Source organism: Gallinula chloropus (genome assembly GCF_964237585.1).
Source record: "Gallinula chloropus genome assembly, chromosome: 17".
Taxonomy (NCBI): Eukaryota; Metazoa; Chordata; class Aves; order Gruiformes; family Rallidae; genus Gallinula; species Gallinula chloropus.
The window spans coordinates 6,443,284-6,512,879 of NC_140102.1; the positions used below are offsets into that span (position 1 = coordinate 6,443,284).

General features: G+C 54.5%; 1 protein-coding gene across 1 annotated transcript; it reads left to right on the top strand.

The window, feature by feature from the left end:
- Positions 1-17,249: 17,249 nt before the first annotated feature.
- RPH3A (rabphilin 3A) lies at positions 17,250-39,907 on the top strand (the record flags this gene model as incomplete). Its single annotated transcript, XM_084271935.1, has 20 exons — positions 17,250-17,326; positions 17,855-17,869; positions 18,625-18,768; positions 26,658-26,787; positions 27,078-27,164; positions 27,593-27,758; positions 28,159-28,200; positions 30,740-30,892; positions 32,208-32,300; positions 32,419-32,478; positions 32,549-32,770; positions 33,536-33,615; positions 33,872-33,946; positions 35,528-35,637; positions 36,080-36,206; positions 36,672-36,728; positions 36,887-37,038; positions 38,547-38,628; positions 39,220-39,316; positions 39,777-39,907. 20 exons carry the CDS (start codon positions 17,250-17,252, stop codon positions 39,905-39,907), a joined length of 2,100 nt encoding a protein of 699 aa, XP_084128061.1.
- Between the last annotated feature and the right edge of the window lie 29,689 nt (positions 39,908-69,596).

Below are 69,596 nucleotides of genomic sequence, written 5' to 3' on the forward strand. Positions count from 1 at the left end.
TGACTATCCTGCCCTGCCCTGCACCTGGGGGCAGCCAGGCACGGGCACAGAGTCTGGCACCAGGGGATGCTTTTTCCCCCAAAGGCCTGGGGGACACGTGTGTCCCCAACTGGGTCACCTCCCAGACGCAGCCGGAGCCGGAGGGGAACGTGGAGAGAGATTTAGGCCACCCATCAGGATGCTCCATCCGCCACGTGTTGGAGCTGTGGATGAGGTGTCCCTGAGATGACATTGGGACGCAGGAGCTGCCATGTGGCCACAGGTCTGCTTTTGCCTAGAGAGAGATTAAGGAGGACGTGTAATGCCTGGCGCTTCCTAGGTGGGCAAGAGGCTGCTCAGCTCTTGCTCTGGTGATTGGTGTGTCCAGCCACAGCCAGGCCCCCCCTCTTCCTTCTATGAAGGCTTTCAGACCAGTTGAGAAGAGAGGGGGGCTGCAGAGCAGTGGGACGGGGTAGCAGCGGCCATGCAGACCATGGGAGTTGGGGAAATAGCTAGTGAAGCCCGTTCAATGGACATTATCATGTGTGGGGGTGCATCTGAGATGTCTTATGAATTGGGTCAACTCGAATCTGATCCTGGAAGAGAAACCAGTTTGAGCAGACATGTCTGAGCTCAGTAGCTCAGAGGGTGCTCAGAGCTGGCAGATGCAGCTCTTGGATGCTGCCCAACATGGCTGTGGCCATGGATGGACCGTATTTTGGGGATGCTGTGCAGGAGGATGGGGCGAGTGCTGGAGCATGCTGCAGCAGTGTCATGGGAGGCCAGTCCCCATGTCACTTGGGGCTGCCCTACAGCTGCATCCAGCTCCTGAGCTCTCAGCAGTGCCGGCATTCCCCACCAGCGGATTCTTTGTCCATCCTGCACCATGCAAACCTGGGCAGCATCTGCCTATGCTCCACAGTAACTTTCTGTAAGGAGAAAATACTAAGGATGGAGGTGGCTGGTTTGTTGTGCCACGAGCCATCCCTACTGCCGACCTTCAGTGCCATCAGCAGGGCTGAATTTCCTCCTTCCCAGTGCACCTCCGGTGGCCCATACAGGGATGCAGGGATGCAGGGATGGGGCTGGCTTCTTACCTGGAAGCGCTGGCTCCTGAATCTCTGTGGGAGTGCAGAGATTTAGAGCCATGGGGCTCTGTGCTGGCATGATGCTGGCGCTAACAGGGTGCCTTCTGCTGCCTCTGGCCAAATCTCTGTGGCTGGGTGCAGGCTGTAGCTATCACCAAGTCACTTACTCTTCCATAGTTATCCTTGGTCCGAACTGAATGTGTTTATTGTGTCTTATAATTCCCCTTATTGAACCTATCCCTGCCCTTGGCTGCATCTGCTGAAAAAATCAGATTCACCGAAACACCCAGCTCTCTTCCCCTGGGAAAGCTTTGCAAACTATGGCTGGGTCTTGCAGGGAAACTCGGGGCAGGGTTGGCAGCAGGGGAGTGGGAAAATGCCATCCGCAGCCGATGGCCAGCCCAGCACCAGTGGTATCTCACCAAAACATTGGGTGAGCAGGATTGAATGAGATCCACTGGACGCAGTGCCCAGCTCCAACCAGCTGCATCCTGCTACAGACCTGCAATTGGTCCCCGTGGCTGCAACGTTACAGCAGGAGCAGCTGCTCGGCTGAGGAAATGCTGCCCAGTGTTGGGGGCAAAGCCTGGAAACCCCCATGGGAGGTGGCCCTTGGGCAGCAGCACAACACCGTGTCACTGCTGCTGGTGTCCAGGAGGGATGCTGGCTCTGTGTGTGTGTCTGTCCATCTGTCTGGCAAACACCCAGCTGCATGTTTCACTATGTCCCTTCCCTGCTGCGCCCCTCTCTGGGATCATGCTGTGACATAGTGGTTTATCTTTGGCAGGAGGGCTCCAAGCTATAGATCTCAACTAACCGGCTGTGGGTTGCCTGGCGATGGGTAACCTGTATTTATCAGTCTGGGCTGGGTGACTTTCCCCGACCTTCCATACACATCTCCTGGAAGAAGAACTGTCCAAGCACCCTCCTGGGAGGATGCTCGGGTTGAACCTGGGATTTTTCACTCCTCAGCCAGTTGAACCGAGCCGAGAGTTAACTACCAGCGAGCATCTCCCAGCCTGCTGCTGCCTCTGTTCGCGTGCTCAAGAATATCAAAGCCCTCAGAGGTTGTTTTGAAGCACACTAAGGCTCCGCGGCACTAAAGATCAAAGCAACTAGTCCTGGCATATCTCAAAAACCTCTCCTCTCCCTCCCCTGTGGATGCAATGCAGGTGTTGGGGAGAATATTCCCTCAGCGATACTCTATGTTTAACCCTTCCTGGATGCTGCGAGATTTGCAGAGTGTCCGGCTTGCTCCGAGAAGCATCTCCTCTGGCTGCTGTCAGCACAGCTCGCTGCATGGGATGAGGGATGTCTGCTGGGTTTCTGCCCCAAGCAGGGCACACCAGTAATGAGGGCAGCATAAATACACCCCGTGTGTGTCCTGGGAGCTCCAACCAGCTGGTTTTCTGCTCTGGAGTTAAAGCCTCGCACTACCGGCCAAGCCACCTGCCTGCCTGCTGCCCTGGCTCTGTATTGCACGAGAAACTCAGCTGCTGCTGCTTTAATTTTCCCAAAGCAAATCATTACCCTCAAGGCAGCAGCCAGAGCAGCGATTGATCAATACCTGCAGCCTTGTCTGGTAAGTAAAACAAGCTGGAAAACAGCCCTTTGTGTGAGGTGGTCACTGGTGGCTTTGGGCTGGGTGTGAGGGCATCCTGAGCAGGTGCTCCCCTAGGGCACAAATGGCAGCCCCTGGATCCTCCACACCTCTCTCTTCCCCAGAGCTCCCCGTCTGGCCTGGGATAGCTCCGTGTTGGGAAGATTTGGCAGCCAAATCCCTTTGCAGCGCTGCCTCACTCACGCTGTCCTTCGGATAGGACTTGGCGACAGTATTGATTTCTAAGCTTGTTAAACAAGTGGCACTTGCTGGAAATGGTCCCCTCCCGCTCTGTCCCCGTCCCCATTGTCCCTGTCCCTGCACAGCGTGTGCTGGTTTAACCTCTAAGCTGCCATGTGAAGAATACAGAGATTTCAGGGTGGGCAAACCCTGAGTACAGGGTTGTGCTCAGGCCCCCGGGTTTGCGGCCGAACTCTCGCACCCCTTCCCCTTCGGCTGGCAGCTGCAAAAGCCCAGGCAGCTCAGCCTACAGCCGTGGGAAATGGGAAGTGGAGAGACTCTATTTTAATACACCGCTGTGGGTTGGTGACCTAGAAAAGCAGCGCAGAGAGCAAGAGTGTGAAGTCCAACCTCCCCCGCTACAAGTGTGGCTGCCGCGCTGCCGAGCACAGGGTGACCTATATAAAGTGATGGGAGAAGCATCGGGGGGTTACAGATCCCTTGTTGTGGCTTGGGACCCTACTGTGGGCACCCTGCACCCCTGAGCCCTGCTGCCCTGGGATGGGAGGTAGATCAACGATGCAGAGGGTGGGATGCAGGTAAGTCCCACCGACTGGCACAGGATGGAGTGGGGCAAACCCGGCGCTGGAGGGTGTTACCCACAGGCAACAACAGTTTGTTAGCGGATATAAACTGTCAGTGGTGTGGTACAGCAGTCATGGCTCGCAGGGGAGAGAAACCTCCTTCCTCCCTCCCCTCTTTTTAACGCACCCCTTTGGAAATGATTCCCATCATTCAGTCTTACAGGCATGTGCTTTCTGCAGGCTCTAAACTGAAATGAAGCCCGAAACCAGGGAGTTTCTGGACCGCTGCATTCAGCTGAGCGGAAGGCGCACCGATTAATTAAATCAGTAAATAAATTCTACTAATCCCATTAGCAAAAGAGGAGCTGGAGATTAAATCTTTTATGGCGCTTACTGAAAAATTAATGCAGGCACTCTTTTAGGGAAGAAATTCTTCCCCTCACCTCAGCGAGGATAACGGTGCCGTTATGTAGGGCAGGGCGTTATCAGAAACGACAAATGAATGTAAAACCAGCATGTATCTTATTAAAAGAGTGTAATGAGCTGCCTACATGATTGAGCTGGTCCTGCTGAGCTCGGGGCTGTGCATTGCTGCTGAGTCCCTGGCCAGGCTGAGGGGGTCCAGGTCCTGCCCGTGCCACCGTGGGGGCTGTGGGATGGGGAGATGAGAGTGCTGGTGAGGGATTTTGGGTTCCCTGTGGGTTTTCTGGGCACTTGATGGCTCTGGGGTAGGTTGGTAACTATTCTGGGGAGAAGGGGATTGTCTCCTGAGGGTGCTGGGATGGGTGGGAATGGGGTGGGATGCTGAAGTGACCTCGCTGCAAACTCTTTGCTGCCAGGACAGGGCTGGTGAGGGCTGACACACCACGGAGAGGCACAGGGAACAGCTAAAAACACCACAGCTTCCTCACAAGGTGCTTTTCCTCTTGTGTCCTCAGTTACTGCTACTGCAGAAGGGAAATTCCCCTCCCTGTCACTGGCACTTAGAGCAGCTGGCTGACACTCCAGCATCCAAAGCGACTGACAAGGGGGAAAACTTCTTTTCCTTTCCTTTTTAAAAATGTTTTATTCTGGCACTTTAATAAGGGCAATTAATTGTTGATGTCTCCTCTGGCATGTGCTCTCCTCGTGGTTTGCTGAGCCGGTGGGAGCTTGGGCTGGTGGGGCACAAGGTGTTAAAGTAATGCCATGGATCCAGCTGCATCCCACACAGATCCTGATGGGGGGGAGAGCCCGAGGGGATGGGTTTTCTCTTCACTCCAGCCCAAATCTCAGCTTGGCAGTTTGTCCTCCTGAAGAAGTAGGTGCAAACTCTCCAGTGCCCAAAGCGCTGGGCACGACATCCCCGGTTTCAGCTGCCAGAGAGCTGGGGCCAGTGCCCATCGCCCCCTTCTCCATCCTTATCTCTCCCCCACCTCTTTCCCCAGAGCACATTTTAAAGGTGAGGAGCTGCTCTGGGCAGCTGGTTTTGTATTCTGGGTGTCAGGAGGTGGGTCCATCCCCAGCTCTCTTGCACGTCGAGTAATGAAGTCAGCACTGAAGCGCTTGGGTTGGGAGCAGAGGAAGGCACGAGCTGAGGCAGCCAGCGGTGAGTTGTGCATGTGTTTCTCGCTGTCGCATCCCAGGGAGCTCCTGGGGGCATCTGTTGGGATCTGTGGCCAGGCAGGCTTTGGTGGGGGGTGTGTGTGGGGTGTGCTTGGCTTTTAGTGATTTACAGAAGCGGAAAATGCTCTCTTGGGTGACCGAGCTGCCATCAATCATCTTAATTCAACTCGCGCAACCGTGCTGGGAGCTGCGGCTGCGAGGGGAGGGCTCTGCGTGCTTGGCAGGCTGGAGTCAGCGATGGCAGCTGTCCCTCAGCCCTCAGCTTTCACCAGCTCCAGCTCAGGGAGGTTATTGATTTCCGCTGGAACACTTCTAACCCTAATTAAAAACACCAAAGGAAAAAACATGTTTAATAAAGCTCATGTTCCCTTTCCGATGGGAATGCCTGACTCTGCAGCCACCGGAGTGATAACCCCTGGTCTGGCACTGGCTCGCCATTCTCCACCTCCTTGCCCAGCGTTTCAATTAGACACAACTAATTGGGTTATAAAACAAGGGAAGAGATTTGCTCCTGGAGCATCTGCGCAGCAGCGCAAGGGTGGCGATTGCTGAGTCAGCAGGACGGCACGTGCCGTGCTTTGGATGCTTTAATTTGCTGGTGCGGCCGTGTTTTCAGCACCTTGTCATCAGGCTGTGCTTGTGGGGCCACGCTACCCCCGGGAAAAGCGCTGCATCCCTGGTTCTGCTCCCGGCTCCATCCCCAGCTCCATCCCCAGCACTGGCTACAGCCAAGGACTGGAGACTGATGGGGGTGAAGCAGCACGTAGCCCTGATGCCTCTGGGTCTAGTGCTGATTTGATGCCTGGGGGTGTCTGTAGCCAGGAACTTGATTTTATTCCTCAATTATTCCTGTAGAAATAATTTTATTACCACCATTTGCTGATGCTAATAAAGCCAAGACCATAGGTGCTACAAGGTAGAGGCTCGCTCGATGCTGCAGCGCCCTGAGTACATCCAGCCTTAACTTCCCCCCCCTCTTGAGCAGAGAAACACTGTGCTGTCCTCAAAACCTCTGGGATTTTTGCCTCTGAACTTGAGCTGTGGGCAGGAGCTGCTGGTGAGGGGTGCTGTGTCCGAGTGCTGCAGCCGGGCTCCATCCCAGCCTCCGGGTAGCTGGGGGGTGGTTTGAACGGAGCTGGGTGCTGAGCCAGATCGCAAGGGAAAATCTAACAGATTCTTGAGAATTAAGAAGGCTCATGGGCATAAAAATAAACCTGAGAGGAAATAAATAAATAAATAAATATCGCTCCCTTGCTTTGATCTGCTGCAGGAGATGCCAGACTGCCAACCGGTATTTATAATTCAACAACAACAACAACAACAAATCCAACTGTCTCTTTTATTTTTAGAAGGTGGGTTAAGAAAGGGGAGCAAGAGTGCCCGCTATTCCGAAGGGAGAACTGCAGGTGTTGCTTTTTCCCTTCCTGGCCAAGTGGGTTTTAGATCTGGTTCTTCCGATCCCTGCGCATGCTGCTTCCTTCAGTGCATCTCCGAGGAAGGTGTCAAGACGCATCAGCTTGAAAGCGCTGCGCTCGTCTCCACAGCTACTTTGCATAAGTGAGGCATTCTTTTGCTAAATAAAAATACAGACTTGGGCCTGGAAGAGAAGAAAGTGTCCATCAAGCAGTTCAGATGAATGCTGATAGAGATTTCAGCCTTGAGAGGCGGAATACTTCCCCTGCGGAAGGCAGGACCGTGCGTTCCCCTTCAAGGATTTCTGTCTCTTCAAGGATTTCTTTGTAAATCCCTCCCAAAAAGTAGGATTTGCTCGAAAGGCTTACTGGTTAAAAAGTCTTCCATACAAAACCAGTGCGATTCAGATGTAGGAATGAGGAGTTTTCCTTCCTTTCCCCCTGACTTGGGCATTGCAGCCTCAGCCGTTGGCTGCCTCCTCCTGCCCGCAGAGGCAGCCCGGAGCTGTGTCTCCCAACATCTTTTTAATTAACTTCTAAAGCAAACTTTTCTTTATTAACTTTCTCTCCTTGGCCGCTCATGCTGAGGTGCCAGGTATGATTTCCATCCCCACCTGCCGGAAGATGATCTGTCCACCTCGCTGCTTCATCGAGAGATGATGAAGGAGCAACTGGCAGGGGATTTTCTGGAAAGTCAAGAGAGCCCCAGGGCGTTACAGTTCCCTGCTGAAAAATCGAGACTGGGTAAAATGGGACTGCTGGAGCTGCTGGACTTGGCAGGGAAGCGTGTTGGTGAGCCGGGCTCCATCCTAGCCAAGCTCTAGCTGTCCCTCACCCCTCTGTGTGGTCCCTGCTGCAGGGCAGAGGTGGGAGACACCGGCCAGGAAGTGCAAGGTGGTGCCTGGGGGTGGGTTCAGGCTGCTGCCCCGTTCAGTGGACGAAGCCATGGGTGCTTCAGCTGGGGAACGGGGTTCCCTCTGTGCCCTAAATGCCCTACTTTCCCAGTACCCTGCAGTAGCTGTCCCTGCAGGCAGGGTGGGATGCTCTCCTGATGGTCTGAGCAGTGATAAAGCCACCCAAGAGCTCGGCCAGCGGCAGCGTGTTCCCCGGGTTACCCCGCGCAAGGATTGTGGTGCTATGGAATCCCTGAGCTCCGAAATCCCAGCTATTCACGTTCAGGTGTGGGGGAAGCGCCTGCCCCACTGCGGGACCCCCGTGTGTGGGGAGATGCCGGGTGCAGGCAGCTGGGGGGCAGCAGCCAGGGCTGGGGGAGATGCCCGAAGCCCGGTCTCTCCCCGGTAGTGGGTTGTGGGGGGTGTAGCGGGTGTGTAGGAAGGGTGTGGGGGGGGACTGTGTGTGGGGGGGTGTCCCCTCTCCTCCTTGGATTGTGAGGGACGGAAAGCCGGCGAGCTGGGAAATGAGGCTGGGAGAGGCCTGAGGAGAGGGAGAACGGGGGCGGGCTGGGATGAGGCTGGGGAAGGGGTGAGCAGGGAGTTGTGCCGCTGCCTCTAAACGCCCCCCCCGCCCCCATCCCCATCAGCTCACTGCGGGAGCCGGTAGCGGGACCCGCCCCGCTTTGCAAAGGGGCTGAGCCCCGGGGCGGGGGCGGCTCCCCGGGGCGGGCAGCCGAGCGGGGCCGGCCCCGGCCGTGTCCCCTCCCCGTGCCGCCCGCACGCTGCTCCGCAGTGCTGCCGGCCGAGCCGCGCTGCGCCGCGCCGCGCCGAGCCGAGGCGAGCCGAGCCCTGCGTGGGGGGAGAGGGCGGCGGTGCCCCGGCCCCTGGCCTGGCGGGACCCTGGCCCAGGTAAGGTGGTGGGATGTTGGGGGAACCCCACGGAGCTGGAGCCGGGCATGGGAGCGGGGAGGGCGGCAGAAGCCCCGGAGCGGGGTGGGACGGGGGTCTCCGCACCGGCAAGGCAGAGAGGGGTCGGGATGCAGAGCCGAGGATGCTCGGCCCAAAGCGGGTCCCCTCGCGTCCTGCTCCCCCGCCTGCCGGGAACGAACGGGCGGCCGGGAAAAGTTGGAGCGTCCCCGAGCTGTGCGGGCGGTGGGCGACTGTCGTGGGGGCACTCGGGGAATGGGCGTACGGGGCTGGTGTGAGCCTTCCAGCGCCCAGCTGCGGGTCGTTGCTTTTGGGCTTTGCCACGTGCAGGCAACTTCGGAGCCTGTTGGGTATGGGGGTTAGGGGAATGGTGGTAGTGGTCTTAAGCCCCTGAAATGGTCTATTGATGCTTTTCCTGGAGCATGAGCGGTGATGGCAGAGGGAGCTGAGCCCCTTCGCTTGGCTCCTGGCACTGGGGTGCAGAGACCATCCCGCCCCCCAGCAGAGAGCGTGCTATGAAGGCGTTTCAGGGGTTCTGTGCTACATTAGGGCTCCAAAAGGGCATTGCTGCCCAGCTCAGGGGCTTCGGCAGGTGCCTTCTCTGCTCCCTTCCCTGGACAAAGATGCTGCAAACGGCATTAAAAGCGACTTAGAGCCGTACCCTGAAACCTCCTGGAGCCAAATGCTGGGGAACAGGCTGAGGCTGTGAACGCTGCTCTTCCCAGGGTCGGGGTGCTTCAGAGGGGACTTTGTTATCTTTCTTGCTGATGTCTTTCTATTAATTCTAGTCTCGGGTATAAACTGGAGCAGCAATTTGTCTCTGAGCAATTACTGCTTCTTCATTTCCCTGCTAAAAAAGCCCCGAGCGAAGCAGCTGCCCTGAACATGGCTCTGCTTTGGGCTCAGTCCATGCTACGCTGCTCCCGGGATCTTAAAAGTGTGTCTGTATCAGCCCAATCTCCCCCCAAGCCCCCCTTCTCAGGAGGCTGCATTAAAAAAAAAAGATAATACAGAGCTTCAAAACATGACCAGTTGGCTCCAGGGATGCAAGGATGATAACAGATGAACCATTTGCTTTAATTACTGGTATCAAAAGCCCAGGCTGCAGCTTAGCCTGAAAATAAATATTGTTAATGTTGTGATACCAGGCTTTATTTGATGATGCATCATTCATCTGGTAGGGATTTAGCGAGCTGCTCGCTTTTGCTGTAGGGGCTGACTCAGGAGATCCATGTTCAGCTCGTCCATAGGGATCAGCCCAGGGTATGTGGAGCCGTGGCTCTGAGCCCCCACATGCTGGATTGGGGATTCCTGTGGCATCCTGCGGGCACTTTGCTGGGCTTCCCCTGGGAGAGTGGTGTGCTCTGGGTGGGTGATGCTTGTCCGCAGTAGCCCCGCAGCCAGGCGAGCGCCAGCCGTCTCCGGCAGAGCTGTGCCGTCTCTGTGCCGTGCAGTGGGAGCTGTTTGCTGTTGCCTGTGTGCTGTGTGGCCTTGCAGGGTGGGCTTCCAGTAAACCCCCCTGGATCCAACCTGCCAAGCCCCTTAGGAGCATCCCACCTGGGTGCAAACAGCATCCCCTGCTTGGCTCCGGCTTCAGCCTGCCCTTGTGCTTCCCCCTCCGTTGCAGCCTTGCTTTTCCACTGCCACCCAGGAGAGCAGAGAAGCGTGCTGGATGTGGAAAAAGCACATTTTATGTGTGGAAGTGCCCTTTGCAGCGGGGACACAACCCCGGAGCCCGTTGCGGCGCTCTGCTGCGGCTCCGTAGCAGTGTGGGTATGCATATGCCAGCGTTAAGCACCGCTCCGGTGTCTGTCCATCCATCTGTCCACCCCCAGTGTCAGAAAGGGCAAAGGGAGAAAAATGGGGGGGGAGACTGGCAGCTTCGGAGGCTCTTTTTGTGCTGAAGTTTTGAGGGACTTTCTTTGGGACCAAGATGATCCTCGGCTGGTCTCCGGGACAGAGCCAGCAGCAGAGATCCTCTGCCTGCTCCCCCCGCCATCATCCCCAGCCAGGGCCACCCACCTGCCCACAGACAGGTATTCCTCTTGTGCAGCACACCACTGCAGTCACTGCCAATTAGCAGTAACGGGTAATGAGTCACACCAGGTTCTCCTAGACAGTCAAGGTCTGGGAAGATAGCTCTGCTCTCCAAGGCAGTGCCCCCAAGGCCTGCCTTGATTAATTCCCCCATCCTCTTTAAGGGTGGCTGGGGCTAATAACCTTTGCATGTGGGAAGATGCCCCAGCTCTGTGCTGATTGGACCCTGCGTGGGTCTGAGCAGCAGCTCTCTCCTCCAACCCTGGGAGGTTAATACGGACTCTTCTCTTTGGTCCAAGTAACTCAGTGATGGGGGGCAGGTCTGGTTCCCTGAAACCAGTGCTTAATAGGGGAGGGTGTGGGGAGGGGAAGGAGCTGGATTTAGTGACTGGGGAAGTTGGGAGCCTAGCATCTCCAAGGGTGGTGCAGATGCTGCCCCTTTCTCCCTGTGACCCCTGGGGAGAAGGGTGGGGCTATGGTGCCGGAGGGGGTGACACAGACCCCCCTCTGCACAGGCATGTTGTGGGGTACCTGGCTCTGTGTGGCTCCTCTGCCACAGCCCAGCCCTGGCTGGGCATGCCTGCTGCCCCTGTGGCCCTGAGCGTCCTCTGCCCAGGGTCATCATCCAGGGATGGAGCACATGTGTGACCCCTCTTTCAGCACAGTGCAATGCCATGGGGTCCTCAATGGCTGCTGGGGCATCTTGCAGGGACTGTCACTGCCTTCAGCAACGAGTAGGACCTGCTGCCTCCAAGCATACTTCACATAGCCAGGCTCACGGGTACATCCCAGCCTTCCCACCACATCCCTTCAGCTGCTGTCGTGTGGCGGGGGCCCCTGTGCTGCACTCCTGCCAGTGCTCCCGATGGGGACGGTTCATCCCCAGCGGTACCCGAATCGAGGGCTGTGTACAGGCTCAGTGTGCCGGATCGGTGCAGCGATCTGTTGCTAAGCAGCCTTCAGAGCAGCTCTGCTGCGGTGAACGGAGCGATGGCAGCACCGCTGCTGTCTTCAGTAGCACTGGATAGGCTGGGGGTGAGCTCAGGCATCCCCTGGCCGGCGACCTCCAGCTCCAGCAGCCACAAGTAAGCTGTGCAAGCCCAGAAGTGATGGGCTCTGGGTTGGTTTTATTCAGTTGTTGGGTTTTCTTCTTTTTTTTCCTTCCTGATGTTGTCTTTCCTGCAATTAATCAAGGGGAATAAGTCCTCGTGACAGCATCATAACAGCGTTTGCTTTGCGAAGGAGCTGCTGGAGGAAATGTCAAGGTGCTGCTTAAATAAAATTGACTGTGTGCTGCTGCTCAGCTGCCTTCGGATGGATCTTTGTCTGGAGGATGACAGGGAGCTGGGAATTAAGGAGGAGGGGAGGGGAAGAACAAAATAGGCATCTCTGAGCACCTTAAATGACTTTAAAGGCAGCAGAGGCATTGGCCAAAGCTGTGGGCACTTGGAGGATGCTCCCAGCCCACTCCAGGCTGTGCTGAGCGTTTAGCTGGAGAGCGGTTGAGGCAGGAGCAGCCCCAAGAGCTCCTGTGGGCTGCATGGGTGAGAGCCCAGTGCCAAAGATCGGTGTGCCTGGTCCTGGTGGTCTGTCCCAGTGTGTGCCATGGGCTGGAGCAGGCTGCTGCCGTCTGGGCTTGCCAGGGCAGCTGTGGGATTGCAGCGTTAGAGGATGGCCAAGACTTCCATTGCTTTGTGTTTCACGCCTCCAGCCCGTGGCTCGCCATCACCCATGAACTGCAGCCATCGCTTCCTGCCCTAATTAACTGATTTGATGACGAGCTGGCCTGGAAAGGTGTGGGGCCTCTGTTCCCTGTATGGCTTGGGCATGGGGACACAGGATAAAGCGACCTGGGTTTAAAGCTGAATTTCCAGGATGTCTGGCTTTGCTGCAGTGGGGTTGGGGGGCTCTGTACCCCCAGGGTCTGACCCTACCAGAGTGGCAGGGTGGGTGGGGTGCTTGGGGATCCCTGTGGGAGCATGGATAGTGCGTGCTGCCAGGGCTGTGGGTCACTTGCTGCTTGTCCTGCAGTCCCAGACCTGTTCGGGTGTCTGCGGGTGGCTCCAGGACAAGCAGCTTTGGTTTGCCACCTCCAAGTTTCTCTGCCAGATGAGGTCTGCCTCATTTTTTTTTCCTTTCCTTCTATTGTTTTGGGGTTTTTTTAAAGGAAAGGCCTGAACGTGGGCTGTTTCCTGCAGTGCCGCCCAGAAAGCAGCTTGCCCAGCTTCACCCGAACTTTCTGAACTGGTTTGCAGCCTGGATGCTGACTGCCTCCGGACGTCGCGATTTGAGGGACTGGGGGACCCTTTGGGGCTGGGCTGCCCTCCTGCTCCCCGATTATTTCCCAGCACTACGTGGCTGCTTCAGTTCTGGGGCTATTTACACCATTATTTCCTTTTAACACCCCTTCCCTGCAGGTAAATCTAGTAGGACCAAATCCTGCCTGACCTTGGAGGGCAGTGGTGACAGGGTGGTGAGCACCCAACTGGCTGCTTGGGCAGCTTCCTGTGGCCCCTACAGCCACACGTGTATGCTGCAGGGGATGCTGTGGGGGGTGTGTGGCTCCCAAGACTCTTGTTTTCCCAGGAAAGAAGGAACCTGGCTGTTGCAAGATGCTCAGGGCAGAGCTGGATGTGGGGTGTGCAGCGTCTGCACCGGGTCTCTGGTCGGGACCTGGGATGCCCTGTGGTTTGCAAAGCTCTCCTGGGTGCCCAGCACTGGTGCTGGGCCACAGAAGGGACAGTGATCCCCAGGGTTATGAGATGGTGGTGAATTGAGGGTTCCACCTGAAAATGGGGGTGCAGGGATGTGTGTCCTTGCTGAGAGGTGGTGACTTACGGTTCCCATCCTGGGGCTGCTGCTGAAACCCAGCTTCTGCCTTTGCTCTTCTCACTGCTGGCTTGGGGAGTGGGGTCCTCCTGGGTCTTCGTCACCCCAAAATACACACCCCTTCTCCCTGGACATGGGGCTGTGGAGTCCCTTGGGTGATTGCACGCTCATACCCTATTTTCTACCCCCCCCCTCATCCAACTGGGGAGCGTAAAGGGTCCGGTGCCCAGGCTGGCCTCGGCGCTGGCGTGAAAACCCCATCAGCGTGATGGAGGGGGACGTTCAAACCCGTTCAGGTTCAAAACCTCCCACTGGGTGATGCCATTCTGAAACAACCTCTTGCTTGGCATCCGAGCAGCGGTTTGCGTTGGTTGGGGTCTGGCTGCGAATAACGCGCTGCTGCCCAATGCTCTGCCTCGCCAGCCTGTTCCACGGAGTGAATGGCCGGGGCTCTGAAACCTGCTCGTTTCGAACCAGATTAATCGCATTAGGCTTTGTCAATGCAAAAATTACCTCATCATTGGCACTGGCAGGTGGTGTAGAGCAGCAGACTTATTCAATATTTAAGAAAGCTGCATTGCAGAGCTGAGAAGGCTGGAGAAATAGGTTGCCTGTGTCAGTGTCTTTGCCGGCGGAGACAATCTCTGCAGGCATCGCCAAGTGGGAAATGGTGAGCTCACCATCAGAAAAAACCCAACAAGACCCCGATTGTTGCACTGGGAGGCTTTAAAATACCAAATTTTCTGGTTTCTACCCCAGCGTGTTATCTGCAGGATAAACAGGTGTCTTTGGGCAGCCCCGTGATGGCATCTCTTTGGAGGTGCCCGGTTGGTGGTGGCATCCTTGGTGTCTCTGGTGGCTTTGGGTCCTGCCTGGGGTACACGCTGCCCCTCGTCCCTTGGGATGCCCCCGGGGCAGGATGAGGTCCTGCCATGGGGCTCCAGCTGCCTTTCCCCACCCACCCAGGGCCAGGGGGACCTGCTGGGACATGGCTTGGCGCTGGTGCTACATCCGGCAGATTTCGGGTGCTGGCGACAGGCCTACAAAGAGGCACATTTTGGCTGGGAGTGCACGGTGTCTGCACGGAGGACGGCAGCGCCGGAGGCTCGGGGAGAGGCAGAGCGATTCACGGAAGACATTCAATGATCCCTTTTTATTAAGGCACAATCAAATTCACGGGCCCCGTCACGCAGAAGTAATGAAGCGGCGTGACGAGAGTCATGTGGCTCTTCCTTAAGGCCAGAAATTAAGACCTTGCTGCTATTCCTGGCTCTGCCTGGGACACGTCGTGTTTGCGCCGGTGGGAGCTGCTGCCTCACTCCTCCCGGCCTTGGGAACATTGAGAAGCCGATGTTCTGCGGGAATGAGAGGCCTCCTCGTATCTCCACACTGTGCGGGGACGAGAGGCCTCCTCGTATCATCTCCCCGAGGCCTCCTCGTATCTCCACGCTGTGCGGGGATGAGAGGCCTCCTCGTATCATCTCCCCGAGGCCTCCTCGTATCTCCACGCTGTGCGGGGACAAGAGGCCTCCTCGTATCATCTCCCCGAGGCCTCCTCGTATCTCCCTGCTGACGACAGGTCCCAGGACCCATTGGGGACAGCCAAACCCTGGAAGACCTTGGCATCTTCCTAGGCTGGGGTATTTCCATTTCATTAGCTAAATGCTGCTGCATGCCATTGATCACGGCTTGGATCGTCGTGTCCTTTTGCTTGAGAGCAAACATTTGGAGGGGGAAGGAAGGGGAGGAAGCCACGGTAAGCTGCTATTTTCTTCTTTGCTGCGTGCTAAAAGCGCCGAACCAAGCATTAGGACAAGCGAGAGTAGTTGCTGGAAGTAATGCAAAGTGGATCTTCCAAATCTATTATTTATAGGTGGAGGGAAAGGGTCCTGTGTTCCTTCCCTCTCTGCAACAAGGCGAAACACCCGTGGCCCCTCTGCTAGCAGCAGAAAGTTCTAGTTGGGGGAAGGAATTTTCCTCCCCAACGGCCAAAGTGCTGGGGGTCGTCCTGCTCTCTTGGTGAGGAAAACCCAGGGTTTTTCCCCAGTTCTCTATGGGGAGGTTGGGCAGGGTGCTACTGCTTCTTACCCACGTTCCTTACCCACCTCCCCGAAAATGGGGGCCAATGGTGCATGGCGCTGCCCGTCCTCCCAGGATACCCCCATTACATCTGCAATCCAGCCCCCTGCCTCCCTCATCTTCTGACTGCAGTTGAACCCCAAAACCCCATCAGGACTTTGCTGCTGCAGTGCGGGTTGGGGGGGTGGCAGCGGGGATGTAAATGAACAATTTGCTTATTTAACTGCCCTTGTCAATCAGAACCTTCTGGTTTGGCACGGGAACAGTCACTGTATGAAACCAGTGGAGTGCTAATTATCCCACGTGCTTCGCTTTTCTCTTTCTTTTCCCCTTTTTTTTTTAAATATATACGTACATATATATTTTTGGAAGTTACCAGGGAAGCAAAGGTGATCCTCAAGTCTCTGCTGACTCTTCAAGGAGGGATGGGTGAACCCCTGCAACGTTGCTAAAGCAGAAAGTGGAGGATGAGGGATTTTATTCCCCACACCCTTTCTGGTAAAGCTGCTTGTCTTTTCATAGCTTGGAGCCTGTGATTTCAGTGGGGTGGTCTTGCAAGCCTTGGTTTTCCAGCCTTTCTTGGGCACAATCTTCCCAGCACCTCTGCTGGAGTTTTTCTGAAGGCTGGAATCGCTTTGTACCTGGCAAAGGTGCATTTTCTGGGTTTAAACTAAGCTCCAGTCCTACTAGGATGCACTGGTGTATCTGGGATGCTGCCTTCAATGCTGGGAAGGATGCAGGGGGTTGCACGGTCCCTTCCTCTGGGACAGCATCTTTCCCAGGGTGGTGTGTTTAAGAGAACGAGTGGCCCCACGGGCTGGGAGCAGCCCCAGGGCTCAGCAGAGGGGTTTGGGCTTATACAGGGTTACATTTTGCTTTGGATTTAGGTTTGGGGTGGGTGGGGGAGGTTGTAGTTCTGCTGCAGCCAGGCGAAAGCAATTCGAATGCAGGTGCTGCGAGCAATGCAGGCGCATGGCTGCCGCTGCAGGAGCATCCCAGCAGGTACCCGGCGCTGGCTCCACAGAGGAGATGGGTGGCAGGGAAAGCCCACCTGTGGGAAACAGCTGCGCTCACAAAACCATCCCCCACCAGTGGGTGGGGTGGGGGTCCTGACGAAGGTGTGATATGTACCCTCCACGGTGCCTCCTGCTCTCATTCAGCCAGTGTAAAAGCACTGAGTTTCCCTCCAAGGGGATGGAGCGGTTTGTCCCTGTGCCACAGGTGATGCTGGTTGGCACCACCTTGGGCTTTGCCATCCATCCCCATCCCCTGAACAGGGGAGGTGGGTGGAGGTGTAGAACACCCCCCAGAAAATGGGAATGAATTACCAATCAGGCTCTGGGGTTTGCATCCATTTGTTTTTTCATGAAAACTCTTGGTTTTGCTGAAAGGAGAAGGATTTGAAGCTGTTGGAGGGGAGCAGACAGGACACCAGGTCCTGTTGCCACATCTTCCTCCAGCTCCTCTCTGGGTTTCTTTTTGCAAAAGCTTTATTAAACCAAAACAAAAAAAGGAGGGGGTTTGTTCCAGAGGGAATACGGCTTAGAGGAGGATGGGGAGACCCGCCGAATTTTTTTGGGGAGGGAAAGTTTCCTCGCTTGTAGACTTATCTCTCTCTGAAACAGAAACATCCTCTTTCCTCCCAGCTCTGAAGCCTCATAATTAATGTGAGGTCAGGTATCTCATTAATTACTTCTGCACTGAGCACAGCTGCCTTGCCCTCCCGGGAGGGTGGTGGTTGTAGGCTCCCGCGTCTCGCGCATGGTACGGAGACAGTGGCTAAGGTGACATTCCAGTCCCTCTCCCTGCTCCCACTCCTCTGAAAGCCAAACCTAAAGCTGTGCCTGCCTGATTTTGGGTGGTTCTTTTTTTCCCCTCTTACAGCCTGGCTGAAAGCTCTGGGCTACCGTTGTTGGCATCGCTGCCGTTGGGAGGGTGAGCGACGTGACTGACTTGCTCAACATTCCGAGTCAGCACTCGTTGCTGGAGCACCAACGTGCCCAAACTCTCTCCGTGTGTCCCTGTGGCAGCCGGTGATGACCGACGCGGTGGTGGGTGGCAGCTCTGACCGGTGGATGTACCCCAGCGACAGGACCATGTCTCTCCGGGCCAGGTGAGAGGAAGGGTGCTGGGGGCACGGGGATACTGCTGGGGCGGGGAGGGAAGGAGGAGAATCAACTGGGGTGGGAGGTGTTGTGGGTGCAGCTGCCCCAGTTCCAACGCCGGGATTGCAGGGGTTGGATCGGGACACTTTGCCACATTGTCTCCCGAACCCCCTGAGAAGGGTTGGTAGGGGTGCACACACACACCTCTGTGCTGAGGAGGAGCCCCGTCTGACGCCCTCCAGCACAGCTGCCATGCAGGGGGATGCTCGGGAGATGCTGCATTCCACCAGCGTAGCGGCTTTCCATCCCACCCATCTGGGTGGTGGCATCGCCCACGGATGGATGCTGGTTTCGGGTGGCCGCAGGATGCAGGGGCTGGGTGAAGCATCTGCACCGCTTTGGAGGAGCGGGGAGGGATGTGCTGTTGGGGGCTGTCACCCTGGAGAAGGACATAGTGCTGGCTGCGCCCAGGCTGAGCTGGCCTCATCCCTTCTCCCACCTAATCCATGTCCCCTCTCTTTCCCCGTGCCTCCCAGCAGCGAGAAGGAGCAGTAAGTAACTCACTTTTTTTTTGTTTCCCCGCTGTGTTGGTCTTTGCCCACTACTCCACTGGTCTTGGGAGAACAGGAAAAACCTTGCCCTGGGTGCAAGAAAAAAAACAGTTAATCTTGGGAAGCATTCCACAGGGCTCTAATGAAGTTTAAAGAGGGTGTGCTCAGACCCAGGGGTGAAAGACCTAGGTCTTTAGAAGAGCAGGAGGATGAGCAGAGGAGAAGCATTTGCTTTTTGTCCTTCATTAGCGCTGCCCCTCTGCCGTCTGCTAATTTGCTGTGCAAAAGGGTCTTTGGAGATGATGTTAGGAGAGAGGAAAAACTCCTACATTGGATGAAAAAAAATACCTCCTGCTGCAGCCCTTGCCCCGGTTCTGCAGCTCATGAGCAGACCTGGCATTACGTGTCAGAGAGCAGGGGGTAAAACTAGCCACCAATGCTGAGGTAATGGGAATAGTTTTGCAGAGGAAATTGGTTTTCTCCCTATGAAACCCCACCAAAATGCAAATAAGAGCTGGGATGGGGGGCACTGGGGGCAGAACAGGGGGCCATTTGCAGCCTCCCTGCTAGAGGAGAGCTCAGAGGATGGGGAGGTATCATACCCCTTCTTCCCTGGGCTTGGGAATTGGTGCCTGGCTGTTGCCCACACATTTGTGTGATTGCCCACACACATGTGCATGCACACGCATGATCTGCGGACAAAGCCCTGTCCCACTGCTCCCCTGTCCGTCTCTTCCCCCCACCCATCCCCGCAGGCTCCCCTCCGGCTGGACAGCACGGGGTGGCCAGCCCGACCGGCAGCGCAAGGGCGAGGAGCTGACAGATGAGGAGAAGGAGATCATCAACCGAGTCATCGCCCGGGCTGAGAAGATGGAGGAGATGGAGCAGGAGCGCATCGGGTAAGGTGACGGTGGCACCGCGCTGGTGGGACAGGAGGCACCCTGAGCCTTGCCGGTGCCCGTGGGGAAACGCGCTCGCTTGGCTGCTTTCCTGGCCGGCAGCTACTGCAGTGCAGTGTTTCTCCTGAGCATCCAACTCTCGGAGCAGCCTTGGTCCTTGGCCAGGAGGAACCTGTGCGCAGGGGAGGGAGCTGCCCAGCGTCTTGCTCTGCTCTGGACCAAGAATTTACAGTTGCCTTGATTGTTATTATTTCTTTTTTCTTTTTTTTTTGGAGGGGGGGGGAGTTCCAGAAGGGATCCTTAATAACATCTCAGTTTGGGAAGCGAAGCTGCTTGCCCACCCAGTCCTGAGCCTGAGCACCCGTGAGTGTGAACAGAGGCACAGGTCACCAAAAAAAGGCGTTTTGCCTTGTTTTGGGAATGTGTCTGGATCTGTCACCCGCCTCCAGCTGTGTGGCTTGGCAGTTAATCCTTCTTGTCACCCGGCAGCAAGCTGTGTGGGTCTGAGTGATGCCCAGCCTCAGGGCTGGCTGTGTGCTGAGGATGCTCCAGCCGCATCTGTGCTGGGGTACCTGCCACCGCTCGTGGGTGCTGTGGGTGTTCCCAGTGTCAATGCAGAGGGCGGGAAGTGCCCGTGTTCGCTTTCACCCCATCTCTGTCCTCCCTGGGGCAAAGGTGCTGGGTGAAATAATGCTGATAACTGGGTATTGACCTGCTGTGCTGGGGATGGATTTCCAGAGGGGATCTCCATAATCCCATTTGTCAGGCGTCATGCTTTTTCCCATCCTTAAAGAGGAGCATTTTATTCTTGCTGAGCCTAAGCATTGACTCCTTTCTTTGTTTCAGTTTGGTGTTTTATTCCTTGCAGGGACAATACTCATACCCAAGGTAGTTCTCACACTCTCTTGAGGTTCTTGGAGAACCTCAAAGCCCCTCTTGTAGCTCAGGCTCTGCAAATGCTTGACGAAACATGGAGGGGACCCACCCACACCTGCAAAACCTTGTTCCCTGACTGCTTAATAACCCTTAAACATCGAGTGTGGCGTTTGCTGGGCAGGCACAGGCTGCTCCAGCTGCGGCACGTCATCTTCCTGGCTGCCTGTAGCCCGTTGCCTCACAAGCAATGAGTTTATTTACTTGCTTTTAGAAGAACTTTCTTAGGAGGGATCAGGTCTGCAAAGAGCTTCACCCTTCCCTTGAAGCTTGCTTGCACTGCCTGGGGTCTGTGTACACCCCCCGGCACTGGGGGTAGCTCTGCTGCTGGCATCACCCCATGCAATGTTTTCCTCTGCCAGCTTTGGGGCAGAATCCAGGTGGAAGAAGTTATGAACAGCAGTGATGAACAGCAGTGATTCCCTCGGGAAAAGTGCTTACAAACAGCATTCCCCCAGCTTTGCATGGTAAGAATTCCTCACTGAGATGATGCTCTTTGGATTCCTCTTAGATTGACTTGAGCAGTGGGAGTTTTAAGGGGGGGCTTTGTGAGTGTGTTTGGCAGGAGGAAGGTTTTTTGCATGGTACATCACCACGGCCACGTGGAAACCTGCAGAAACTCTCCCTTTTACCTTTGCTAGCCACGCCGGAGGAGGCTTTTTTTTCTCCTCCTCATTCATGAAAACGCCGGGCGGAGGATTTCGTGCCGGGAGTAGAGCGAGGGGAGGCTGGCGGATGTGCAGCCGCAGCTGATTTGCCTCCTGTGTGTAGGCGTAGGCAGGAGCTTTGCCAACTCCTTTGTGTTTGTTGGCTTGCACAACAAGAGCTGTAGGATGTGCAGCGACAGAAATATGGGACAGCGTCTATATCAGTCTCGTACAGCATCACCCCGTTCAGGAGCCGCTCGGACCTTATCCAGAAGAGCTCCTTATATTACAAAATAATCCGGGTTTGCCAGGCTGGCCCCTGGCAGAGATGCAGCGGTTGTGACAGCGGTCCCTTAGCTGGACAGGATGCTCCAGGGAGGTGCCCCTAGAAAAACTTCGTTTTCTGGGATTTTTCCATTGCTCTAAGGGGGGGATATAAAATAAAAGAAAGGAAGATGCCTTAAAATCCTGGTTTTTGGTTAACTTTAGCTTACTTGAAGGGAATGTACCCTCCATGCCGTAAATACTTGGGGGTTTTTTTAACAAGTGGGTGGGTTTGAGGGGGTGGATTTGAGCTTCTCAGACAATACCTGAGCGTTCATGAAACCTACAGCTGGTGCTGGAGGCAAAGGGACTCCTGTTGCCTTGATGCCCCTCCTGGTTTAATGTCCATCCATCTTCTCTTGCCCTCTCGTGTCCCTTGTCCCATGAGTCCCTTGCTTCAGCTGCCTGGGGCAGGGTGGGAACAAATCGATGATGTTTGTTGAGAAGATGCTCGTGGAATTGGACTTTGTGTCAAATCCAGCTCAAATTAATCTAGCAAAAGAGTATTTTTAGCAAGGGATGGATGGAGGCCCAGGGGATACGTGATCTGGATGCTGATGAGGGCTGTAGGACAGGGGTACTTTGGTGTGTTGCAGGGTGGAGTTTTTTTCTTCTTTCTTTTCTTTTTTCTTTTGGCTGGGTCATTGTCTCATAGCACAGGGAAGGATAATCGGGGCTGAAATCATCTTAAACAGTGCAAGCGTGTTGGGCACGAGTTGATGAAGGACTTTACAGCCGCCTGGGGATTAGGATAATCCAGTTCAGGGGCTGAAAGCTGGCAGGGAAAAGGCTTGAAGGGTGAAGCGGACCCATGGCAGGGACGAATCCGTCCATTCTTGTCCCTCCTCCCTCTCTGCTTGGCCTGTGCCTGTGCCTGGGGGGTCCCTGGGGCATCTTGCTGCTGTCTCCTGGTGCAGTGCTCCGGCAGCAGCAGTGGTGATGATGCTGATGCTCCAGCTGCGGTTCAGGAGGAGCACCCGCAGGCACTAATTGGCTGTTATGCACCTATAATTGGGTGCCATCAATAACCTTCCAAGCCTGCTCTTGCTGCCTAATGAGGTCCGTCCTGCTCCTGGCATTGAAGAAAACATCTTAAACCATCCAAAGTTAGAAATTGCCGTTTCTGAAGAGCGCCTCACGGCACAGAGCTGCTTCTCCCAGGGGCAGCATGACACATCACTCCAGATCCGGCCATACCCTTGCCTGGGTACAGCCATTCCCTTCCCTCCCGACCCCTCTACAAGGGCAGTGGGTTGACTGTCTCCTTGCAGGTCACAGACTCTCACCTCTCCTCCAAGAGGACCAGCCGTCGAGCGGGATCGCATTTTAATTTGGCTGCTTATTGCTGGGATAACACGGGCGTAATGCTGGAGCAGATGGCTGAAGTCGCAGGGGATTAAGTCATTAACCTCGGTGGCCGGCAGCAGAGATGCTCCCTGAGGACCACGGTCTCGTATTTTCTTCCTCCTGTTCAGACAACACAAAAATAAAACCCAGGGGCTGGGAAGGGCAGGGTATTTGTTGATGGAAGACAGGAACGTCTCTTGATTTGCCAGCTTCTAGAAGAGATGAGGTTAATTCATGGCCGAAAGGCAGCTTGCGTGCAGCTTGAATATTTTGGGGGGATTTGGGTTCATTGGGGGGTGTTAAACCTAAAAAAACCCTCCCTTTCCTCTTATTTCTGAGACTGGGATGAACCTACAAGCTAACCACCCTCCTGTAACGCGTTGCAGGAGGCAGCAAGAACCTGGAGGGATGCGTTAGCATGAGGAGGGACACTCTGAAATGTATGGAGCCCCCGCAGCCTCCCCAGGCATCTTTCCTCCCTAGCAGCTTTGAAAAGTTCACCTGTAAAAGCTGGGATGATGCTTTACCTTTAGTTACCTGTGCACTAGTCAGGGAAGAAAATTGCTTCTAATTTTTCATCCTGATTTTAATTATGTTTTCTTTAATTTATAGCTCAGCTTCTTTTCTTGTCTCTTTTATACCATTAAAATTAGCCTTAATTTAATATTCAGCCCTTTAAGGCACATGATTTCCCCATGGAGGCGAGTCAGTGCTTAATTCTGGAGGCACTCTGTGACCTCCTTTGTTTCGTATATAGATTTCTTTTTTGCCATTATGTGGTGGCTGGTTCGGGTGTGGGGTCAGGGAGCACCCAGGGTCCTGTCTTTCATCCTGGGTCCTATCCTTCCTTCCTCCCAGGTCTGGTCCTTCCTCCCGGGTCTAGCTCTTCCTCGCAGATCCCAACGTCCTCCCATCCCAGTGCAGCATTTCATTGTCCGCTGCGTTGAGCATCCTCCCAGACATGATATAAAACCCACCAAGCTCATCTTTAGCCATGCGTTTCAGTGAATAGTTACAAGCAGCAAACCCCTGCGCGCCGGCCTGGCTGTTAAGTCCTGTTTCCTGACATCATCAGCACTTCATGCTGGTGACCCTCTGTCCCAGTCTGGGTCGCTGCATCCCTATGAGACCCTCCACCTTCCTGGGACCACAGGCGTTGTTTGCAGGGTGTTTGCAGGTCTGGCTGCAATCACGAGCCCTTTCCCCAAAGCACCCGGGCTCCTGCCCTCACTGCCCTGGGGCTGCTTGCCTTGCTTTCCCAAATCATATTGATGGGGCCAGGCAGACATTATATTATATACTATATCATGTTGCATTATATATTATACCATATTATATCATGTTATATATTATACTGTGTCATACCATGTCATACCGTATCATGCCATATCGTATTATCAGAGGACTATTTTATTGCTGTTATCATCCCAGGTGCATGCTGAGCATTTCAGATATAGTGTACTGCCTGGTTCTTATGTCTTGCTCCCATCAGTGACTAATATATATTTCTCTGGCAGATGATGGATGCTCTCCAGCTCCGCGGGGCTGTCTCTGGGAGCAGGGATGCTTCTGGGTGCTGGGCTTAGCCAGCTCCTCGCCACTGGCTTCAATTATTCCTCTCTTGGGGTGGGTTTTTTTTCCCCCCTCCTATTTTAACAAATTGCAGCATATTTCCTGCTCTTTGAAGTCAGTCTTAGAGAGGGCTGGAGGGATGGGCACTTTGAAGTGTGCATAATGATAAGGAAGATGCTGCTGCAAGTCCTAGAGGTGCGCAAGGATGGAGCTGGGTGGCTGCTTGGTGTGGAATAGAAAGGAGAAATGGATGATGTCTATGGGGAGAGGGAGAGGAAAGCTTTTGGGAAAGCAGAAAGCCTGAGCGAGAGCAGGGCATCCCTCTGGTTGGTAGTGGGAGAACAGGTCGGGTGGTGCTGGATGGAGCTGAAGAGAAACCCGGGCTCCACCCCAAAAAGACCCCACCCCAAATTTTTTCAACTTGAACAGATGTTTTCATTAGGCAAATGGGCTTTGTTTGGCTCCAGTGCCACAGGTCTGTGCACTCACTGCTGCAGCTCTTCCCCCCCCACCTCTTAAAACCAAGCTCTGAAGGAGCAGCTTCTGGTATCTGAGAGCCTGGGAGAGATTTTGCAGCTAAATAACGAATCTCTTGAAATGCAAAAGCTTTTTCTTTTTTTTTTTTTTTTTTGCCCTGCTTTGATTGTGCCATTTGTTCTAGTTTCTATAATAAGTTTGTTTGGGCTTGCAGATTTCCAACGGGAAGCTGCTTCCCTTGGAGCAGAGCTCTGGCAGGGTTGGGAGGAGGAGGGAGGGGGAGAAATCGCAGAAGATATGGGCTCATACATGTGCTTTGCTGCTAGAAAAAGAAAGGGTTTTGCCCCCAAAACGTTTCCCCTGATGAGGTGGGAGCAATGAGCTGCGGCAGAAGCTGGATGTCCTTGGTTATTGCTGTTGGAGGGGCTCTTTGTGGGGACACTGCATCGCATGGGGCGAGACACAGGCTGGCAACAGCCGTGGCGTGGTTCATTTCTTATTTAAATAAGAAGTGTTTTTGGAGCAGCTAATTCCCATGTTTTAATTGGAGTAGTGCTCATTGCTGGCCAGGTGTTTAGGGGATGATGCAGCTCTCCTGAAATCTCTGGGACCTCAGTGTCTGTGATGGGGTGTATCGGCCGCGGAGCTTTGGGGAGGCACTGAGGATGGACAATGGCTCTAGCAGCTTGTTCTGTAGGAAGGAATCACCTCCGGATCATCCGCAAAGCAGCAGGCAGCTGCTCAAGGGCAGGGATAGGCAGACACACGCCTCGGGAATGAAGCCAGAGCTGGGAGCTCGTCTAGCACGTAGCAGAGTGGAAAGGTGGGAAAGGATGCTGTGGCACAAGGTGGTTGGGTTTTGGTTTTTCCCTGAACAAATCCTGGCTCAGGTTGAGAACCAGGATCGTTGTATCTGGAGAGCGCGGTTGTGTTGCTGCCGAAACTTCAGGCGATGAACGTGGAAGGAACTTTGTGAGCTCATCTGCTGACGCCGTAGCTGCAGGGCGCAGTGATTTCTCCCGGCTGCCCAGCCCCAGCCCAGCTTTCCTGTCTGGGAACAGACCGCAGGTGCATCAGGAGACACCTCCCCATCAGCACCCACCTTGATCCTCAGCACGCTCAAGCCGGGAGGTTAGCTGCTGCTTAAGGCAAGTGGGGAATTCTCTGGTGGGTGTTAACGCAGCTGAACTGAGCTGTTCAGATAACGTACACCGAGTCACAGAGCCGCCTGGTCCCCTTTGGGCTTGACTCAGTGGCTGATGACACGCTTCGAGATGCTCCCGTTAGTTGCAGCGAGTCATTCCACACCGCAACGGGGCTGCATGTTCCACAGTGCTTTGTTTTCTTCTTCCCTGTGCTGCTATTCCTCTGTCACACATGGCCATGCTGCTGCGCTCCCACATCCCCCAGCCATCCTGCTGGAGACCAACCGCGGAGGTACCTGATACAGGGGGAGCTTGTATATTGTTTGTGGGTGTTTCAGATGTGTTGGCACCTGAAGGCGTCATCAGACCTGCAGGAAAATGGCTTTTAAACACCAGGTGTATATTCTCTTCTTATGGCAGTGCCAGTGGCACTGCTGGATTTGGGTCAGGCTGCCATGGGAGCGGGTGGCAGCCCTGTGGGCGAGGGGGTGGCTGCTGCTCTCTCCGGTGGGCTTGGGTCTCCTCCTCCCTTTCTTCATTCTTCCTCCTTCCTTGCTGAATGGCATAAATAATGCATCCTTTTTCCCTTCTGGTGCTATTTTTAGGGCCAGGATTCTGGGTTAACTGAGCGTACAACTCGCCGCCAGCTTGCGGGTGCTCAGCAGGCAGCTCACTCCTGCTTTGCAAACTGCTTTTGCCAAGGCCTTATTTGTTATTATCCCCCCCAAAAAAAGGTGTTTAACTGGGTTGGTATTGGGTTTTATTTACCTTTGCAGTAAGCAGATGTGTTTTTATAGCCCACTCTCCAGTGGGCTTTTTGCATTCCATTTGGAAGGGCTAAGAATTTCCATAAAATAAATGATACACCATTCACTTATCTATTTATTTTTCCCCTTACAAATTGAGAAAACACAATTAATTCCTTCAGTCCTCCTGACAGATCTCTTCCAAGATCTCCTGCAGCTCTTCCATGGGCAGTCAATGGGACTGTGTGGGTTGTAGGAAAAATCCCAGAATCGTAGCAGTTGGAAGGGACCTCAAGACATCATCGGGTACAACCCCCCTTGCCAAAGCAAGTCTGCTTTACTGATTGATGCCAAACTGCTTTGTACAAAGGTGCTGTCATAGATGGGGTCCCTGCACATGTGGGTATGCAGGCTCTGGGACCAGTGTCCAGTCTCAGGCAGCATCAGTGGAAGTTACTAGTCGTTCAGTGTAAAGCTAGAGAGGAATATAATATAATAATGCAACATGATGTTCCCTGGGATACATACACATTCTCTGGGATGTGTCTTTCCCCTGCTTGCATTCCTGTGGCTGGAGGAGGAGAGGCTCTGCTGGAAACCTCACTGGGGAAAAGGAGCAGCTGGACCGAAGGCAGAGGATCCCCATACCCCAGCCATGCCATGCCCTTTCCTGAGAGCCCCTGTCCCCTTTCTGACAGGCGACTCATGACCCGGCTGGAGGACATGCGCCGCAGCGTGCTGGGAGATGGGGTGAACCGCTGCATCCTCTGCGGGGAGCAGCTGGGACCGCGGGGATCCGCCTGCGTCGTCTGCGAGGACTGCAAGAAGGTGAGGGGTTCTCCTGAGCCCCAATGCTGGGTGTGACCTCCCTGGACCCACACATCCCTCCCTCCCTGATCAAAATTGGGCACCTTGGGCTTTCAGTGCATCTGAGTCGCCCAGCACCCACCCGCATGTGGCACAGGGACATCCCGCAGTCATCAATGATCCTGCTGGGAGGGCTCTTGTTAAGCAGCTCTCATTAAGCTCATGCTCCAGAGGGGTGCGTACTGGTCTGGTGGCACCTTTTGGCAGTCATGGTGTCCCCACCACCACCTGGCTCTTTGGTTTCTCTGCAGAACGTCTGTACCAAGTGTGGGGTGGAGACCACCAACAGCCGGCCCCATGCCATCTGGCTCTGCAAGATCTGCAGCGAGCAGCGCGAGGTGAGTGTGCCAGCTCCTGAGTTCCTCCATCCCTGCCCTTGATGCACTGTCCCACCCCAGAGCTCTGAGACAGGACCAGCTCCAGACTGGGGCATGCTCCAGGGACTTCCAGCTTGTCCCCCAGCACCATGAAACCCTGAGTTTGGGCACCTGTAGGATGATCTTTTCTATGTTGGGGGTCTTGGGGGTTGAGGAGGCTGCTGTGGCCAGAGGTTGGCTCCCTGCCACCTGCGGTGTGCAAAGATGAGAAGCAGGACAGGCTCTGGGGTCGCTGCAGGGGCTGGGGGTGGTGGTGATGGTATGGCAGTGCATCCCTCAGTGTTGCGTGCCGGAGGCAGACCATGGTGATGCAGGAGTATGAAGGCTGCTGGGTGTGGACCCGGTGCTCCCCCCAGACGTGGGTGCCACCCTGCTGCCTGCACCCCCAGGTGTGGAAGCGCTCTGGAGCCTGGTTCTTCAAGGGTTTGCCCAAGCAAGTGCTGCCTCAGCCAATGCCTGTCAGCAAGAACAAGGCACCCCAGGCCTCGAGCGAGGCCAGCCCGTCGGAGCCTCCCACCCAGGACCCAAAACTTCCCTCCCGCACACCCGCTCGAGGTAGGTGACGGTGGGTGCTGACTCCCCCCCATCTTTGTGCAAGGGGCTGGGGTCTGGCCAGCAAGGCGTTGGGTCTCCTCCCTATTGATGGCAAGGGCAAGCTCCAGAAAAGGGCATCCAGAGCTTCGTGTGGCTGCTGCCTGTTTTCCTAAGGGCACAGAAACTGCCCTGCTGAGGGCGGCCCAAGCTGGGGCAGCTGGGTTTGCAGGGACATCCTCAAGCAAAGCAGCCCTGGGTGGGGGTCTGGGATCCCTGGGTTGGGGTCCCAGCACTGCCTGGCTATGAACACGGAGATGCAGAAGCTAGAAAGGATACAAATAGCGCAGGAAACCTGGGAAAAGGAGGTGGTGGGGTGGGTGGGCTGCAGCTTCACCCCTTCTTGCTCTGTTTGTGCCCCAAGGCCAGGCAGACGCCGGGCCCCTGGCTGAGCAGGATTCTGATGGTAAGCACTGGTGTTCCCACCCTCCCCTGTGCTGCTGCCTGTGCCAAGCACCCCCCCCCCCCCGCCCTCACTCCCTTCCTCCCTTCTGATGCCTTTCCCTGGGGTGTTTTCCCAGGGCAGCTGCAGAGGCAGGACCTCTCCTTGCTGCTGCCAGCCCTCACATGGGGGTTGAGTTATTTTGGGGCTTGCCCACCCACTGCACCATGCCTGGGCTGAAATGCTGCCACCGCCGGAGTGCTGAGCAGAGCTGCCTCTGTGGGTGTCATTTCCTGCTGCTGGTGATTGGCAGGTCTTTTTTTGGTTATTTAATGGCAGTCCTTAGAAAAACTCCTGAAGGAAGCTTTAGGAGGTTCATGGGGAGATGTTGTGCATGTCAGTGATGGACAGAGCCACCGAGCTCTGCTCCCTGCTCTGGATGCATTGGGATTTTTGCACCTCCCAAAGCTCCTGATGCCGTTGCCCTGCACCCAGGCACCTGCTGTGCTCGGGTACCAGAGCAAGGGGAGGATGCCGCAGTCTTTCTTTAGGGTTATATATTGCTCCACCCCCCAGTACTCAGGGGCTCTGGCTGTGTTGGCGTGTTTAATGGCAATGCCGAGGGGGCTGTGCTGAGCAGCCGCAGTGGGTGCCTCCTGCTTACCAGGGTGAATCATAGAATCATGGAATGGTTGGGGTTGGAAGGGACCCAAAGGATCACAGAGTTCCAACCCCCCTGCCACAGGCAGGGCCACCAACCTCCAGGCCTGGATCTATACAAGGTTGCCCAGGGCCCCATCCAACCTGGCTTGTTCCTCATCAGGGTTCATCTTTCTAACCGTGCTTGTGCCCTGTGCTGCTCTGCACTCTCATCCTGGGATGCTGCTGGCACTGGCAGGAGCTGGGGCTGCTCCCAGCCTGGCTCTGCCACCAGTGCTTTGTTTTGGATACAGCCCCTGTTCTCATAATTTGGCGTCGGAGTGACGAGGTTACCTGCCCACCCCCCTCCCAGCTCCTCCAGCTACCTATGCTGGGTAGCACTCGGGCTGAGGGCAGCCTTTTTCTCTGCCTTCCTCAGCTGCGTGGAGGCAGCAGTGGGGGGTTGTGGGCATGACTTCCCCCCCCACCCCCCCACCCAGAGTAATCTCCTCCCTTCCCTGGGATCCTGTGCCCAGCTGGGAAATGGCCCCCAGTGCACAGGAGGATTTATCTGCTGGTTCCTGGGGCCACAACCCATTTCCAGGTTGCGTCTGCCTGGGGCTTTGCTCTGTGTTGGGTGGGCTGCAGGTAGGGTGGGTGGCACAGCCGTGTGCCAAGCCATGCTCTGTGGGGCTGCATCCTGCTGTGGTGTCAGGACAAGCCCCAGGCTGGAGTACACATGGAGGGGAGCACCTGTGTGTGTGCCCAGGCTCAGCCGCAGCCCATGCTCAGCTCTGGCTGAGCCTTGGCAAGGCTGCACCCAGCCCAGTCACACCAAGAAATGAACTTCATCTTCCCATGCAGCAGCAGTTGGGGAAACCACTTAATTAAGGCTACTTAATCACGACAGTGGCTGGTGCCATTAAGCTTCCCGACCTCACAACAGGCTGCTTTCCTTAAGCTTCTGGCTTGCCTGGGAGCCGAGGAAGGTTTGTCAGGCTCTGTAGGTCCCTCCAGGGACCAGCGTGCTTGCGATGTACCCAGGATTTTCCTAAAGCTCCTGGGAAAATCCTTGTATCGCATCACCATTCCGGCACCGCGGGGGCTCCTGGTGCGGATGCGGCTCCTGGTTGCGGATGCGGCTCCTGGTTGCGGATGCGGCTCCTGGTTGCGGATGCTCGTTTTCCCTCCTCCCCAGCATCACCTCCCCTCCCTCCCCCCACCTGCAATCTGTTGCGTTTTGCTTTCTCCTTGTGCCTGGCGACCCTGAGAGCCCAGCCAAGGATAAACATCCCATCTGTGTCGCAGCAAAGATTTATACCTGGTGTCTCTGGCATAAGCCAGGTGAGCACCAAGACCTTTTCCATCACGTCCGTGGGCTGCAATTTATCACCCGCAAAGCAGCCTCGGCACCCTGGTGTGTGTGGCTGGGATTTATCCACTGGGACGGACGCTGCTGAGTGGATGAAAGCAAGAGGCAAAGGCAGCTGTCACCACTGTCTCACTAATAAATGGAAGATGATCAGCAAAAGGAAAATATGATCCCCCCCCTGTCCCTGTGGGGACTGTGGAACCATAATAGCATCAGGGGGTTGATGGGTGCTGAGGACAGGCTGATGGGTGCTGAGGATGGGCTGATGAATGCCTCTGGCTATGTTTTCCCCAGGGCTCTCATGTCTCCTGGTGTCCCCATGGTTTCCTGTGTCCTTTGGGTTTCCCCCACCATGGTGTGTGGGTCTGATGGTGCAGAGCCCTCCTGCTATCCCACAGGTGCTGGGCGGCTCATGATGCCATCATGGGGTGATGCCACAGCAGCCGTATCCATCCTCTTCCTCCTCCTGCTGACACCCAGGCTGGGCATCACCAGGCCACCTTTGGGGTCAGGGTACCAGCCTCACCACAGCTTTCATTTCTCTCCCTGCAGGCAGCGACGTGACGGCAGCTGCCCAGAGCAGCTACCCGGCACCCAGCCGCAAGCCAGCCGAGGGCCGGCCGGGCCCGTGTGGCAGCGAGCACACCAGTGGGGATGCTGACAGCCGCGACTACACCACTGAGAGTGGGGTCAGCAGGAGCCCTGGTGAGAGCCGTGCTTGTGCGGTCTTGGGTGTGCGTGCGGGGAGAGGGCCAGGGGCATGCAGCCAGCTATGAAGGGTAGTGCGGGCCTGACACGCAGCACCAAATGACACGGAGGGATTCCGTGTCGCAGAGCACCCGTGCCAGCTTCCCGCGCCATTCACCTGCTGTTTGGCAGGAGCTGTGGGCAGCAGCTCCGTGGGGTTTGCTGATAGGGAGGTCTGAGGTGTCGGTGGGATTGGGGATGGGGGGTAAAGGGGAAACAGGGAAGAGAGGCAGGACCCAATGTGCTTTTCCTCATGAAGGGGGGCACATAGTGGCCCACAGAAGGACAGGAATTGGTATAGGTCACCCACATGATGTGAGAGCTGTAAGCAAAGATGGGAGTGGGCTCAGCACTTACTGGCCTCATTGTAAGCGGGGATGTGACGCAGCCAGGTTGGGACCATAGAGAGAAGCATTTTTGATGCTGCTACACCCTCCCCATCCACCGTCTTTGCCGCCGGGGTGGACATGTGCCCAACAAGGTGCTGCCGAAGGAGTGGGCACAGGCTAGCCCTGCCGGCAGGAGCCTGTGCTTGGCTGGCAGAGGCCTGGCTGAGGATGTCAGTTCTTGTTTCATGAAGATTTGATGTGCTCTGAGCTATTGTAAGTGCCTGTGATGCAAACGGGTGGCTGGCAATGTTCAGTAGGGCTTGAATCCTCCCCAGGTGCCTCCAGAAGGGAAAAGACATTTGCAGAGATGGCTTTTCATCGAGGGAGGGGATGAGCTTGCAGATTGAATTGGTGAAGCTGAATGGCCAGGGGAATGCCCAAGCCCTGTTTGATGGGAGGAAAGCCGGGAGATGGCTGAAGAGGGGCACTCGACACTGGGGTTTAATCCGTGTTTGGGCAGATAACCCCTGAGGGTGCACCTGTGCCCTGATACTGCCCCAGGGTGTGATGCGCCCTGCGAGGACACCGGTGGTCCTGGGGCATTGCTGCTGGTCGGGCTTGCAGGAGGACGGGGGTGTGATGGGCTTCGCAGTGTTGCTCACAGGTTCGTTCCCTTCCAGCTCGGACCAGTGCCAGCTGCAAGAGCATCCATCCTCCTTGTTCCACCTCTTCTGCGTCTCCCTCCTTCTCAGGCAGATTGGCGCAGCACGGGGTCCCCCTAGTGAAACGCTCCCTGCTCCAGCCCGGGCTGCGCCCGCCCTCCAAAAGCGTGCAGGATTGAGCCCTTATCTTGGCTGCCTCCGGCCGCCCTTCCCTGGCTGTAACCCCATGACGCAGACTAAGTCCCTGAAAGGCTGTTGCTGATTCCCCCTTTCTCCTTGCAGGCGTGAAGCGGACAAACTCCTTGCAAGCCCCACGGCCGCCCCCGCCAGCCGCTGCTGGTCCCGCTCCTGGTCCTGGTCCAGCAGCATCCCCAGGTAGGATGCAATGGGGTTGCAGCTGGGGTCCCCGATGCCCTGCTGTGGGCACAGACCGCCTGCTTCGGGGGAAGAGGGGTGAAGGTGAACACCCCAGTAATGCTGTATGTGTCCCCAGCGCCGCTGGCAGCAGGAAGACCAGGTCCTGGGGTGGCTGGACGGTTCCCAGAGAGACAAGGTAAAAGTCGTCCCCCTGCAAGGGACTGGGGGGCAGAGCGTGCCTGGGGCTAACGGGGTCCCTCCTGCAGCGAGCCCTCCACTGGGACCCGCGGAGCCAGCCCGCGCTGCTGCCAGGGAGGAGCGAGGAGGGGGCTACGCCGTGCCCTCCGCCAGAGAGGAGAGGCCAGCCCGGCAGCCCCCCGCCTTCTCGCAGCCTCCCGCCGTCCCGCCGGCGCCTGCTGCCCCACTGCGGCAGCCACCGCAGGAGGAGGAAGAGGAGGATGCCAACAGCTACGACTCTGATGAAGGCAGTATGTACCCGGGCATCCCTCTGGAGGGGTGGGGGCAGTTTCATTGAGCAGCCTGGGGTTTTGAGGAGGTTTTAGCTGCAGGACTATGACTTGCACCGTGAGGTTGTGTGTCTCTGCCTGGGAGAGTCCTTCATGCTCTGATATCCAGCTATTTGTTCCCCTAAATGGGAATTTGCTGCACAAGGGTGAGACCCATGGTGGGATGGTGCTGTGCTTTGCCTGTCCAGCCTGGTCCTACCCAGGATGGGAAAAAGCTGCTCCAGGCCAGGAGCGGGTGCATAAATCATGCTGAGGTGGGGGCAGATGGACCCAGCTGAAGTTCTGTGCTAACTCTGCACCCAAGTGCCAGCTGGTTTCCAAACAGGCCGACACGGGGCCAACGGCTGAACCCCAAGCCTTGGGAGGAGATGGTGGCCATCTGAGCTGAAACACCTTCTCGGAAGGGTCTTGGGGTGCCATTGCATCCCTGAGCTGTGCCCACAGAAGGTATCACCCCCTCCTTTGCCTGGCAAATATTGAAGTCAGCTTGAAAGCCCCAGTCTCCCCTCCCTGAGCAGTTCCACCTTTGTGAAGCTCCAATGACTGGAGCTCGTGAATCCATCCAGCTTTATCCGCAGTGGTTTGGCTGAGACCAGCACAGTCTCACAGGCATTAAATAGCTTTCACATTTGAACCACAAATCTTTCTAATTATTACTAATCAGGGCTTCCTCCCAGCCCATAACTGTGTCCTATTTCCAACTCCTCCTCCTCTTCTCACTATCAGCTACGCTGGGAGCATTGGAGTTCAGCCTGCTCTATGACCAGGACAACAGCTCCCTGCACTGCACCCTCATCAAGGCCAAAGTAAGTGGTCCCCTCTCTTCTCCTCCTTTCACCCATTCAGATCTGTCCAGCTCCCAGCTGCCCTGGTGCAGCAGGATTGGAAGCAGCACAGCCTCTTGCTGCCCCCGCCCCAGCCCTGCTTGGGGTGCAGGATGATGCTCTTGCCTTGCTGGACACGTTTTTGTCTTTACCCAGTTGTTTGTGGGCAGCTTTCTCTCTCCTCTGGCTCTGCTCAAGGAGGGTCTGTGCGCCGGGGTTTTTCTCGATTCTCTTTTAGGGCTTAAAGCCAATGGACTCCAATGGCCTGGCAGACCCCTACGTCAAGCTGCACCTCTTGCCTGGAGCCAGTAAGGTGAGGCTTTGCCTGCTTTGGGTGTGTTTTGGGCTGGGGATGGAGCAGAGGTTTCTCAAAGCCCCCCCCTATCCTGAGGTCCCTCCTTTGTGACAGGCTTTCTCCCCTTGATTTCTCCGTGCAGTCGCTCATTGCTGCTCTTTCACTCAGGGTGGTACCTCTGAAAAGTGGTGTGATGCTTGTGGATGCTCTCCCGTGCCCAGGGAACAGCTCATCCTGCAGACAAGGGGTGTGCTTAGGAATGGAGGGGAGCTCCAGGCAAGGTGACGCTGTTAAAAGCGTCACAAAACATCTGACACACAATCTAATTATTACTGGGGTTGGAATGATGTGTTGGCTTTGAAGCTGCAGCATGTTCCTGTTAAACCTGTGACGGGCAAATTCTGACTCCCCTCCATCAAGAACATCCCTGGAACCCTCACATCCAGCCCTGCTAAGCTAATCTTGGTGGAGAAACCTTTGAGGCAGGGATGGCAACTGGTACCCAAGGGGTGCTGGATCCTTGCTCAGAGGCAGCAAAGCTCTTTCCTGCAGCTGAATTTTGCTCAGAAGGAGCTAAGTGTCAAACCAGGGGGGCGAAACTGAGAGTAAAACCATTGGATTGATGCATAAAGCTTTGTTTTATGTGTGGGGATTACCTGGTCTCGTGCAGAGAAGATCAAGGTGTCCAGGTCCCAGGCATCACTTCAATTTCTATTACTTTCTTGTTTGCCCATCTTTCTTTTAAGGGTGGTTTGTTTTTTTTTTTAATATTATTATTTTGCACGTGTGTTTTGGGAAGGACATGTGAAGAAGTGACAGGACTCCTTGTTTTCCAAGCTGTCACTTCCTTTAGCCCACGAGAGCTGTTAACCCAAGCCCCACACAGCCTCCTCTGTGCAACCTTTTCCTTATGCAAGTCTCCTTGACTGAGCAGACCCCAGACAATGAAAAAAGCCGGGTGGCGAAGGCTGCCTTGGTCACTGCAGGTGACAGAGTTCCTGGTGCTTGCATAAAGGTCCAGCTTGTCGGGTTAGTGATGCTCCCCTGGGGTTGATGGCTTATTGGTGTGACATCCTCAGCAGGCAGCAGTGACCTCCTACAGAGTCCTCCACATCCAGTCAAACCTCTTCTTGTTAGTTGGAGGTGATGGAGCATTTAATTTACACTCCTGCCTAGGGAAGAGAAGACTGAGGGAGATCTTCTCAGTGCTGATAAATCCTTGATGAGTGGGCTCACGAGGAGGGGTCAGTCTGTGCAGTGGTGCCCAGAGACAGGACAAGGGGCTGTGGGCACAGACTGGACCACAGGAAGTCCCACCTAACTCTGAGGAGGAACTTCTTTGCTGGCAGGGTGGCAGAACCCTGGGGCAGGCTGCCCAGAGAGGTTGGAGAGTCTCCATCTCTGGAGACATTCAAACCCTGTTATCCTGGACGCTGCCCTGTGCAGCCTGCTCAGGAGTAACCTGCTCTGGCAGGGGTAGGACTGGGTGATCTCCAGACACCCCTCCAACCCACATTGTTCTGTGAGTCTGTGAGCCTAAATTTAGGTTGGGATGGGTTCAGGGGTGTAACGATATCGTGTTCTGGTTGGATGCTGTAGTCAAATAAGCTGAGGACGAAGACACTGCGCAACACCCGTAACCCCGTGTGGAATGAGACCCTGGTGTACCATGGCATCACAGATGAGGACATGCAGAGAAAAACCCTCAGGCAAGCAGAGGGTCTGGGGTATCCTGTGGTGTGGTGGGATGGGGACCCATGGGTGTCCTTGCACGCAGCGTCACAAGCTGGTCTTTGTCAGGAGGGGAGAACTGGCAGCGATGTGGGTGTGGAGAGAGCACCTGAAAATGCAGATGTTTTGGTTAAAAATCAATGTCCTTCATGCAAAGATGCTGATTTTGATGGTGCTTTTAAAAAGAGACATTTAATATTAAATCATTAGCTTTACTATTATTACATTGATTTTTCTGACAAAGCAGAAGTCTGGTTTTCTGGCTGCGCTTGGTCAGAGGAAAGCCGGACAGGTGGAGGCTTTGGTGGTGCTTTTGCTCTGTCCATCTCCTGATCAGTGCTCCTGCAAGAGTTGTTTTGTGCTCCAGAGTCATGTCCTGCTCCAGCTTGGTTGATGTTTCACCTTTCCCATTCCCTTCAGGATCTCCGTGTGTGATGAAGATAAATTTGGCCACAATGAGTTTATTGGAGAAACTAGAGTTTCCTTGAAAAAACTCAAAGCCAACCAGAAAAAGAACTTCAACATCTGCCTGGAGAGAGTAATACCAGTGAGTCTCTGTGAAAGTTCTTTCTGCTGCCCTTAATGTTGAGGTTGCTAACGAACGGCATGGGTGGGAGCTAGGGGGGTGGGCTTGGAGCTGGAACCAGCCAAGAGCTGTAGGTGCCTGACTTTGCTGGCATCTCTGGGAGTTGGATCCCCACCCATGTCTGGGCTGATGTGACACATCAAAGCTAGGAGATAAGAGTGTGGTGGGAATCCAGGGGAAGTGACCCCAGGGACCTCTGCCTTGCCAGCCTGTACTGATGTATGCCATCATGGAGGAGATGCTCCAACCCTGAGCTCTGCTCCCCGATGCTGAGTCTGCTGAGGTGGAGGTTGGTGCAGCAGATGAGTGTACTTAAGTCCCCTCTCAAGGAGGAGGGCTGGGCTGGGGTGGTTTTGCTGTAGAGTTATCCATCTCCCAGTTGTGGTCACTCATGACAGTCTCTCCTTTTTCCCTTCCCCATGCAAGATGAAGCGTGCTGGAACAACCGGCTCATCCCGTGGGATGGCACTGTACGAAGAGGAGGTGAGAGTCCTTGGAGGATGACACGCTCTGCGCGGGTTTCACCCATCGTTTCTCATGGGGATACAGGGTTCCCTTGTACCCATCTTGTCTCATCTGCAGCTGGTGGTGGTCTTCAACTCAGCCCCCGTGTCCCCATCTCTGGTCCCTTCCTCTTGCAGGTAGATCGTGGCGGGGATGTGGAGGAGCGCGGCAAGATCCTCGTGTCCCTCATGTACAGCACCCAGCAGGGCGGCTTGATTGTCGGCATCGTGCGCTGCGTGCATTTAGCGGCCATGGACGCCAACGGATACTCGGACCCTTTCGTTAAGCTGTGAGTGGGAGCTGGGGCTGGAGTGGTGTAGTCACATGTGGTTGTGGGGGCCACTGCAGTCCTTGAGCGGGACCTGATGGGCTTGGCAGCTCTTTCCAAAACCACTGGTGAGAGGAGAGTGTTTCCCAAGCACCTTGAGAGCTCACACAGTGCTGAGCTGCACGCTGGCAATGCCTGTACAAGGTGGGAATGCTCCTGCCGTGGCTGAAGCTTGGCAGGACCAACCCAGACCATAGGTCCATCCACTCTCTGTAGGTTCCCGAGCACATGGACCCCTCAACCAGAAAGATAAGATGTCTGTTTCCCCCTGGCTCTTGCCCCAACACGGCGCAGGGGTCTCCTTGAGCAGCTGCACATCATTTGGTGGCAGGCAGTGGGGGAGCAGCTCACATCAAGCAGCTCGTGGGGAATAAGATCAATTTAACTCAAACCTCATAAAGCTCGACATGGAGAGGAGCCTGCAGCCATTCCCCACTGTGGGTTTTGTTGCTGTTTTCTCTTGGTTCTCCCAAAAAAACCTCAAACTCTGTTCTCCCTAAAACCCATTCAGTGACTCTCATGTTGAACATTTTGCACAGCTTGTTGTGGCTGAGCAGAACTAGAGTAGTTTTTTTTCTCAGTCTCTCTCATTTTTATTTTTTCCTCTCATTTTTATTATTTTTTTTTTAAATTCCATTCCCCACAAGCAGAAAATGGCAACTCTCTGTTTTTAAATCAACTTCCAGCAGAGATCTCATTAACACCATTAGTTCTGCATCTGCAGCCAGGCTGTGAAGCCTCAGCCCCTACTTTTTCCCCACATTCTCTAGGTGAACCCACCTTGGCTGAGTACACTAGTCCATGTGGTAGTAAACACTAATGGGCTATTTTTATATCTTTTGCCTTTTTTTTTTTTTAATTTTATTTTAAATATTTCTCCCCATCTCTGGATGCTTTTGCATGTTCCTGGCTGGGTTTTCAAGCAGCCAGGCTTGCTGACCGGCCACACGATTGCCCTCATGACCACCCTGGCTGCTCATTTTCTATATTCCCTGACCATTTCAGCTCCTCTCTTCTCTCATCCCTCCCCAGTGACATGTGGAGTTCACCCATAAAACATCTACAACTATTTATTTTAGCATGACTTGGGGGAAGAAGAAGCCTTGGGATCCATGCGTGGTTGGGATGGACATTGAGTACATGGGCAGGCTCACTGCTTTCTGGTGTCTGAGCAAGAGATGCTCCCCCAGAAGGGTTTCTGCTGAACTCTGCGCAAAGCAGGTCTTCATGGTTGCCTGTCGTCTTGTCTGGCAATCCAGGAAAACAAAAAAAGATTAAAAAAAAATCATATTAAGGATTTAACTCATTTTACCTTTATTTTAGATAATTTTCTGAGGTGGGAAGAGAGACCAGCGAATCCATTTCTTTGCCTTAAATATCTTTTTCTAGCCCCAAAGCTCACGTTATTTTAGCTTAACCTCACACTGTTCTTGCACTTGAGTTTTTCAGCTGTTTTCTGTTGCCCCCAGTTGGCTGAAACCTGACATGGGAAAAAAGGCCAAGCACAAGACCCAGATTAAGAAGAAAACACTGAATCCTGAGTTTAATGAGGTACATATGGGTGTATTTTTTTATATTATGGTATCATTTATATTATTAAGTTATTAAATCAACTCAGCCAACACCTATGTTTTGTGGAGGAGGTGGAAAACAAACTCTCCAAGATCCAGTTCCTTGCTCAGGTTTCTTTTCCCCCTCCTGCACCCAGAAATATTTTAGGAAAGGCTTTGCCATGGGAGATTTCTCCAGGAGAGTGCTGGTACACCCCAAATAATCCCTGCCACCCACACTGCTGACTCCCCGGCACCCCAACCAGGGTGTGTGGGGTGGGATGAGCATCGCTGCGGGGGGAAGGTCTTATGGCTGGTGCCACTGTGGTGGGACCCCTGCAAAGCTCTCACTTAGGTACAAGGGGTGAAGCTGGCTTATGGGCTTGCACAGTATGCTGTGGTCCTGGAAGGAGAGCTGCCACAGGGAAGGAACGTTGGCTCCTCATTAGTGGCTTTTAAATGTCCCCTTGATTGGGTTTGGAATTCAGACTGCACAGAGAGATAGTTTGCAATCCCTTAACTGCTTCTGGGTGGGTTTTCCAGGGATGCTTGAGGTGATGGGAGTGTTCTCCTTCCTTCTTTCCCTCCACAGGAGTTCTTCTATGATATAAAACACAGTGATCTGGCCAAGAAATCGCTGGACATTTCTGTCTGGGATTATGACATTGGAAAATCAAATGATTATATTGGTGAGCTGCAAGTCTCCATGCTCTGGGTGTGGAGTTGGTGCCTGATGCAGGGCGGGAGGGATGCACAGGATGCGTGGGAGGGAGGCACAGGAGGGATGCAGGAGGGAGGCACAGGAGGGATGTGTAGGATGCACAGGAGGGATGCACAGGAGGGATGTATAAGATGCTCAGGAGGGATGCATAGGTCCCCTGCTCTGCGAGGAACCCCAGGCTGAGCTTTAACATGGGACTGTGGAGGTTGGTTGGGTGCTTGTGTCAGGCCAACAAATACAGTACACTCACTTTGCTGGGTCACATGGGGGCCTCTGTGCAGGCAGAGCTGCTCTCATCATTTCCACTACATCTTAAATCCAGAAGGTAGAGAGAAATGCCACAAATGTGGGGTCTGTTCCCAGGGAAATGGTCCACTGGAGCATCAGCATCATATCCAAACGTGGCATCTGTTCTCCCTCTCTTCCAGGCGGCTGTCAGCTCGGCATCACGGCCAAGGGGGAGCGCTTGAAACACTGGTATGAGTGCTTGAAGAACAAGGACAAGAAGATTGAACGCTGGCACACACTCCAAAATGAAAACCATGTTGCCAGTGATTAAAGGGAGCTGCTGCCCCAACCTCCCTACCCAGCCCACCCTCTGCCCAGCTCCTTTAGATCTCTGATGTCCGTCTTCCAGCGCAGCCATGCCTTGCTACTCGCCTCTGGTCCCAGGGCAGTGATGCTCTTCTGCCTCCTCCAAGCATCCTCTGTGCCCTGTCCTCACCTCCACCTGAAAACTAACCCAGATCTTTTGTATTCACTTCCTTTGGGGTTTTTTCTTTGGGGGGGGCACAGTCCTTGAATTATCCCGGTGTGTAATTCTGTCAAGCAATAGCTCCCCTCTGACTGTTCCTCTTCCTCACTAGTCTCACGCACGCCGTGACAGCATTCCTGGTGTGTGTGTGTGTGTGGGTGTGTGTGTGTGAGAGATGCTCTGTGTTCCTCCAGCCTCCGCTCCTGTGGCTTGTCCCGTCACCGCCGGCTCGCGGCTCCTTTATCTCCCCAACGGGATGAGTAGCTGCCAGCCCGGCCGTGCTCTCACCCTGAGTAGGGGATGTCGAGCGCTGCTGTCAGAGCATCGGCCCGTTCTGCTTGTGTGATATCGATACCTCAGTTGCAATAACGAAAAAGCTGTTTGGCTTTGGTGTGGGTCGTGACCGTAGAGCCCGGTATCTGTGTTGTCGTGATTAGGCTAAAGCCTGCGTCACTGATGTAACCCTGCCAGTCCCGCTTGAGCTTTAGTTCCGATCTGGTACACTTGAGCAACGTTGTGGTACATCCTTTGCTGAGAAGACCTGCCAATAATATAACAATAATGAGAAATAGGGACACGCCCCGCACTCACGGGGGAACAAAACGCAGCTTTGAGTTGGTTCCTTCCACCCCAGGAACTCACACGCTCCATGCATCAAGCTTCCAGCTACCTCCTCTCCACAGCCGAGATGCGAGGGTGGACCCCAGGCCCTCTGCAGACCATCCCTTCTGCTGCCCACTGCTTCCCGCACCACACACAAGAAGGGAAGCCAAGGGAGGAGACACTTCCCACCAACTAGCTGATGTGTGAAAGGATTATCACATCAAAATCCCACAAATACTGAAACTAGCTGGAACAGTTAGAGGTCTTCCAAAGTTTGGGTTTGTTTGGGGTGATTTTTTGGGGTGGCTTGGTTGTTATTGCGTGCTGTTTGTTGGGTTTTTTTCCCCCTCCCCAAATCTGCACAAGACCCATTGTCTCCAACTGGTGCTTTAATGATTGTCTGGAGGTGTTTGATTTGCTCCCGATAGCAGGAGAGCCGAGGTGCTCGGATGGATACTGATGGGTTCCGGTACCACTCGCCATCTCTGGGCAGCCTCACGGAGCAAGGTCGGCAGCAGCACAAGGAGCGCTCCTGGACTGTGCTGTCAGCCAGCTGCACGCTGTGCAATGGACCCTGCGCCCCAGCCCCTTCAGCTTGACCCTGTCCCGTGGCTTCCCAAACAATCTGCTGCTGAGGTCTGCTGCCATGGGGCATCTTCTTGGTTCAGCTGTACCCCAGAACTGTTTTTTCAATTGGATGAATTATTTTCCTAGGTGTCCTCTTCTCTACTCCTCTTCTCTACTCCTCTTCTCTACTCCTCTTCTCTACTCCTCTTCTCTACTCCTCTTCTCTACTCCTCTTCTCTACTCCTCTTCTCTACTCCTCTTCTCTACTCCTCTTCTCTACTCCTCTTCTCTACTCCTCTTCTCTACTCCTCTTCTCTACTCCTCTTCTCTTTCCCCCCCTGCTCACACCCTTTCCCCACCTCCCACCAAGCTCTGCTGTGTCCCCGGCCCTGGCTGCAGGCTGCCAGCACGTTGTGGCCAGCTTTTCCTCCAGGAGCCACCCTTGGACTGCAGCTGGGGAACACAAACCTAAACCAGCACCTGCATCCTCTGCTCTGCTCAGGCCGAGCTCCTCCATCCCCCCAGATGGCAATGGGAGCTGCACAGGGCACAGTGTGCGGAGGAGTGGGATGGGAGAGGACACTGAAAATGTTGTTCCTCCTTTTGTGCAGCATCGCAGAGCCCCTGTCCCATGCTGCCCTTGTCCGGGGTGCTGTCCCAAGACCCCAGACTGAAACAACCTGCTTCTTTTGGATTGTTTCCCTCTGCGTCTCATGCTCCCCACACAGCTGTGCCTGAAAGCTCGCTGCTTTGGGTGGTTTGGCTGTAGGATGCTGCTCTCATCCCTTCCAGAGTGATGGACCCAGCCCAAGCCCCTATCTTTGCGGAGGGAAACGTGTGGCTGAGGAGGAAATCAATGATTTCATTTTCTTCTTTAAAGGTATCTGAGCCCATCCTTAATTTATTCCAGACCTGCAGCAGCCCAGCCTCCTTCAATAAGTTTTCCTTTTCCCTTGCCCTGTATTGGCATTCTCTGCCCAGCCTGCTTTCCCTTCGGTCAAAGGATGCTCAAGTCACCTCTTTGCACCCACAATAATAAAGCACGACTTGCCAGAGTCCCCATCTCGGTATCGTGCGAGTCGCGGTCCTTGTCTCTGCCACCCTTCTTCTCAGTTTTTCAGATGGTCATTTTCCTGCCCTGAATGACTTTTCTGTTGTAAATAAAGCATGTGCATATGGATCGGGAATGGTGCAAAAAAAAAAAAAAAGGAAAAAAAAGAAAAAAAAAGAAAAAAGAAAAAACTAAGGAGAAAAAAGCCTCTTTGACTGCTGTTTGCATTCAAACTCGCATGCAGTGATTTTACAGCCAAATATCCGTTTACAACTATTAAGAGCAAAAGAAAATGTTACACAGGAACTAGAAACACTCCAGTCTTCCGCTGCATGCAGCACAACATCCTCTCTTGATGTGGTATCTAATAAAGTGAGACTATCGGAAAAGGATTTAAAAAAATAAGGAAAAATCGGTGATGTTTTTGGCTTCTTTCATTCCCTCTGGGAATATGATCCCCAGTAGGGGATGGTAGGGGTGGGTGGGTGACTTCTTTGTAGGACTCGCTGGTGGAAGTTGGCATTGGGTGCAAGGCATGGAGGAGGGATGGTTGGGATGGTGGGGTGAGGTGCACCTCCTTTCTCTGTAGGGAAAGGTCCCCAGCTCTGCAGAGCTCAGCTTCCTGCAACACTGAGGGTAACAGGGGACAGTGCAGGTGTTGGGGCGCAGTTTGGGTGTGACCTAAGGAACCTGCTTTGGCAGGGGGGTTGGACTCAATGATCTCTGGAGGTCCCTTCCAATCCTTACAATTCTGTGATTCTGTGGGCTAAAATCCTTCGTGCACGGGCGTGACATCAGCAGGGGTCACGCTTGCTTTGTGCCTTGCCAAGCGCAATGGTGATGGGTGCATGGAACCAGGGAAGGCTGCAGCGTGTGCTGGAGGTGGGGTGTGTGGTTGCTCTTCTGTTGTGACATTTCTAAGTGTCCCCTCAAAAAAGGAAACCCCACTCTATCAGAAATGAAGCTCCTGGTGCCTTTCTTCAGGTCACAGCCCTTTACCCCAGGTCAGGGAGATGCTCAGGATGCAGCTCCTCTCTCGCTGCTGCAGGAGAACACCCCCCTTTCTCTCTGGCACCATCCAAACAATTTTTTCCCTCTTTTATTTTTTTAATTTTGGCATGTTTAGGCTCTCTTTCCAGCAGACTCCGACGTGCTGGACCCAAGGAAGGACACAGTGAGGTGACAGTTGCTCCTGAGGTGGTGGTACAACAAGGGCCATGCCCCAATCCTGGGGACCCCCCCACCCTCTGTGACGGAAGGGATGGAGCCGAGCTGTGGAGGTTGGCTGTGTGACGAGTCCGGAGCAGATGCCCAGAGACAGCAGCAGATGTCACTGATGCTCCAGGTATGGCACTGGAAGGAGGGGTGGGAGGCACTCAAAGGAAGCCCACAGTCAGGGCTGGTGTCCCTACAGCACCCTCCATCCTGGTGGTGGGAACCCCTCAATATCACCCATCTTCTTCGTGGACACCCTCCCCTGCCTTCAGCAGCACACGTTGTGATGGTGGCACCCCCAAACGAAGTCTCTGTGCAAGCTGTTGCTGAGTCTTGATGGATGACAGTCTTGGGGCAGGGTGGTGGTGGTAGAGTCGCCCCATCCCCATGGCTGCTCCCACACACTGCAGGTTTAACTGGTGCTTTAACCTGGTCCCAGTGCTTGGTCACCTTTAGCGTGAAGGAGATTTTCCTCTTGAAAAAGTAGTTCCCAGTGGTGTCTAGCAGCCTTAAAATTGATCTTTAACTTCCCTTTATTAGTATGCTTCAGCAGAGAAAGAAGCATTTTGAGACAACCCATGGGGATAAGAGAGGGGCCTTTGTGTGTCGTGTGTGTGTGTGTGTGTCCCCCCCCAAGTGATATTTCTGCTCCCATTTCTTCCAGCCTCTCTCTAAAAAGGGAAGTTCCTTGGATTGCAGATTGTGCTTGATCAGGATGGTTATTTGCATGTTCTGCTTTGGTAGGTAGCTTTGCAGCTTTAATTACATCTCAGAACATCTGAATCGTGCTGCTTGTTCCAACCAGTTTCCTTGCCTGCTAATTAGATTTAGACCTTTGGTGCAATCAATAGATTCTCATCTCAGTACTGGCCAGGCCGGTCGTGACCAGTAATTTACAGCTCCAGTTATTCCGAAATCAATACAGATTTGGTCTTCATTGAGAGGGCTGTAAAACACGGGTGACATCAGGCATGCTAAGCAGTTGATATGGAAGCAGGTCCCTTGCTGGTCTTGGAGAGCAGCCAGTATGATTAGAGAGGAAAAGCTACGGGACCGGAGAGCAGAGCAGACCTCTCCTGCTGAACGAGCACCAGACTGAAGACATCAGTGGAGTGTTGGGCTCTTGCTCCTCTCCTGGAGCAGGAGATGTGACATGTAGCATATGGCCAAGCGGGAGCTTGTAGCGCTCAAGGAAAAAGGCTCAGTTGGTTTGCTGGAGCCTTGGTGCTTTTCAGAGAGAAGCCATTTACCTTTCCTGGAAGGGAAGCCATGCAGCTGGTGGTGACCTACCTGGGGACTGCTTTTGCCTCTGCTTTCCAAGGTGCACGTCACTCCAGAAGGTCACGGTAGCACCCAATGAGCTAACCCATGCCAAGCACCCTGTAGTGCTCTCTTCTAACTTCTCTCCTTGTGGTGTAATTCTTGAAGAGAACATGTTATGGAGCTCTCATAACGTGTTCTGCATGATCCCAGGGCTCTAGGAGGGCACTGAGACTCTCCTGCTGCATTAAGCAGGAGAGAAACCTTCCACAGCTCTCCATCTTCTGGGGAAAAAAAGTGAATAAATAGAAGCAAACTGTATTATTTAACATTTCACTTAAAAAATAGAGAAGCTCAACTAAATAAATCCTTCTTCTATCCGCTTTCAAGCCCAGCTTTTCAAAAAGCCTGAAGCTAGAAATCTCTTTATCTCATAGGGCAGAGATAACGATGTAATTATGAGCTCAGATCAATGGCTTTCATCCCGTCAGTGCTCAGCCTAAAAATAAACTGTTATTCTTTCACTCACTCAGATGCACAGAGCTGTGGCTAGCAGCTCCTCTGGGCTGCTGGCCCAATGAAGAGCAATATAGAAGTGGCCATGGGGCTGGAGGATAGTCCATGGTGCGGTCTGGAGCATCCACAGAGCCTTTCCCTGAGGGAACCAGAGGGGTTTGGTTGTCTCATTTCTGCAGGGTAATGGGTCCCAAGCAGGAAAGGCCACAGCAAAGATGTCAGGGTGATGCTCACCTCCTCCCAACCACCTTATGGACCCACCTCCACATCCCTGCCACGCTGGCGGCTGCGGTGCTATTGCCTGTTGAAGTACAGAGCCAGGTTTTAGTGGGTGCACTGGTTTTGCTGGCTTTCTTGAGAGAGAAAAATCTAAAGGACAAATTCCAGCCTTTCTTATTGCACGTTGAGTGACAGGAACGTAACTTACTGCTGCCAGGGAGCAGGGCGGTTGGCAGGTCCCATCAATCCCCGTGTCCAATTGGCTCTGCCGGCACTTAAACAAAAGCCAAGGATGTACAGGCGATGCGAGCAGCATTGGACCAGGCAGTGGAGTGTTTTGGTTAATCACAGCTTGAATATTAACTGGGCGTAACACTGATTTTTTTCTCATGCCATTATCTGCCCTTTCAAAGAGTCAATTCCCCTCCTGTTTCTCTGCTCCCTTCAGGGACTGGAAGGCTGCAATGAGGTCCCCCCGCAGCCTTCTCTTCTCCAGGCTGAACAAGCCCAGCTCCCTCAGCCTCTCTTCCTAGAGGAAGTGCTCCAGCTCTCTAATCATCTTCGTGGCCTCCTCTGAATCCTCTCCAACAGTTCCACATCTTTCTTGTATTGCAGGCCCCAGGTCTGGACACAGGACTCCAGATGGGGCCTCACTAGGGCAGAGCAGAGAGGGACAATCATCTCCGTGTCCCTGCTGGCCACCCCTCCCTGATGGAGCCCAGGATCCCATCAGCCTTCTGAGCTGCAAGAGCACACTGCTGGCTCATGTTAAGTTTCTCATCCACCATGACACCCATGTCCTTCTCAGCAGGGCTGAACAGATCATGGGGCCGGTGACGGGAGCCCAGAAGCAGCAGGACCCTGCACATCTCTTTCTGCATCCTCCCCCCGTGGCACAGGCACCTTTTGGGTGCATTTGGGGGATGCTAGGTGATGAATCAAAAGCCCCTCAACCTCAGGTTGTGGGCAGAGCTGGCTGCCTGCTGTGATGCCTTGGGCAGATCAAGCAGCAGGAGCCCAGTGCCTGCCTTCACAGCTGAATTAAGTAGCTGAAGTCAGGCAGGAAAGTGCAGTTATCTGCTTTGAGAGAGCCGAGCAGGTTTTCTGAGTCCATTGGGGCTGCAGAGATAACTGACTTCTCAGGTTTTCTGTGAATAAACTAAAGTCCCAGTGAGCCAGCTCCCTCCCAAAAGTGTCAAAGCAAAAAAAAGGCTCATCTTGATCAGGTCAAATGTGGAAAATAAAAGAGCTGGCACATGAAAAGCCAAAAGAGAAAAAAAGAGAGAGATTTACTGTTGGGTCAAAGGGAATTGTGGCCTCAGAGAAGCGTTGGGGGTATCTGTGAACAGGGCAGGCTGAGCCTGGGAGACAAGGAGCCTCAGAAATTCATGGGGGTGTCTCTATCGCTCCGCTCTGGTCCCAGGATGAGGATCAGCATTATTAATGAAGAGCCAGGCAGGCAGAGCTGAATAGCTGATGGCTATCTACCAGACAAGAGCCCTGTCATGGAAACCTGCAGAGGTACAGCCGCGATCTCAAGAGCGTCAGCAAATCAGGGTTTATTCAGCCTGTGACAAAGAGCGCTTTCCTTCCCAGACCCCAATTATTCAGATACCCAGGACTCCTGCCCAGTGTCTAAAGGCAGGTGGGATATCTGGGGGAAGGGGCCGAATTCAGCATGTCCCAGCAATGTGCCTTATCTGCAGAGCCCTGACGGTCCCCAGGGACGGGGTGTCGATGATGAACGCCCAGCTCTGCATCGCTGTCCCTCCCCAGTGTGTTGCTTGGTTAATGTGTGCATGGTTCATGGTCTGGCTTTGCTCTGATTGCTTTCCATGAAAAAAAAACCAAACCAGAAAAAGCTGCTTTTTTGAGGCAGCTATAGTGTCCTGGTTCTGGCCAGGCCAGGGTTAACCTCCCCAAGCAGCCAGCACAGGTGAGCTGAGTTAGCCTGGGCTGTTTTCCACACCACCTGACACCACTCCCCATAAAAGCAGCTTGTTGGGGAAGGGCCTGGGCTGGTTGCTTCCAGGACAGTCTGAGTGTGGCTGGGGTGTTGGATCGGTTGGTCAGTCCTTGCTGTCAGGCAGCATTCCGTAATCATCAGGACAACAAGGTACTCTGTGGTATCACTGGGTGTGAGTGTAACTGCCCGTTATTGTTCTATATTCACGGTGGTGGTTTTTGTCAGTAAGCTGTCTTTATCCCAACCCATGGAGGCTCTGTTTCCTCACCAAGAGTGAGTGGTGTGTGGTACTCAGCCACGCTCTGGGGCTGGACCTCCACAGCTAGGCTGGAAAACTCGGCAGGAAGCCCTGCCTAAGTGACAGCTAGTCTGACAGGCCAAAGTAGATCAAAACACGCCATATATGTTGAATACATGTATATATAGTCCTAAGCCACCAGCCTCTTTCCCAGCTGTTTCCATCTGTGCAGTGATTTTAATGTAGGGATATCTTGAACTGCAGCATCCCGGGTGTGAGGCTCAGGATTTCCCTGAGGCTTTCCTTTCCTTGTGAGCTGCTCAGAAATACCCTGCCAGCCAGCTGCAGAGGCTGTGCTGCCCAAGTGCATTGCATCTTGGTGGGGATATGATGCTGAGTGATGTATTAAAGCTTGGGCAGTGGAGGAAGCAGTGGTTTGTCTCAGGAAGGGTCTTCTCACAGTGGGGAGAAGCTGGGACCCCTGGACTATGTCTTACCTTATCAGGAAACCTCCTCACAGCCTGAGTCTTGGCCTTGCTGTCTTCCCAAAGACTGGGATTTTCTCTCCAGAGTTCCCGTGTGGAAGGGTTTGAAGTGCTTCCAGGGTCTGGGGGCTTTATTCCTGCCCCATTTTGCAGGACAAGATGTAGATCCACCATTGTACTGGCCTGGAGGTCAGGTTTGGCAAAGCCAAGCTTGCTCCTACCTGTGGGATCTGCTGGGTCTGTCAGTGCTGTGGGGGTTTGGCGTTCCCTGGGCTGCTCCTCACCTTCCCCCCATGCCAACCAGGAGAGATGCAGTATTGGTAGGACACTGCCAAGTGATGGAAAGTGATGGCGGCACAGGACATGTCCCCGTGTGCAGGCTGGTGCCATCCATCACATGTGTGTGCCCTGTGTGCAGAGGGAGAAAGACCTCCCCATGCTCTTCCTCTCCTTCCTTAGGCCTCCTCTTCCTCTCTCCCTCCCTCTGAGCAGCTTGGACATGGGGAGCAGAAGCACTGAGCCCCAGATTGCTCTTCGGTGAAGGGCTTGAGCTGAACCATCTGGAACAATGTCCGGTGAATAAAGAAACAGCATTTCCCACACCAGCAGCATTTTAATAGCAGTGAAGACAGGGCCAAGCGTGAATAATTGAGGGAGAGAGACCCATGCTCAGTTTTCCTATGCAACGGGCAAAAATACGTCAGGTTTTAGGGCTGCATTTGCTCAAAGCAGGGAGATGGTGCTATGGGGGCTTGCACCAGCCCCAAGCACCCAGCACAGGACACAAATGATGGCATCTCCTCCCTGCCCAGGCAAATCCCTTTCCTCCTGGCCACAGAAGCACCCAAAAAACTCTGAAAAACCCAGCAGTGTCCCCATCAGTAAATCATCTTGACCTGTGGACTGCTCTGGGCTGCAGCTCTGCTGGGCACTGCACTCATTAGGCAGCAAGAAGTGTGTTAAGCCTCCCTAATTTTAACATAATTAAAAACCCAGCAGAAGGGAAAGCAAAACCTGGCAGGTCCTGGATGCAGGGGTGCTGGTGCTGAGCCGGGGTGGGTGCAGGTACCAGCACACCTTGGTGCACACACAGCTAACCTTGTGCCGGAGCGGCTCTCCCAGAGATACGAACGTTATCGATCGCTTTTGTTTTACAAGCAGCGTCACCGCGATAATAGTTGGCAGCAACATTAACACTGAAATACGAGCAGCACTTGGGTGGGTTTATATTTAATCGCTTGAAAAATGACACAGGGGAAAAGCTTTTGTGCCCTGGCAATGTGTGTACCTGCCAGCGGTGTGGGGAGGGGCTGATCAACAGGCTGGGGACCCGCTGGAGCGGACGGACAACAGGCACTGCCAGCACTGCAGAGCCTGTGTGCTGGTGGGGATGCTCTCAGCCATCCCATGGCTTCCCAGCTGCCAGCACCTCATGGCCACCCATCCATAGGAATAGCCGATGGTGACAGTACATTAATTTGTCCCAGTCTATGTCCCATGTCTGTTTCAACTAATTGACTTGAAACATGTGTCAGAGTCCTGCACAGGGATCTCGGGAGGAAGGCAGCATGTTGAGGAGGAGGAGCGTGGTGATGTTTTATCCAGACACAGAATTATGCCAAAGTAAGAGTTAAAAATCGCTGCCCTGGAGCCAGCCAGATGCAGTCAAGAGCGTGGGAGAGCTATGGGTGGGAGGATGCTGGTCTGTCCCTGGGGTGTGTGGGGGATGACATTTGCCCCAGGGCTCTGGTACCCCCAGCCAGAAAGGTACCTGGGGATGGAGGGAGTGAGGGGCATGTAGGCGTTGGGATACAGATCAAGCCAAAAGCTTAATAAAAATGTCTTGAGTGTGTTTCCAGCACACGAGGTGGGGGGCTCCTCAGTGGAGTGTGCCCAGAGGGGGCAGGATGTGTGCCAGGCTCAGCCATACGCCCACACTGGGCCAGTGCCTCTCAGCACTGGCAGGATGAAGCTTTGAGTGCTGTTGGCAGGAGGTTGGTTTAATCATCAAATTGCAGGGGAGAGGAGACACAGACGGTCACCTTGGCCATTCCTCCTCCTGTCGCACATCCTTCCCCTCCTGGAACCCCAAACAGTCCATCTTGCAGCATCTCTGCATCCCCCACTGCCCGCCTCCAGCTTTACCCCAGCAGCATGGGCAGGTTCCCACCATCACCCCCACTCACACCCCCCAAACCTGACAGCTCTCCCGAGCTCTGCTTTAGCTCATGGAAAGGTCAGTCCGTGCCTGGTTGGGAACGCAGTGACCTAAATCTGCACCTCCTTAAATGCCGAGGAGTTTGTGGGAGGGAGGAAGACACACATCTGCATTCCCAGGGCATTTTTTTAAGCCTTAGTCTGAAAGGGACATTTTTAAACATCACCAGTTCTGGGAGGGTTTTGTTTCTCAGTGTGGAAAGGGGCAGTTTTTAATACAGCAATTTATTTATAGCTATTTCCCCCTCTAGTTTTTTATTTATCATTTTTAATCAGATACTGATCAGGGTGAGGTGTGACTGGTGCCCTGGATCTATTGCTGCTGAGATCATGAGTGCAGCATCCAGCCAGGGTTTCTCCAACATCATGCTGGTGCCATGGACCAACTCAGAGGCTGGAGGCTGGGATGTGTGCCAGCCCTGAGTGGCACAGCAGGGGAGGGAAGGGGCCAGTTCAGCCGGGGGACGGCTTCCCAATGCTGCTGAGGACTCTGTCCTGCTCCCGAGTCCTCATTTGCTCCATCAGCAAATGGGCCATGCTTGAGCTGAATAATTCAGGCTCTGCAGTGGCTGCTGGTCCCACTGGGTGTGCAGCACTGATAGAGAATGCCAACAAGGCCAGTGCTGCAGAGCAGGAACAGCAGTCAATATGGAAAGTCAAAGACTGAATCGTGTGTGTCCCTGTCCCCCAGCTGATGCCACCCCGAATCCCGTGGCACGTTGAAGAACCCTATTCAGAAGAACCAAACTGCAGTTTGAAGCCAGGTTACATGGTCTGGGATGTGATACCAGCACAGCAAATTTCCTCTCAGCTGCCCACTGTTACAGGAGTTGCATCCTCAGGGACGTGACTGATGACAAGACAAACAGATCTTCTCCCCAGGTCCTGGTCACTGTGCTCCAAGAGGTCCTGTTCTTGCAGCATCCCTGCCCTTTGCCTTCTGCTCTCCCGTAGCTCCTTCCAGGCTGGGCCTTTGATGGTAAGATGCTCCTGGCATCACATCCCTGCAGAGAGGCAGTGGCCGTGGGAGAGCCAGCTGGTTGGCTTCCAGCCTGGAAAGCAGGAGCACAGAGGCTGCAGCTGAAGCAAAGCTTGGTGTCCCCTGTTTCATGGTGTCCTGCCCACCACCCCAAGCTGCAGTGCCCCTGCAAAGCTGTGGGGGTGGTGGGTTCACAACACCCTGCTCTGAGCTTCAGCCATCCCACGGTGTCTGGCAGAGCCGGATGCTTCCCAGTCTGGGGAATAATTCCCCTGCCAGAATAAGATGCCCAGTGCCAGGCTGGGGTGGAGTGAGACAGGAACCACCCCCCTGCTCTTCAGTGGATCTGTTTCTGTGGGGCTGATATGTGCTGATGGGGCTGGGACCGGGGTTCCAAGCATCACCAGGTGTGTTGCATGTTGTGGGGTATCAAATGGGGGGCTCTAACGGTGCTGAGAGCCCTGTGGCTCAGGCAGCCATCCCCCTGTCCCCCCCAATGGCACAGTGATCTGCAGCTGGTTGGGCTGTCAGCAGTCCTGCTCCATTTTCTGGATGAACCAGGCTGTGGATGAAATAATTTGCTGAGACTCATTAACCTAATGATGGAGGCTTTCGATAAACAGCTTGGCCTGGCTGTGGGGAAAATGGGCTTAGTGGTGGCTCTGGAGAGACACCGAAAAAAGGGAATGGAAGGAGCGGCAGTGGGCTTGGGGCAGGGGCGTAGCATGGGGGGCAGTGCTGGGGTCTGCTACCAGCCCCCCACCCCAAGCCCAGCAGCTTTCAGCCCCATCCCACCCTTCTCCTGCATCCTGGAGGCCGGGAATGGGGCATGAGATCCTTAATCCTGTGCTGCTGAGGGAGCTGTGGGTAAAACCCCAGGGCCACATCCTGCTGCTCTGAGGCTAAAGGAAAAAACAGAATTCAGTAGATATTGGAGTTTGGGGAGATCTTTGTGCCAGGGAAAACATGGGAGGGGGGTTGGCAGAGCTGAGTGGTTTTCCCAGCCTGGTTTCCCCTTGCCCTGAGAGCAAGCCTTGAATGGACATGGGATGGGGCAGCCCCAGGAGGGTCTGACTTGCCCCCCAAATCTGTGCTGGGGTGTGGGACCATGGGGACCCCCCCCAACAACACCCTGATTTTGTACCATCTGGAATATTTTGGGGAATGTGATTCCTTGTGGGGCTTGGGGGTGCGGAGGGGGCACCCAGGGTGGAAGACCTCATCAGGCAGCTACCCACAGCCAGAGCTCCATGTTGAGTCTGGGCTGGTTCAGGGGATGGATGCTCCCATCTCATCTCGTGCACAGAGATGTGGGGAAAGGGAGCCAAAAGTGCAGCCGGACCCCTGGGGATCCTCAGCCATGGGAACCCAGCAGCCTCAGCACCGTCTTGTGAGGCTGCCAGATGCTCAGTGGTGCTGCAGGGAATCCCAGTCACGGCGTGGGGAGACTCAGCACCGGGCAGGAGGAAGCTTGGGGAGAAATATTCCCATTTATTGCCCAGAAATCCTGCCAGGCAAGCAGGTTCTGACAAGAAGCAATGAACAGGCAGAGGAAAGAGAAACACCACCAGCTTTCATCTTTATGTCTTTCTGCGGTTTTTATGCCTGAATTGGAATTAACTTTTGAGCTGGGAAAGCACTAACTGCTGGTAATTAAGCCCAAAACGCATCGGTCTCAACATTAGGTGTCACCCACACACACCCGATCACTCCCTGGCCCTATTATTTTAAATTGATGCAATTATTCATCTCGCAGAGTAATATATTCGCCGTTCGCCGGTGCCCAGCAGACCTTAAAGCAGAACAAATGCCTTAATAAAATCGAGATGGTGCTTCCTGGAAGCTGGAGCGCCGGGTTATTAAGAAGAGGAGCAGGTTTGGGAATCTTTAATAAATTATTGCCTGATATTTCTTCCTTGCAACATATCTATAGGATTAGTAAATGTTTTCGGCTCGCTGATTAACTTTGTTTATTTCTTAATTAGGTTTAGCACCGTCTGTCTCGTGGTTACGAAATAATTGTTTGATTAATGTGCCTGAATTTACATTTTCATTAAGCCCCCAAATCAGTTCTGTACCAATTAGCTGCGCTGTAACATGCAGATCTGGGACATTAGAATGACAATTTTAGCCCATTAAGTAATAACTGTTATATTGATCGGTGATAATGGAGCAGAGGCAGTAAATCCACGTTCAGCCTTGTTACAGCATCCTGGGGGGAAGATACTGGGGCAACGATGTCTGCACCCCCACAGAACCCACCACTCCCCACTGGATGGGCTCCTTTTTTGCCACAGGTCAGTAATTAAGGAGTTTTAATTGATTCTTTCAATTTGGGTGTGCAGGTGAGGACGTCAGGTTGAGCAGCTGCGGGATATTTCTGGTTGATGGCTCCAGCGAGGGTGAGCGGGTGATGCTGAGGCAAGAGCGGAGCTCCGGGTGAGTTAGGACTCTTAATTAGTAATTAGTGAGGATGGTGAAATTAATGCTTCCCTTTCAACAGAAAGAAGTTGTTCCTTATGGGATGAGGAAAGGATGGGGATGGGATAGGGTCAGATGGGAGGGGATAAGATTGGGATAGGATGAGGATGGGATGGGGTTGGGATGGGAAATAGGAAATGGGGATGGGATGTGGGATGAGGGCAGGAACAGGGATGAGGACAGGAAGAGGCACAGGGACAGAGACGGCGATGCTGCCAAGGAAACAACTCAGCTGCTGACCCCCAAAAAGATGAAACAACCATGTGGTCATGTCAGACACAGCCAGAAACATGTCTAGAGATACTTTTCCACTGGGGAGGTGTGGGACAAACAACCCGTTTTCCATTCTCCCAGGGGACATACCAGCCTGTGAGGATGTGACCCCAGTGTGGCTTTCCAGCTAGTAACACTCCGGAAGAGCCGGTGTGAGAGCAAGTTACTATATTTATTCTCACCACAACTCTGGCTTTTTTTTTTTTCCCTTTTTCTTTTTTTTTTTTTTTTAATGCTGGATTCTGCTCTCAAAAACTAGGACACAGCGATTACACGTGTCTGCTCCACAGCTACAGTAATCCTCTGCCATCAGTCAAGGCCAGGGACGCTGCGTGCCGGCAGCCCTCCGGCCAGGGAGCAGAGGGCATGGGTGCCCGGATCCCACAGCTCAGCCAGATGGGAAGGTCACCCCAGGGGGGCCTTTATAGCCCCTTTTATAGAGCTGGGGTGCCATTACTGTGGAACTCCTGGCCCTCACACCCATCTCCATGTATATAGAATAGATACAGACTTGAATTTAGGCGTTTCCTCCTCCTCCCAGCCTGGTTCCCCCCGGTCTGTGGGCGCCGTTTTGCCCTTTCTCTTTTCCTTCCTTTAATTGTTAAAGCAGCAATTAATTCCCTGTTACTGGAGGGGAGAAGCGTGCCCAGACGATGGCGTGTGCTGGGCTCCTGCGTAACACACCGAGGAGGAACTGTGAAGAGCAGGAAGGGATGATAGCAGCAGATGATGCGGGGGGTGTGGGGGAGCTCAGGCTGTGATGGGCACTGAAGAGTGGTTGGTGTAAAATCCAGGTGGTGAGCAGCTCCGAGCTGTGCATCAGCCCAAAAAAAGCCTCCCAGCCCCTAGCCCAGAGCAGTTTACTGCCCTCGGTGGCCCCACCCCTTGGTGTCCTCACCCCTTGGCTTCAGCTCTCCTGGGGATGTGGGGTTTTTCCATATCTCCATGGGAATTTCCTGCTGCGATGCCCAGAGTCACTTCCCATCTGGGCTCTGAGGTGGGAGACCTGTGGGACCAGGACTGGGACCAGGGCAGTGCCAGGTCTCTGGCAGATCCACGCCTTCATGTTGGTCTTCACCCATAGACCCCCTCACCTCTCAGTTAATTTGTGACTTACCATCGGCCTTCAGCAAGGGGTGGCTGAAAGAGTCCTTCCTTTGTGTGCAGGAACAAAGAGTCCTGGCCTTGACAGGCTTTACCATCCCTTCAATGCCTTAGCATTATGGGAATTACGTGCAGAAGGTTCTCAGGCCTCATTTGGAGGAGGGCATCCCTTGCTGAACTCTGCTCCCAGCCAGGTGCACAGTGGTAGTAGCAGTAGTAGTGCTAGTAGTAATAATGATGATGGTGATGATGATAATAGATAACAACAACTGACCATCACCATGCAGGAGCTGATGGAGAGGAGGGTGTGGAAATGGGGGGTTTTGAGGGTTTCATGAACTCTCCTACTCCAAACAGGAGTAAGGCTGGACTGACCTCATCATGCCCCGTCTTTGCCCCATCCAGTAGCAAACCATACCCAGGGAGAGTAAGGCCCATCTCCAGCTCCTGTCTCTCTGCCGCAGCAGCGCCTGGCACAGCACGGGGGAGCACCCGGCTCATTTATCAGGCAGCACTAGAAGGTTCCCACATCCCCTCCCAAAGCCACGCGAAAGAATTTTGCCTCCAGATCTGCTCCTCCATGGGATCATCGAGACGAACCCATGCGCACAGATGGTTTCTCTGATCCTCCCCCAGCGAAACACCTGTGCTGTCTCCCCCACAGCAGCCCCATCCTGCCCCCAAACCACCTGGTCCTGCCTCCAAACTGCCACATCCTGCCTCAAACCATCCCGTTCTGCCCTCAAACTGTCCTGTTATGCCCCAAAATGTCCCATCTTGCCCCAAACCATCCCATCCTGCCCCAAACCATCCTGCCCTGCCCCAGGCGAGCACAAGGCAATCTGATGTCTGCCTGGCTGTCCCAGGACCTGCTGACAAATGAGACATTGTGTTTCAGGAGTTCATCCTGGGGAACAAACAAAAGAGAAGAGAAATTGAAATTTCAGGATTTTTTTTTTTTAAGAGCTTATCAAAATCTTTCCCTTCCTCCCCCTTTTTTGGAAGGTGGAAAGGGGAAACGTGCCCTCCATCTGCATTCTCTGCACTTCTTTTCCTCTCAATCTCTTAATCCTCTTCCTCCCAGCTCTAATCTATGTGGTTGCCTCTTTCTTCTTTGGGTCTTTTGTGGGGGTTTTGGGGTTGTTTTTAATTAATTCCTCCCTCCCTTCCTCCAAATAATCACAAAACAGGCACCAAGCCACCAGAGGCCGGTGTCCATCTTCCCAATCTCGTGGCTGCTGAAGCTTGTCTCAGCGTTACGACACCCCCTTTTCTTTTTCTTCCCTTTTCTTCCCCTAAACCACCCCACTCAATTCACAGGGGGGGTCTGGGAAGCCATTGCTGCCTGCGCTGGGAGAGCATTTCCCTCCTGAGAGACTCCCATCACCCCTCACTGGTATCCTAATGAGTTAATTAAGAAAAAAATCAGGGCAGGAGAGGTGTGAGGCCTCAGGGGATGGTTACTGGGAGATGCAGTCTCCAAGGGAATGGTCACGTTGGTCCCAGGGGAGCGTGGCCAGGCAGATGCTTCCCAGGAGGCCGGGGAGATGACAGTTTTGGGGAAGACCCTTGAAAATCTTGCGGCTGCTGGAAACGGATGGAGGTGCATGGCTCCCCATGCAAAAAAAGGGAGCAGAGCTGTTTCACAATATCCCCCCAACCACCACCCCTGCAGCTGCCAAGGGCTGGCCTGTCTTTCCTAGTGCCTGGGATAGTGTCGGGGATGTGAACGATGCTGGAGGCGCTGCAGCTCTCACACATCTCCTGCATCCAACCCCCTGCAGACCTCAAAGCTTGCCCCTGACAGCAATTAAAAACCATCAGGGCAACCCTTGGCCTTGCCCCCATCTCAGCTGCTTCAGCTCACTCCTGCCAAAGCTGCTGGAACGATGGAAAGCCTAAGTGACAAAGAGGAGGGGGAAAGGCACCCGCATCGCCAGCACAAGCTCATCAGTTGGCAGCTTCTGTTATTTCTTGGCTCCTGGTTTCTGCCCCATGTCGCTCCCATTGCCCAAAGCAGAGCCAAGTGCCAGGAGCACGAGATTTGCTGACTATTGACTTTTCATCAGCTGCTCCCTGATAAGCTAGCCCAGCTCCCCCAGGGAATTGAAGCCTTTGGGAAAACCGGCCTCCCAGACACATTATCCACCCCACAGGAGGTGGAATGCCTCTGCGGGAACAAACTGGGGGCTCAGCAAGGTTGAAAACTAGTGAATGACTCATATTTAAGGGTTCTTATCCTGCCATTCCCTGGATGCCACCACCTTAGGTGCCCGGAGCCTGGCAACACCTGCAAGCACCAGCTTTATCCTTGGGAGGAAGGCAGAACCTCAGGACATGGCCCCAGAGACACTCGGGGCTGGGATGCTGCTGCAGCATTGCCCACCAACAAAGGGCCTTGGGCTTGAGCATCCCTGTCCCTGCTGGTCCCTTTCTACTGATGCTGCCGCCATGGGGATGCCGGGGGCCGGGGAAAGAGAAACCCTTTCCAGCTGCACCCCCTGCACCCTCCAGTTAAAAAATATTTGCAGCTAAAAAGTTGTCATTTCAAACCACAAAAGGACCAAAAATGTGGCTTCAAGACCAAACTTGTTTTCCTACATCCCGGCTCACTAGTGGCACGGAGCAGGAAAGCAACAAGCAATCCATTTAAATTGTAGATTCTGACCTTTAAGCTTAAGATCTTTTCAGACATCCTGTTTATGGCTTTTTTTTTTTTTTTTTTTTTGGTGCTGGCACTTCATAATCCTCAAAATGAGATTTTATGCAGCCCTTTTTTTACTATTATAATGCACCACATCCTCCTTTCCCCCCACTGACAGCCCTTCTGAGACAGCCTGGGGTAATGAGAAGTTGCTGAAAAGACCCATAAAGCAGGACTGCAGCCCACTGCCTTGGTGGGGAGGAGGGGACAGCCACTCCAATGTTCCCATCGCAGCAGGGACACACGTCCTTACACAAGGAATGTCACCCTGGTGCCATGGCACAGAGCGCTGTGGGTGCCACTCCCCTGGATAAGCCTCTCTGGGGAAACTCCAGCAGTCACTTTTGGCTTAAATCCCGATGTCCCTGACATTAAGGGTTTATTTAGTGACATTAGTACTTTAAGGCCAATGTCAAAAGTCTCCTGGAAAACAACCTTGAGGACTTTGGGGGTGAAAAACACCCTGAAAGCCCCGCAGAACTGGGTTCTTTTGGTGCAGCATCACCGGGAGCTGCTCATGATCTGGAGTCACTTTGTGGCCAATAAGGAAAATAGTATTGGATATTTCAGGAAGATCCCTGGTTGCTCTTGGGGCAAGCTGAGTCCAGAAAAAGCAAAATAAAACAGGTTCTGAAAGTTACTTTTGCTGAGCACTATTTTAAGCCGGTGACGCTAAATTTTCCCTCGTACCCGTCAAAAAACAGCTGTTGAGCAGCTGATCTGCCCAGAATTGGCCAAATTCTTGTTGCTTCAGCCTGTGCATGCTGCAAAACCCCACAGGCATCGCTCAGCTGCTTCTCTTACTGCTGCCCTTTGCCCTCCATCCATATAGATGCCCTCTATCCCTATAGATGCCCATTGTGTGTATTCCAGCTCTGAGTTCCCATGGTGTGGAGTTTAAAAAGAAGCCAACAAGGTGTTTGCAGGAAGAAAACTTTGTTTCAATGGATGCTCGTCCCAGCAGAAGGCACCATGCATCCCACCAGGAGACTGGGAACAGCAAATGCCCCATTGGGAAGTTGCAGACAAGGCTGGTTTTGTAAAAGGTGAGGCAGAGTTGCTGGGTTTGAGGGAGAAATGGGATCGTTGAGAAGCAGGGAAAGCCCTGGGATGGTGGGACCCACAGACCCATCCTGTGAGGCTCCTGAGGGGCTGCCTGGCTGTGGACATTCCCAGGCAATGCATGTCCCATCTCCTCCCAGTCCTCCCCAGTCTTGGCTGGAGGGATGAAGGGCTGCCGGGGTGTTTTGCATGGCCAAACCCAAGAAACCTAGTACCAGGAGGATAAAAATAGTACAAAGAGCTCTTCAACCCCCAGCCTGGAGCTGAGGCAGCGCTCGCCAGCCTGGTTTCCTATGGAAACGAGCCTCCGCGGTCCTGCCTGCGCCTGCCTGTGCCTGCCTGGGGCAGGTTGGGATGGCTCCCTCGCACATGGATGCTCTCACATCCAGCATGGACTGAGCCAAGGCTGCAGTTTCCCTCTGTGGGCACAGCAGCAGGATCAGTCTCTCTCCTTGGTCACTGCTTCCCCAAAACTCCAGGCCTCCTCATCGCTGGGGCTCCCAGCCAGGGCTGCAGGATAATGCTGGGACGTGTGAACTCCATCAAATCATGGGTGCAAGTGGCCCCCCACTGTGGGGACATCTCTCAGGGTCCCTCCAGTCACGCTGGGGCCATCACCCAGGAGAATGCTGCCCTCTGAGCCCACTCCCCTGCTTGCAGCAAGGATGCTGGCAGGAGAAGGGTCCACGGCCACGGAAGGGTGCTGCTTTAATCAATGTCAGGGCAGGGGGATTTTCTCTAGATCCTTTTTTTAATTATCTCCTGACCCGCAGGGACTCAGTGCCTGTCACAGCCTGGCATGCTGGGGGAGCAGGAGGCAGCACCAGGCAGGCGACAGGGCATCCATCAGCCACAGCACACCCTAACCCCCCCCCCTCCAAACCCCTTAAAGTTGCCAGTAAGGAGACGGGGGGACCCTCTCTTACCTTAATCACCTTACAATTCTAATTTTTCCTACTCTCAGTGTTGGGAAGTTTTCAAATTCATTTTTCGGTGTTCTGATGCACACATTGTATTTTATAGCATTAACTTATTCATTTATCTATTTATTTATTTTGAATTAATTTATTCCGTTTCTTGCTTAGCCCAGCTCACTAAAGCTCTGGCTGGACCTGAGTCTCGGGGCTCCGGGCAACGCTGGGCAGGGGGCTGGGGGGGACGACCAGCATCACCCTCCTCATCCTCAGCATCCCTTGCCCTTGAGCCAATCGGTGGGGCCGGGGCTGGCCGGGAGCCGCTTTCCGTTACCGATCTCAGGTAAAAAAAAGGAAAAAAACCAAACAAAAACCATTTTAAAAACATAAAATCAAGCGGGGACGCAGCTGCGGGGGGTGGGGGCGGAGCGGGGCCGGAGGGGGGCCGGCTCATTGGCCGGGGCGGCGGGACGGAAGGGGTTAAGCGGCAGCCGCGCCGCAGGCCGGCGGATGGAGCGGAGCCGCAGCGGAGCTGGATGGAGACGTTAAGTAACGGCGCCCGGGAGCGGCTCCGGGCAGAGGCGAGCGGTAGCCGCCGGGCCGCGCTCCCCCTTTCCCCCGCGGCCGCTATGAGCGGAGCCCCGGCGGGGCAGGGCCGGCGGCGGAGCAGGGGCACGGCGGGGGCCGAGCCGCAGTGAGCAGCGGAATTTAATCTCCCCCGCCCCCCCCCTTCCGCCCCCCCCTTTCATCCCCCGCGCTCCCCACATCCTCCTCCCAGCCCCCCGCCTTCCCCGGCCCCGCCGCTCCCGGGGGCGGCCGGTGCGTGGAGCGGCGGCGGCCGGGCCGGCCTGGGAAGGAGCCCGGTGCGGGTAAGTCGGGGACGGCGGCGGGGGGTGGGTTGGCGGGGAGGGGGCGAAGTTGGGCTGCGGGGTAAGGGCATTTGCGCTGCTGCAGGGGAGGGAGAACCTGGTTAAAAACGGGTGGGGGGAAGGGGAAAAAACGGGGGAAAAAAAGGTGAAAAGCGCAACACATGGAGGGGGAGGCGGGGGGAACCTCGGGCTGGGGGCGGAGAGACCCCGGTGCCGGGCACTGAGCGAGAGGCTCGGCTCGGTTGGGGATGTGCGTGGGAAGCTGCGGACTGGGGAAGTTCGGGAGGGGGTGGGAGGGCTTGCCGGCTCCCCAGGGGTTAAAGACGCTTTGCGGGAGTTGTTAATAATTCTCGCCTCGGCGGAGGGTTTTTCGCCCTGTATCGTGCTGCTGCCTTCGGAAGGTTTCTGGCTTCGGAGCGGGAGATGGGGAGAGAGAGAGAGCTCTCCTCTTCCCCAGGCTGTGCGCGGGAGCATCTCGGCAAAGGGAGATGGGGAGAGCTGGTAATCCTTCCAAATATATCTTCCCTGTTTGTTTTCTCCTTCCAATATCCATGCTGACAACTTAGAATATTTGAATATAAAGTTTTTTAAAATATATATATATATAAATGCGTGTGGGAAAAGCAGAGGCAGTTGGAGAACCGCATGAAGGTTACCTTGAGCTGAGTGTTTTATAAACCATTCCTCCCCTGAAAGCAGGATTCAATAAAGTTTCCCAGCTGTTGGTAGCAGGGAAGCACAATCTGGCAGTGGGGAACAAGCTGCTGGCCCCTGGGTGCCCCCACCACCCCCCCAGCCTGGCCCTGGCCCACCTACCCCCCTTCCCACACTGGGAGTGCTGTAACCTTCCCCTCTCTGGGGACTTGTGCTGAATTATCCTTTATAAGAGCTGCCCCTTTCCCGGGCTCGGGAAGCCACTCGCAAGGGAGGGTCTGCTGAGCTGGGGTTCGTTAGCAGTCGTTATTAGTTATTGGATAGGCCACTTGTGCATGGGCCTGGTGGGGAGAGGTGTGTGGCCAGGGAGAGAGAGTTCCCTGTGGGGTTTTGTTCAGGTTTTGGATGCTTTGGCTTTCCCAGAGCCCTGTGCCTGAGGAGGCGAGTCCAGCCTGCGGCAGACGGGCTGCAGGTGCTTGGGTCTGACATGGCTCAGCTCTGCTGCAACCTCCCCCCTGCCCCCCCAGCTTTAGGATGTGTGTGTCCCCATCTTTAGGGTCCTGGTGGTGCCCTTTGCAGCCTGTCTGGGTGGGCAGGGAAGACCCCATGAAGCCCTCATCCCCATGCCTGTGGCTGGTTTTCCACTCTCAAAGAAAACAGCCTTGTCCTTCCCTGGGCTCTTGTCCCCAGCCCTGGCAGCAGACCAGGGTGCCACCAGCCCCCTCAGCACCACAGCAAGCTGGCAGTGGCTCTTGCCCCAGCCACCAGCCCCTGCACTACAGCTGGCCTGCGGTGGCCTTGCCCCATCCCTGGCTTCCAGATGCACATTGCTCCAAGGTTTCCTTCACTGCTTTTTCCTTTCTGTGCTCACTGCAGCCTCATGTTGGAGCCAAGCACCTGCCCAGCACCATGTCCCCTAGCAAGGCTGGGCTGGGTCCCCAGGACCACCCCTCAGCAACTGTAGCCCCCCAGGCTCCCACCCAAAGTCAGGCTTTCCAGGGCAGGATCTCCTCCCTAGCTTCTCTCCATGGGGAGTGCAGCTTCCCAGGGGATCTAGCATCTCACCCAGCTCAGTCTCCACTGGTTGGCAGATCCCAGAAAAATCTGTGCTGCTTCTAACCTCCTGCCCCTTGGGAATACCAAGTCCCTGGTTGCCTGGAGCTGTGCAGGGAGCTGGCTCTGCTCTGGAATAGTCCCCTGTGTGTCTGTACCTGCTTTGTCGTGTGCTGGTCCCCTCTGGAGCCCCAAGCTCAGCCTGGAGCAGGGAGATGAGCATGGGGGGGAGGAGGGTGGGGGGGCTGTTGTTCAGGTGGGACAGAGAGCCCCAGGGGTGGGATGGGGGGGAGCAGGGACTGGCTTTCACTGGCATGATCCTAGGCAAGGTGGGAGGACCTGTGGGAATACATCAGAGGGTTGGATGTGATCTGAGGAGCTGACTGCTCTCTCCATGCATTCACTGTGGTCTCTGGGCTCACCCTGGGCTGAGCAATGCCCACCACTCTTCCCTGAAGTGCTTGGGGGGGTTCCATCTTAGCTGGCTCCTTTTGGGAAGCGCTCCAGTCCAATGCTCCGAGAAAGCGCCTGTGATGGGATGGGTGTTCTGTGGTGAGCTGCGATGTGCAGGGGTCTGGCAGGTGCTGCCATGTGACCTGGTAGTGGGGAGACAGGTCCAGTGGGGACGAGTAGGGGCAGTTGTCATCCTCTGGGTAACCCTGGTTCCTCCTGGGAGCCTGCAGCCTTCATGGGAAAGGCAGATCTCTTCCCAAACTGGGCCTCCGTCTCCCCCGTGCAAGTGGGACGTGATGCTGCTGGGTGTGCAGGAAAAGAAAAGAATCCGTCCTCTGGGAAAGGAGGCTTTAAACCAAGGGCTGCAAGAAATAATCTTCCTTGCTGTATTAATTTAAATAGGCTGCAGAAGGCATTGTCTGCTGCTTGGAAAGCTGTTTTTCTTAATTGCCCCAGTGCTGCGTCTAATCCCAGATTACCGAGGGCTGAGCGAAGTCTCTGTGGCAGAGACCTGCAAGAGCCAAGCGTGGGCTTTGCAGGCAAATTAGTTTTGACTCTTCCCAGCCTGGGAGTTTGTGGGGATTAATCATGGGCCAAATGCTCCGTAGCACCCGTGGGAGATGTCTCAGAGGGGCCATGGAGTCTTCCCAGGGTGCTGGAGGAGGCTGCAGGCAGCGCTTGGTCTTGGGGGAAGCTTTGTAGAGCTGGCAGCGGGCTGGCATCCAGCTATGTGTCCCTGGGAGGAGGGGGGCAGCCCCTGCCTTCCTCCCACCCTTCTCCTCCTCTTGCTGTCCGAGCAGCCCTGTGTAAGCGCTCCTTCCCTCCGGTGCACGTCTCAGCTGGCTAAATCTTACTGAAAACCATAACTGGATTTTGCAGACCGGGCATAAAATACCTCGAACATAATACGTATTAAAACTCATTAGGTTAAACCCATTTACAGATATACAGCATGGTCTGAATGAAGTTAAATCACCTTTTTCATAGGGCTTAAGTGTTGAAAGGGTGCCACGGGCAAGGATGGCAGGGAGCAGGAGAGGGAGCACAGACCCTGTGGCAGTCCGGGAGCATCCCGTAGCATCACCCAGACCTCCCTGGGGTATGGCTCTGTGTTGCTGTTGGCCTGACACTGCTCACATCCAAATGGAGCTCCTGTTCTGGCCTTGCAAATTAAAAATGGGGGGAAAATGAGGAAATAGAGTTTTCTCAGCATTGCATGTGGGGATGGGGCTGATGCCAGCTGCTGGGATGCTCTGGGAGGGGGGACGGGGATGTGGCAGTGAGGGTTGTGCTGGCTTATTTGTTTCTGTTGCTGAAAGCAAGGATGGATCCTGCCTGCTCCCCAGCACCCGCCCAAGTGTGGCTCTCTGACTGTAATTAGCCATGGTAGCAAATGAGGGAGCTCCCTGCTCCTTTCACACCCCCCTCCAGTTTAGCCTAAGCAAACTCAGGTGTGGGGAGATGGAATTGTGCTGATGGAGGGGGTCAGGTAATATGCATGCTCGGGGTTGTGGCACATTAATTAAGATAATAATAATGCTTTAATTTAGGGCATGCATTTCAGCAGCCAGGAGGGGGATACTGGGCACAACAGTGGCAGCATCTCTGCTGTGCTGGCCCATTTCAATCATCCCACTGATTCCCCAGTACCCTTCGGTCCCTAAATCTCCAGAACATGGAGCTCTTTCCTCCGCCGCCTTCGGCATTGTGCCGTGTGCTTTGGAAACGATTCATGGCTTAAAACATTCCCCTTTCCCACTTGGAAGGGGAATTCATCCCACAAGAGTCTGGAACAGGGTTTGATGCAGTTGCATGCAGAGGAACAGAGCGTGAGGTGACCCCCTTCCCCCCCTTTTTGTCTCTGTTTGGGTCATTGTAAAGCAAAATACACAGGGAGGCAAGCGGACCCCCGCAAGCTTCTGTGTACTGCAGAGGTGGGGTTACCTGGGCATCAGTGGCAACTGAATTTCTTTGTTTCCAGGGGTCACATGACCTTCCTGCACCCCAGTTTGGGCTGGTTTGGGGATTCCCTTGCCCCATAGCACATCCCTGCCCTGTGCTGGCTGATGGCTGTGGGGTCTGGGCAGAGACCAGCATTCCCTTGGGTCTGGGGTGGGTCTGGGGTGTTCAGGGCAGTTTGCAGTCCTGGCTAGCTTGACAGCAAGTGGTGTAATATTTAATATTGTTAATTATGATAATATATTAATACTATTATTTAATATTTGAGCTTGTCTGCACAACACTGGCTGGTCCTTCCCTGTGCACTGCAATAATCCAGGGCAGGATCCAGCCCGATGCCTGGGGGGGTTATTTATAACTCGGCCCTTGCAGGAGCCAGGCTGGTGCACAGCGAGTTTGCATCCTCTGGAGAGTGTAGGGAGCGTGAATAGGAGTCTATGCAATTAGCACAGCCCCATTTCCCTGCGTCTTGAGGCCTTTTGCAGACATTAATCAAGTAGTCTGGGGCAGATTTGTCCCCTCCCCAGACTAAAGGGTCTGTGGTATCTCCCTAGCTCGGTGCCTCATGCCCAGCCAGGCTCATGGCTGTGGCTTCCCCTCACTCTGACAGTGACTGTCATTAAATCTGCTCCCAAATGTGGGTTTATTTTTTTTAATAATCACTTTTTGCCCATAATTGGGAAAGTCAGCAGCCTAATTTCAGTCCAAACCCCTCTGCTGATTCCCAATGAGGAGGGAGATCCCCAAACCCTCCAAACAACGCTTGGAAATCCTGGAGGAAATCTCTCAGCAGGTGGGCAAGTCCTGCTCTGGATTTACAAACCAAGCCAATAAATCCCAAAGGAGAGGGTTGGGGTTTTTTTCCCCTTGGGGGGTTTGGCTTTGAATTAAAGCTCCCCAGCAAAGGACATGCCCAGCAAGCATCTCACCACTGAGGAAGAGATGCCAATCCCGGTGCAGCTCCCAGACAAGGATGGAGCAGGCACAGCTTGCTGTGACACCAGAAAGCTGCAGAGTCAGCTGGTTTTAAGCAGGCACCAACCTTTCCCTTGCACACCCCTCCCAACGGAGGGGATGCACAGACACGTTTCTCAGTGCAGTGAAGGCAGGGAGCAGCTGAGTAAATAAACTTTGCTTCGATGTAAAGGCAGCTGGTGGCTCGGTGCTGGACGAGGCGGTCGGCGGGTGCTGGGTGCTCGAGGTGGGGGTGTGTCGGGTAGTCCAGACATGCCCTGCTGCAATGTAAACCTTGATTTTCAGTGTCCCAGTTGAGGTGTCTTTTGTTCCCAGCAGTAGTGGCATTCACCCTCAGCCCTATGCTGGATTTGCTGCTTCTGTTTTAAAGGGTGAGAGAGGGTGACACCCTGTTTCCGTGAGGCTGGTGAAGCAGGCAACGGGTGTACCCAGGAGCTCCAACTGCCCAACGTTGGCCTGGGCAGCAATGCCAGGTTCCAGAGCAGTGCCCTCCAAGGGATGGAGGCCCACAGACTCACAGGATGCCAGCACCAAGGGTCCCCATTGCCCCTGGGTGTTAGTTCGTACTGGTGTTGCTGGTTGGTACCATTGCCCACTGCCCACACCAGAGGGTGGGAAATGGCAGGAGCTGCTCTGGGGTGGCAACAGTCACCCATTGACAGCATCCTGCAGAGCTGAGGGCAGGGATGGAGGGACATGGGGCTTTCGGAGAAGGCACCTTGTCCCTGCACCAAAGTGAGTGGCTTTTGGGTGGCAGCAGGTCCAGGGAGCAAGCTGCACACTGGATTTGTGCACTGGGGTCCTGCACACCACTGCATTTCCAGACCTCAGCAGAGACCACCTGGGGGATGCCGTGCTGTGCACCCAGGGGTGCTCAGCAGGTTTACCCAAGAGCTGCAACTCCCCACTGTCGGCCTGGGCAGCAATGCCAGGCCCCAGAGTGGTACCCTCTGAGGGAGGGATGCTGACAGACTCGTGGGATGCCAGCACTAAGGGTCCCCATTGCCCCCCTAGGTGTTCATGCCAGTGTTGCGCCCAGGGGTGTTCAGCAGGGCACGGGACCACGCTCTGCCCTACGGGATGGAGCAGGACAGGGGCCCCAGGGCACATTGCCCTACCATGGTCATCAGACTCCATCCCATCCCTCTGTATTTTAAAGGCCTATTCTTCCCCTGTCCCTCCGATAAGAAATGCTAATGATGTGATGAAATTGGATAGTTCGGTCGCCTTCTCCTCCTAATGGAACTCTTGTGTTCGTTAATTTGCTGTTTTTAATGGGCTGATTGTTCTCCTGCGCTGGGGGAACCACGTGAGCCCTTCAGTGTGTTTTGCCGTGGTCAGATGTGAGGTGGTGCTTGAAGGCAACTGAACCTTGGTGCTCAATAATTGCAGAGCAATTTGGAGACAAGACCCAAATGTATAATTTATCGGCGCTTCATTCATCCCGGTCACGAGCAGTCGCAGAGATGCTCATGCCGCTCCATGGAGCCCCCCTTGGGACCTGTGCCCACCTTCTCTGCGTGCTGGCTGTGCTCAGGGAGGGAGGAGGGGGAAAGATAAACCTTGCAAATTAATGAGGATTGCCTTGGCCCCACAGCAGAGCTCACTGCTTTCTGCCAGCCACCACAGAGGCAGGTGGGTTGGGTGCAGAGCAGGTGTCCTGCTGCTGGGACCAGGATTTCGGCTCTTGGCAGGAGCGTGGCGATGGAGGTAGGCAAGGAACCAGCCCTCTCCCCATCCCAGTTGGACCCGCTGCCTGCTTGTAGTGGCGCAAAGTGCCTGTGAAATGCCCCCGCTCAGCTCTGCTGTGCTTTGGCTCTGGGTGATGTGGGGGCCTGGGAGAGCAGGGAGGGATGCCCCAGCCTCAGGGCTTCCAACTGGGGGGAATTTTCCAGCCACATGACTCCCTGGGGCAGAATCCATCCCCTGGGACCCCAGCAGAGCCCTGCAAACAGCTGCTGCCAGGGCACAGCAGGTGAGCAATGAGCTGTTCAGATAGTTCCCCTCTGTGTCCTGGCAGTCCCAGCACTGAGGGGTCTGACTGAGGTGGATGGGCCTTCTGCCCCAATGCTGCTGAGACGAGGGGGATGGATCCATCCTTACAACACCAGCAGGGCTGGCAGGGTGCATGGAGTAGCGTTGTGGGGTGCTGTTGGCATCCTCCATCCCTGATGTCCACTGGCAGGGTGGTCCCCGCAGTCAGTCCCTGCCCCAGTCAGGTCCCCGATGTCCCAACCCTCTGCTGATACAGGGAAGCGGTGCTGGCTCTGGCTGTTTGTAAGCCATAGCCAGCGAGGGAGCTGTAAGCTGAGCACATTATCTCCTCCAGACAATTAGCAGAAGCATTAATGGAATATATGCAAATGTGCAGTAATTGACCTGCGACTCTGCAGTTCATGATGGAGAAGGATGAGCTCCAGATGGCTTAATGATAGTAATTTAAGCCCCTTCTTTATATGCCATGCATCCTTGCCCAGGCGGGCAGGAGGGCGCGCAGTGGTGAGGATGCTGGGGACCAGGGACAGCCCCGGGGGCATCCCGTTTGCACCCCATATTCAGCACCCCTATAAAGCCTGGGGAAGGTGGGTGGGAGCACAGATCAGCAGCTCCTGCCAGCATGGAGAGGAAGCCACGAGTTCCCACGGAGTGGCCGGTCGCCTCTGGCTGCCAGCCAGGGAGCGTGGGAGAATGGCCAAGTGCCTAGAGGCCCACGGGATGGCTGGGCTGGGGGATGCTCACCCACCTCACAGTGGGTGCCAGGTGACCTGCCCTGGCTGTGCCAGGGTGCTGCCTGCACCTTCCTCCTGCCACAGAGGTGCCTGCAGGTGCAAAAGCCCAAATAGTGACCGGTTCCGTTGTTCAGCTGCTACTCTGAGTTTACTCAGCCTTTACTCAGGCTATGTTGCCCCCAAGCGTGGCCAGGGTGGTTTAGGGGATCACGAGGGGCTCACATCCTCACCAGCGATCTGCCCCATGCAGCCTGCCCAGCCTGAGCTCAGCAGAAATTCACCCGGCAGAGCCAGAGGTATTTGAATAACCACTCTGGGAACCCAAATTAAAATATTTATGTATAATTCATGCCATATGTTCCACCAATATTTTTTATTTAATCAACTGAAGACAGATGGTAGGAACATAGAGGCCATTAAACTAATGGCACTTTGTCTTTCCATTTATTTTCGTCTCCTTTCCTAAAATAAGACAAGTCTGCGACAGGCACGGGGCTGTCCCCGCCACTGTCCATGTGCCAGCAACCCCAACCAGTGTTGTCCTGGGCAGGACTGGAGTGAACCCTCCATCAGGTGGGGGCTTTCGGGGAGAGAAATCCCCCTCTGTGATGGGAAAGTACTGGGAAAGCTTTACTGGGGGGCACAATGGGCTGAAACACAACCATGGGGCAATGCAGGAGAGGATGGTGCAGGGAGGGTGTGGGGATGGGGTGCTCCCATGGGACCTCTCAGCTGGCTGCAGCATCCTCCTGCCCCGCTGCCCATCCAGCTCCCAGAGCAGGTGCTTGCTTTCCAGATGGAGCAATAGAGACAATCTGGATCCAGGGGCAACATGCATGTGAGTGTCAGTGTGCATGCATGGGTGCACAGCTCATCCTCTCGTGGGGAAAATGGGGTGAAATAAAAGATCCCCCATGTGCCCCGTAGCTCCTCTCTGAGGCAGAGATG